The sequence below is a fragment of the Solanum dulcamara genome, chromosome 2 (assembly GCF_947179165.1).
Source record: "Solanum dulcamara chromosome 2, daSolDulc1.2, whole genome shotgun sequence".
NCBI classification, from domain to species: domain Eukaryota; kingdom Viridiplantae; phylum Streptophyta; class Magnoliopsida; order Solanales; family Solanaceae; genus Solanum; species Solanum dulcamara.
The window spans coordinates 1,857,348-1,929,436 of NC_077238.1; the positions used below are offsets into that span (position 1 = coordinate 1,857,348).

Here is a 72,089-nt window from a genome sequence, read left to right on the forward strand (position 1 = left end):
ATAAAAGTTACTTTTTTTAAGCCCATCCAAACGGGCTCAAAATTATTAAAATATCAATTATTAATTATTATTGATTTAATTATCTGTTTAATCGTTAATATTTTTAAAAAATTATTAAAAATATTTGAAAATAAGATAACAAACTAAATAAATCAATACATATGAATTAACAAATTGTATTTTGTTCAAAAATAAATTGACTTCAAGCTCACACTTTTTGCAGGTTGATTATATATATATATATTCATTGATTATGTTTTTATTCAAACGATGGAGTGTAGTGTTATTGAAGTTAACTCTTTATCACCAAAATAATTGTGATGCAGTGGTGAGACTGATTTATCTTCGAGCCTTGGTATGGAAAAAATCATGTTGGGAGCGCCACTCCTGACTAGACCCTGCAAGGCGCAATTCGAATTTAGTCGGAGCTCCACGGACTCCGAATATCAGGAAGGAAACCTAAAAAATAGAAGTTGACTCTTTATCAAAGTTGTGCATTGGCCTTCAAAGCCCAGTAGCCTTTAGTATCTTTTTTCAGGAATAAGCCCATTTATCTCCTTAGTCTTTGGGCTCAACGTGTAAAGATTTAAATCCAGCCCAAGTGCACTAGGCCCAAAATTACCAAAAGCTTTGGAATATACATATATAATATATTTTCCCAGAGTGAAATTCCAATAAAATCCATTTTTTTGTAAAGAAACTGAACCTTAGGAGGATAAGAAAGGTTTGGTCAGAATTGAAGTTACATTTCAAGATTGAAAAGTTGCAAATAGTTACAAAATCTTGCAAACAATATACTCCGAAGTCTTATAGGATATTTTGCAAGATAATCAAAGACCAATTTTATACCAAATGAATACCTTGTCACCATCAAAAGTTACAATGGAATGGATACGATTTCTTCATCCCTGATCAGAGATTTCGAATTCGAACCTTGGAATGAAAAAAATCTTGGAAGAGAGTGTTTACCATTTAATGGGTCTTACGTAACACAAACCTGAATTAATTAGGGTTTAAATATAAATACCAAGCACTGATTGAAAAACAAAAAGAATGAATACCTCTCACCTTCTCTAACGAAGGAAGGAAAAAAAACTATTTTATTATTTGACATAAAACTAAATGCAATAACTTTTTTACTTTTTTTCTAACCGTGTTTGGAATCACTGACTTGATTAATCAAGATTTGTATCGTAGAAAACCAATTTTGCGCGGTTTTAGCACTCCTTGCTAAATAGGACTTTATTTTGAGTGCTCAAATTCAAAATCTTTAATTAAGGGTGAAGAACATTTACCACTCTACAATATTCTTCGTTGGTGTCATAGCTTCTATTGAAATTTTTTAAGATTCAAGTAGTGTTGGAGCCAGAATTTGAGTAAGGGGATTTCACATGTAAGAAATAAACACACGACAAAAAGTCATAAAAATATATAAAAAAAATCAATCTTATATATATATATTATAATTTTCTAACTATGAACCTTTTTGTGACTCCCTAGCTTCTGTGTTCCATATTTGCACAATACTCAAAGTCCACTACAAGAACTAGATAAGACCCTTCAATGGTAAAGTTTATATCTTTGCATAGATATCTCTCTTATATTGGTCTACATTGTCCAATAACTATGTCCCCTTAGTGGTGTGAAAAAAGGTTATCCATATGTACACTCAAACTTTCACCTTCTTTTGTTAGATTTTTGACTCTATGTTTTATATGGATAGAAGAAGATAAAAGATTATACACTTTTATTGGTCTTCATGATAATCCGTATAAAAAGAAAAATAAAAGTGACTGCTAATAGTGGTGAGAAAAAGATGATTTTGCTTTTGAAATAGCAATATTTTGTAAAATAATAATCTTAGAGATAAATTAACTTATATATATATATATTGCCTGTTATTATGAGCCAAACTCCATCATTATAATTTATCACTAAAAAAAATGGTGAGATGAATGTGATTTCTTCATTTTTAACCTATTTTGAACATAAGTAGCTAAATTAAAAATTTATGTAAGAAAATTCAGAACACTATCTTTTAAACCTTTTTACTACTAAATTATAATTGCTCGCTATGTCAAAGAGGACTCGACAATTCAACTTGCATGAATTTTTTTGACGAAGGTGATTGAATTGACCTACCTTTAGTCTTCCTTGCTTTGTTGCTGATCCTGAGAATGAGAAATTTTTTAATAGAGAATGCTTCCTTTTTTTTAGTGACTTGTTTTTAGTCTGAATCCAAATTAATTGAATCTATGAATACCAAATTAGGTTGAAAAAAATTAAGAGCTTGAGCATAACTCACATGGTTTTGGTTCCATTAATGCCTTTTTAGACTTTACTAGCTTGCTAGTTAGCTAATTCCATTTTGCTTTGACATTTAGTACGAGAATCCATGTACCAGTAGATTATTTAATAAAATTATAGATTCTTCTTGACTCTTAAGATATTAAAAAATAAAATAAAAACTTCAAGGTACCATTTTCTAATTGAGGTACAATTTAGTTGGTGGAGACAATCTTATACTACTTAATTAATTATATATTACTTAAATAAAAGAGATTATCATTAAAAGGTTTGATCAATATTCCTCTTTCAACTAATTTGACAAGAAAGCATGTTTTATGTTACTACTTTATTTAATTTCTTTTTGAACATTGAATTGTCCTCTTATTTAGGGTGCACCTAGGTTTGAGACTTCATACTTTATTTGTAATTAATTTATTGATATCTTAGGTTTGAGACTTCATACTTTATTTATAATTAATTTATTGATATCTTTATATTTTTTTAGTAGGACTTTTGGTCCCTTGATTGTTGATAAATGATCTGATTTTAGTATCTATGTTATCTGATTAAGTTCATTTTCAATTCGTTTGAACTGTGTACTTTGGATCACTTTACTTGTAAGTATTTATAAATCTATCATAATTATTAATCGTTTCACCACATAGTTGTTTATGTGTTATTCTGTATTTAATGGTTATATTGTTATATAAATAGTCAAATACAACATACTTTCTACGTAAAGAGACTAAAAATATACATTTTAACTAATTGAAGGCTGAATATATTGAGTCATATATATCATAACGACTAGAAAATAGATTTTACCAATAAATTAGGGACTAAAACTTCTATCATCCTTAAAATTAAACCTTTTGACAAATAATCTTCTAATCATTTTGGATATTTATTACAAACTCAAACAAGAATACATATTACATATCATTTTTTTCTATTATTTTCCACAAAGTCATACCATATCAAACAAAATGGATATATAATGGATAGAATAAAAGTAGGCAAAAGAAAAATTAGGTAATTTCTTTTCATGTGCCTAGGCATGTTTTGATGCACAAAATTATCCAATTTTATATTGATGGAAAATAATAAATATTTTGTAAAATTAATTAAGATACATATAAATTAAACTAGTCTAGACACTACTTATTAAAAAAAGTAGGAAAAGGATAAGAGGGTTTTATGAGATGTTAGTGGACAAAATATGAATTAATATAATTAATTATGTGTAAGAGATATTCATTTAGCTTACTACTCTTTTATATATATATATTTAATTGTAGAAGTGGGGAATATTCAAATATTAAGAGTCATTTCACACCACTCAACAAAAGTGTCTTTGTGTAATGATACATTTATTTAAATTAGTAATTTGATCAGGCTAAAGATGTAAGATGAAGGGAATGAAGGATTAAAGTATATATTAAGCCTTTATACTATAGTGTAGACGTGGATAACAATTGCATTTAAGTGGTAGAAGCAAATATAGTTTTTTTTTTCTCTTTCAATAGATTTTTTTTTTAATAAAATGCGTTTGGTATCAGCGTGAAGCTCAATTAAATCTGAATTCACACATTGCTGAGTTCATTTTTTTGGGTGGCACTCCCAATAGCAGTGGTTCCATTCTTTGGCACTCGAATCCAAAATTCTGATTAAGAATCTAGAAATCTCAATTCTGTCACTACAATTCATTTTGATAGCATCCTTTATACCCTGTTTTTATTTAAAAGTTGAATTGTCCTCTTAAGGATTTGAGCTTAGAAGTTCATGCACATGAATTGCTACTTGAGGTATTTGAATTCATATTTTATGTTAACCTATGCTAAAAAATCAATATCTTTCCTAATATGACTTAAAATATGATATGCTAATATTCTCTTCTTATATTAATTTCTCCTATTTTGTGGAAAGTCCGAATAAAATAAAAGAATGAAAATGACAAGAGTGATATAAAGGTAGGTTATTATGAACTATATGTGGGAAAATCACTTTGCTATATACTCTTTTTTGGTTAATTCTATTATTATTAATTAAAAATGAAAAAGTGGGGAAAGCTTAAGGTTACCACACGCTATAGCTATAATCAAATATTGTTAGTGCTCACTTTGGTCACTAGTTAAGTCATTTGGCACCATTCAACTAATTAATTAAAGTGACTTTATGTTAAAATTATTTGTTTAATATAATTGATCATGATTTGATTAGAGTGAAAGATATGAGTTTAAGGATTTCCATTAAGAAAGAACGAAAAAATGAATTGTCATTCTCTTCTAATTATTATTCACAACATCTTGATGAATTAGTTAGTGTTATGTTAGTCATCGGTCTATTACAATTCTATACTTTAATCCAGGCTTGAAATCAATAACGTGAGAAAACTCACACATACAAATGAAGAAACGTGATTTGTGAAATAGCCGATCCTTACTTGCTGAAATTAAGGCAAATTGTTATTATTTGAGAAACATAATTTGTGAAGATTTATAAAATCAACCCTATATTATTCGCACCTTTAAAAACATGAACTTTTGATTGATGATAAATTTGTCGAAAACATTATCAATGAGTGAATTTCCGATTATAAGTAATTATTGTTATTGTTGTAGTGAGTACTTGAGTAGCAATTGGATTAATACTTGTGCAAATAGCAAAACATGAATCCCCCAAATTAATGGTTTTATTTAAGGACCAATAACAACATTTAGAAGAATATTCTTAATTTAGGTAGCATTCAGTAGGAGAAAATTTATTGTTTTCTTCTGATTTATTTTTCCCTGTAATGTTATACTCTATTTAACCACTATCAACGCCAATGATTCTGTCATTCTGAAGCATGAATCGTTGACTCTTAATTAAAGAAATATCAATTTGCATAAAATAATAATAATAATAATAATAATAATAATAATAATAATAATAATAATAATAAAAGTTATGTTTAACTCATCAAAGTCTGAATTATTTACCTCAATTTGATTGTAAATTAATTTTCAAGCACTTTTTTTATTTGAGTATACAATATTTCACGTTCCAACAACAACAACTCCAGTGTGATTCCACAAGTGAGATCTCTGAAATATGACGTGTAGACAGTTTTACTTCTACTTTATCTAATAGCATAAGAACTCTTTACACTGTCGATGGACATAACATAAACTCAATTAATTAATAGATTATTAATTAGCACTCTAAAGTAATATTATTTTATAGATAGAATGTAGTGATATTGTGACATGTACAATCCTTTTTTTTGGGTAGCAATTCACAAAAAAATTAAAAATTATAACGACTTATTAAAGTATTGAAAATCGTGGCTGCTTTTAATTTTAAGAATAAAACCTAACATTCATATGAACTAATAGTACTTTATTTAGTTGTCTTAATCAAATCTTGACCCTAATAACCATATCTACGACGTGCAATTAGATAAATTAAATAACAAGTGGGGTAGGGATTACCCTTTAAGTTGATTTTATTCAACGTTTAAACAAGAAAATAATATTTACCCAATCGTCTCACAAAAAATAATTATAGGTAAATTTATGTGATAAAAAAACTGATATCGACAAGTATCCAATTAACTCCAGTAAGCAATTAATTTGTTTCGATATCAAATTTTCACTTTCATAATTAGGTTTTATTGTTCTAACTTACTACTTTACTTTCTGTTTTTAATATGAAATATTTTTTTTTGAAAAATAATTGTCTCATATATATTATATTATTTTTTGTTATTTTTTAGACTTAAATATGTCAATATAAAAATAAAAAAGATCGAGTAAATCTATGTGTATATTTTTTTTTACGAGAAATGGTCATATTTATCTATGTATTCTCACAAAAACTTATATCTATTTCTTATACTTTTTCAATAAAATTGCGCTTGAATTGTTAATTTTCCTATCCCACCCTTATTATCATACGTGACACCTATATAAATATATATTTCTATCAATTAAAATATGCTCACCAAAAATTGGCCAACTTGATGCTAAAATGATGTTGAAATAATGCTTAAATGGTGCTTAAGTTGTGTTGAAATGGTGCTGAAATTTATAGAAATTAATACTAAAATAGTGCTTAATTTGTGCTAAAAATGATCTAAAATGGTGCTGAAAATACTGCATTTGATATAACATGTGATGATATGAGCTATTTGTAATTTACGTACTTTCACATCTAATTAATAATTGTATTTGACATAATATGTGAATACACCATCTCAAATACACATTTTATCGTTTTAATCTCTGTATGTGTCAAACTTATAAATTACGTGTTTCACATCTGACAAAAAATTGACGAATTTGATAGAATATGCGACGGTATATATTATTTGTAATTTATTGACTTTCACAACTAACTAAAAACGGATCTATTTGACATAACACGTGATTACACAATCTCAAGCATATTCTTTCGTTTTAGACTCTATATGTGTTAACTTGTAATTTATGTGTTTCATGTCTGCTTAAAAACTGATGCATTTAGCATAACACATGACAGTATGTGCTACTTGTAATTTACTTACTTTTCTATCTAATTAAACTTGATCATGTAGTTGACATAACACATGAATATATGTACAATCTCAAGAATATTAGATCTTTCACTTTATTTTATATATATATATATATTAAGTTGTAGTTTATGTGTTTTGCATCTAACTAAAAACAGATGTATTTGACTATCTCAAATATATTCTTTCGCTTTATTCTCTATATATGTTAACTTGTAATTCATGCTTCACGTCTAATTAAAAATTGATGCATTTGACACAACACAAACGGTATATGCTACTTATAATTTTGCTATTTTGTGCATCTCATTAAAAACATATGTAGACATCACACGTGAATATACCATCTTAAGCATATTCTTTTGCTTTATTCTTTACATGTGCTAAGTTGTAATTTACGTGTTTCATGTCTAACTGAAAATTGACGCATTTGACATAAAATGTAATGGTAAACACTACCTGTAGTTTACATGTTTTTGCATCTAAATAAAAACTAATGCATTTGACATAACAGGTGAATAAACCATTGATCTCAAGCATATTCTTCCACTTTCTTCACTATATGCTTTAACGTGCCATTTACATGGTTCAAATCTAATTTAAAACTTATGTATACATTATATGTATTTTCTACGTAATAAAAATTGATGCATTTGATATAACATATGAATAAATCATTTTCAAGCATATTTTTTCGCTTTATTCTCTATATACGCTAACTTGTATATAATTTATGTGTTTCACGCCTAATTTAAAACTGCTGCATTTACCATAAAATGCGACCAAACTTATCTCAAGTATATTTTTTCGTTTTATGCTCTATATGCACTACTTATACTTTTCTGAATTCCTTTAATTTTTTTCGTACGATTATTATTTTATATTTTGACTTTTTGTAATAAAAATTTTAATTCCATCACTCTTATTAATCTCAGCTAACTTGAAATTGAGGTATGATCATTGTTGTTCCCAAATATCAACTTGTGTAGGTGTATTCGAGGGCGTTTGTTTCAATTTAACTATAATATTAATTGCAAAGAATTATATGTTTTTAATTATAAGTATAACACTGAAGCATTACTACTAATATTTTAGATTTTAGATAAATTGTAGTGTTAATGTGACATGTACAATCCATTCTGTTACCAATTTACAAATTATATTTAACTAAAGTACCAAAGCCACTTCTGCTTTTGACTCAAAAGCCTAATATGTTATTTCCCCCTAAAGTATGGACTTTCTATAAAATTTAATTAGCTGTCTTAATCAAATATTATTCCTTTAAATAAGTGTTTAAACTATGGCTATACAGTCACATTTTATTTCTATATGAAAATTATTCACAAAATATTATGTGTGGTTATTATAGAGGGATAATTTTTACAAAGAGTATACTGTGCGCTATAATAAATGCTATTATTGTTATGAGTAGAATGTTGTTATAGAAAAATAAAATATAACATGAAAAATTAATTCTGGAGAAAACCATATCGTTATAATGAAATATTATTATAACATATGATTGTTATAACGATATTTGCCGTATATAAAATGAACGTAACTAGTTAACCTGTAATTAATATGATACATTCGCAGTCAAATAATATTGTAACATTTTCTTTTTCAACTAGTATTATATTTGTGAAAATAATATTTTGTAGAAATACATAGTAAATTGCGTAAAATAAATTCTTGTGATTTGACTATTTTTTGGAATCTCCCACATAGTGAGAGTTTTAATTTACTGCATCGTGCTTCCTTTTTAACTACCATTAGATTTAGTCGCTTCTCAACTAGGACTATGAACTCATCAAATATTATAAATTGATATAACTTTTAAGATAATTGTTGTCTAAACAAGAACAACTTAAATCTAGCATCGAACAAAGTTTTGTTATGATTTGATAATTCAATTCCAGGAATCTCACCAATAATTATAACTTTATATAATATTATAAGATAATTATTGTCTAAACAAGACAACTCAAATCTAGTATTGAACAAATTTATATTAACGATTTAATAATTCAGTTCCAGGAAGACCCATCCATAATTGTAACTCGATATGATATATGACAAATTATTGTCTTAAGCAATAACAACTCAATTCTAGTGTCCAGCAATTTTCTATTAATGGCTTAATAATTCAATTCCACAAATTGTAATTTGATAGTATATATAACATAGTTTTTTGTTTTGATAATCGTGGTGTTTAGATCAATTTATGCTATGTTGACTAATTTCACGCCATATTCTTCCATCAACAATAAGTACTAGGTAATTCTGTCTACCAAAACTTAAGACAGACGAAGAAAACACTTATAATTCCATTCATTTCAAAATAAATTGTGTTTTTACTTTTTCATTTTATTTCAAAATATATAAATGATGTACGTTTTAAAAAATTTAAAAGATATTAAATTTTCCGTTTTCCTTTTAATTTAACACTTATTTAAATAAATAAAATTTCCAATAATCAACAACCATTAATTTGCGAAGGTTGCTGCGTAGTACTAGTCATACCCTTGTAGTTCTTGTCATATTTTATTTTTTGTGTTTCGATTATCACACTATTTTGATGATGTTACTGTTTCTTTCTTATAAACTTTACACTGTTTTTCTTATTAACTGCTATGCTTTCTTCTTCTTATATTTGAGTTTGATACACTTTAACTGTTGATCTTTCGAAAATAACCTTTTTACCTTCATGAAACAATAATAAAATCTCCCTATATTCTATCTTTTTCGAATCCCGTGAAATTTCATATGTTGTTGTTACTAATCAAGAACTATTAAAAAGTTATAACTTTAATTTTTTAGGACATAAGTTGGTTAGGTTGTGAAAGTTGAATAAATTCCTCAACATTTAAAAGGGGTCAAAAGAGTAGGCTTGATTGACGGGGCAATAAACTTGTGACGGCACGAATGCTTCGCATGCCATCTAATTTTTGGCACGGTTTCTCCCTCTTGGTGTGTGTGCTTCCATTTCACCCAAAAAAAAAAAAAAAAAATCGATGAATTTTTGTCTTAGATTTGAGCTTCGAAAATTATGTATAGTATTTTTTAAAATTCTAAAAATTATGTATAGTATTTCTCAAAATTCTAAAAATTGTGAGTAATTGATTATAAAGAATAGTCTCAAATGAATTTTACTCGTTTGAACTTTGAATTCTAAATTCTATAATTTCTTAATTATGGAAGTTTAATAATGTAGTTTCGTGAAAAGTTTAATAATTTGTTTGATTAATACTTACGTACAAGCTAATTAAATTTCATGGGTGTTTATTTTTGACTGATTATAAAATGTGTATAAATTAATTAAATTTTATCGACTGTTTGTTTTTGACGGATTAATATTTGTGTATAAATTAATTATAATTTCATGGAATTTTTTCAATCTGCCACTGTCTTAATTATTCCTTATCCAATTCGTTTTACTTGTCATGCTTTTTTTTATATGAACACTAATTAAAAATATAATTCGACTAAATTATTCTTATTTATTCTTTGATCTTAATTTAATGATTTTCTCTTTTTCACCATATTAAACTCTTTCCATATTTATTGAGTAAGAATAAAAACAGAAATAAATAATTAATATATATTTTAATTTTAATTAGAAAATCTTCTTGGTAACTCAATTGATTAGATACGTGAACTTTCATTGTATTGGTAAAAGTTCCATTCTAAAATGTATTCCTTTTAGTCCAAACTTTACTGTTTTTAGTCTCTTAGAAACTGTGAAACACACTTAACAAACAACATCAACAACATATCTAGTGAAATTTTATAGGTGGGGTCTGAGAGAGAGAATAAAATGTACGCAGATCTTACCATTATCTTATGGAGATAGAAAAATCGTTTCGCTCAAAATACTTAACAACCTCATTAAAAGATCTCAACAATTTTCTTGAATTTCAAATAGCTCACCAGAAAAAAGTTTTAACAATTTATTTAATATGGAATTAGATTGAATATTAATTCTCTAAAATGAAAATGATTATAAACTTACAACTAAAATGGACTGAACGGGGGAGTACTTAGTAATGTGTAAGCCTAATTTTTCCTAATCCCAACCTCAATCACGCACGTGCCCTACTCATCCAACACATCATTCTGATGACGTGTCCCATATTGCCACGTGTCCAACTATATATTGCATCCTCTTTATCCGCCCGATTTAACCCCACCACCGGAAAATAAAACAAACCTATTCATACAGAAAACAGTCACCTATACATATAGAGAGAGAAAGAGAAACAATGGCGAAAAATACATGATACACATAATTACACTTTGTGAAATCTGAATCTGAAAATCACAATCGGAAGAAAATACTATAAATAGTTGCCGATGGCGACGCCATTAACGACTACGGGAGGAGGAATACAAGGAGTCGGCGGTGGTGGTGGAGGAGTAGTAGCGGTAATGTCAGGACACGTGGATCAATCTGGACCGTTGAATAGTAGTAGACCGGCGGGAGTTAAAAGTTCATCGCCTATAAGGATTTTCCTTTTCTTTCATAAAGCTATAAGGACGGAACTGGATGGATTACATCGATCTGCTATGGCGTTCGCGACGAATAAGGATACTGAAATTAAGCCTTTTATGGAACGGTGTTACTTTTTGAGGTCGATTTATAAGCATCACTGCAATGCTGAAGATGAGGTTTGTTTGAAGTAGTTTTTTAGCTCAGTTGTAGCTTAATTTTTTGAAATAATTTGGGGAAATTTGTGTGCAGGAGGATTCTGGTGAATAATTTTGAGCAGCTTAGCAAGTATATACTCATAAAGGATTTAAATTTAGTTTTTAATATTCTGTTTCTCCTGCACTTGAAAGATTATGTTTATTGAACTGGAGCAATTTTAGCTGCATATGTGAAATTTCCAATATTTGATAGAGAATTAAGTGCTTACAAAATAGATAGAAATGTAGAATTTCGTAACAATAAGATTGGATTAGGTTGTAGTTGGTACAATCTGATGAGATATGTAGTTATTGCATCTTTCGTTTGGTTTTTGTGCGAATTGCGCTTCTTGAGTTCTTTTATGTGGATTTTAGTTGATCCTCTTTGGTTAGTTATGGTGTATTCTGAGGTGGTGGGAAGACGGATACGACTTGAGCTTTCTGTAGCTCAAGTGTTCAATTTTTCTTTTTTTGATTGTTAGCTCAAGATTTTCAATTTATTTCATGATTTTCTCTTGAGCTATGTAGCACTTCTTGATTTGCGCTAGTGCCAGTATTGGTTGTTATGGAAATGAGATACCAAATGTCAAATGTGATGTTGATAATGAGAAGATCATTATGAACTGTTTTTGCTTCATACCTTCTTTGTTGGGGTGAAACAATGTGGTATATCAGGTCTCCTGCTTGTTACATTATTATTTTTCTGCATAGTTACTATAACTTGAATCATTAATATAGCAGTCTGTTTTCTGGCAACTGATTCTCAAATTTGAATGTTTGAGGCTACTTACTATTGTGAGCAGATGTACACAGAATCAATTTTAAATTTGAATTTTTAGTTTCTCCTTCTCTTGAAGCTATTATGATTTTTGTCTCTTTTTGAACTGGAGAAGTTGTTGCTCGACAAAATCGAATTTAGTTTCATGCTTTTTTAGTTCATTTTAAAATTGAGAATCAGTAACGACAAAAGGATAGTTAATGGTATGAGAAAGTGTAACAAAATTTGGACTTGTGTTCTCGACAAAATCGAATTTAGTTTCATGCTTTTTTAGTTCATTTTAAAATTGAGAATCAGTAAACGACAAAAGGATAGTTAATGGTATGAGAAAGTATAACAAAATTTGTACTTGTGTTGTCGATTAAACAAATGGGGCTGGTAGTTTTTGCATCTTAGCTTGGCTTTAAATTTCCTATTCTTGTTGGTATTTCCTTCTAATCCCTTTTGATTACTGGGGTGTGAAGGGAGGTGGTGGGAACTTCTTTGCGTTGGTGGGAAAGAGGGCTGGTTTTAGAATTTGTTTGTAGTTTGAGCAATGTTTTCTGGATTGAACTTTTCTTTATTTATTTTTGGAAGAACGTGTTTTATCTCGAGGTATAAAGAATTTGGTTTGCTTTTTGACTTCTACTAGTTTCAGTATTAGGTGTTATGAGAAAAAAAGAAAAAGAAAAGAGAGAGCACATTTCATATGTGAAGTTCAGGAAAATAAAGATAGCAAGATTTGTTCTTTGACATAATTCATAAATGTGCTTCATTCCCTCTTTGTTTAGAGCAATGCAATTTTAAAGGATATGTCTCCTGCTGATTTCCTTATTATGTACTACAAGAGAAATTGTTTATAAGCTATCTGTAATCTTGCAACTCAATCCTGGTTTCTGCCTCCTTGCACTAGTGCTCAATGTTGCTCTCGCTAGTTTAGGTGAGTTATGTTGTTGTAACCTAATAGGTATCAATGTATCCGCAGATCCTCATTACGTAAAGAAGACAACATATTTTACTTTTGCTGCTCGAATCCCCCGTGTCTTATTGCCCAACCACCACCCCCAAAAAAAAATCCTTAAAATTTTACCTTTTTGCCTCACGAGAGATAGATAAACATTCCCACATTTTACGACTTAAATTAACTCCAGGGAAGTCGTGCATACAAAAGGGTTCATTTCTATGTTTCACGTCGAAAGTACGCCATGGTTTGATCCAGTGGACTTAAGCCTTCCCTTTGCACCCCAGTAATAGGAATGTAATTTTATATTTTATTCCCCATGATATGCATCTCCTTCTTGGTAGATAAATATTTCATAAGTTAGAGAGTAAAACGACTACTACATACAAAAAGAGCAAACTTGATATACTGCTTTAAACATCATAAGCATATCATTGTGTGAATGACAGGTTATCTTTCCAGCACTTGATATTCGTGTGAAGAATGTAGCACGGACTTACTCCCTTGAGCATGAAGGAGAAGGTGTTCTTTTTGATCACCTGTTTGCATTACTTGACTCGGATATGCAAAGTGAAGAAAGCTACCGCAGAGAATTGGCTTCCTGTACAGGAGCTCTTCAAACATCTATTAGCCAACACATGTCTAAGGAAGAGGAGCAGGTATCCTTGGGAATTTACCTTTCTCTTAATTGTGGCTTGAGGGCATGTGTGATATGCTTTGTTTTTCTGTGGAATTGATTAATTTATTGATGTGAAAAGGGAAAATCCCCTTGATGGTAGATCGTACAGATATCATTATCACTTGATACGATTTATGTTTATTACTCAATTTGTTCCACTTTATATGACCTAGTTACTATTTGGGAGTAGAAGGTTGCTTTCTTTGTCTACGATCTATTCAAATACTCTTAAATATTATGAATTGTTAACTATTATGACTTGTAGTATTTTCTTAATGTTGTTTCTAAATATGTGAATTTCATTCAAAAAGAATTGAAGAAAAATGTCATAAAAAAGAAGAGTGCCTTAATTACATAATTCTAAAATGGATATCGGGAATTGAATTTTTATAAGATCTATTAATTAATTAGATACTTAGATTGACCCTCATACTTCGAATTAGGTCACATAAAGTGAAATGACGGGAGAATTATCTTTCTGATAAGTGATAACAGAGAAATCTTTGAGGGGCAATGGTTAACAGTTCAAAACTGAGTGGATAATGGGCCCACAGCCCACACCTCTACCCTTCTCCATTTAAGTACCAGGTTGCGAGGCTCAAACCCGGTGATATGTGCCTAACCCATACATTACATGTTGCGTTCTTATTACTAGTGAAGAAAGTCTTGGGAGGCAGATTATTGTTTATATATTAGTTGGAAGTAAAATTGAACCTTTTTAGTTTGAGCTAGAGTTTTAGTAGTTCCAAAAATTCTAATTTGCTCATAATATTTAATGAATTTGGTATCACATACTTTGTCTCTAAATCCTTATCTCTCTCCTCTCTTGTCTCTCTTCTCATTAATATTCCCTCTTTATCCACCTTTTAATTTCTTTCAATGCCCTTTCTCCCTTCTCCTTGTGTTGCAACATCAACCTTAATATCAGAACCATCTCATATTCCTTTCTTTGTACTAATTTAATCTTGGTATATGAGTGGAGGTTTCAATTCATCGGCCAATCATTACCAGAGATGTTCGCCTACTCTCTTGGTGATTTTCAGTAGTTCATTTTTTTGACATCTGGTACTGTTATTTTCACAAGTTATTACTCAATGGAACTATGTAAGGATTCTGTGTCTTACTTGTTGGAACCAAGTTCTCCAACGGAAGAAATAGCGTAGATCATACAGATTTCATCATTTGATAGTATTTATGTTTATCTATTAGTTAGTATGAGATAAGGATAATCTTGTCTTGGAGATAAGATTTTATCTAGTATTATCCATCTAGTTAGATATGGAGCTTTTGTGGTTCTTTTTCATTGTAGGTAATAGAAGAAAGATTTGAACTCTTGACCAAAGAGTGCACAAACGACCTCCATCCGTTACCTCCTCCAATGAACCCGTGGATATTTATTTGAGCTTTGGTTATTCTAGAAATTGTAATTTGTTTAGAACTCCTCATTTATAAAGAGTACCTTCATGTACTTTTGTGAAGTGTTGGAATACTATTTAATGATTTGATTTTGGTGTTACTTCCATTTCCCCTGTGGTTCTACATGTCTACATTTGTATCAGAGCCGCCTCACTTCTTTCTCCTTGTACTACATCACCTCACGTGCATCATGCCTGCAAAATTAGAGCCTTAGCACAACTGCTGATTAGTATGTCAACGTGTTAAAAGATGCAGAGAAGCAAGAACTATGTGCTAATTCATTACTAGTGAGTTTTCTACTCTTTCAAACTCACCACAAAGGGAGTGATGAGATGGATGAGATCCCTCCACCCTTAACCAGAAGTCTCGAGTTCAAGCCCTAGGAATGGAGGAGACCTGGTAATGAGCGCATCTCCCTTTAATGGACCAAATGCAACCCAAATCTTAGAATGTGGATTTCAGTCCCCTTTCCCTTTTGAATCATTCATAATGTGGATACAATATTTTAATGTTATTTCTGATTCAATAAGAGAAGACAATATCCAGAATTTTGTAGTTGAAATGTCCAACACAAAAATGAGGGGGATATAACAACAACAACTAAGCCTCAGTCCCAAACAAGTTGCATTTGGCTATATGATTCCTTATTTAAGCTCAACTATGTCATCATCATACTAAGTAAAATAAAAGTAACAACAGTAATATTAGAAGTACTCTAACAAGACAAACCTATTCCCAACTAGTAGATTTCACCAGGTCCTTTCTTTAGCTAAGTCTGCATGGATTCCAAGAATTTGTAGGTCTTTCGAGACAAAAATAAATAGGATATTTCTGTACCTTAATCTTGACAAAGTTAAGGCCATCCTCGTCTCGTATTTGGGTGGTGGGACTTGTTCTTTGCCTGAGGTTCATTTAGTTAAGTTAAACTTTGGTGTGTGAAATTTCCCCTTATTATTTTATTTTCTTGATAACTGACCCTTATTTCTTGTGATGATTGTTTTTTGTTTTTGCTAAAATTGTTGACTAGTATTCTTTATTTTCTTCTTCATTATATTACTTATGTTGCTATCTGTTGTTATCGTGCTATTTTGCAGGTCCTCCCCTTGCTCATGGAGAAGTTCTTATTCGAGGAGCAGGCATCACTGGTGTGGCAGTTTCTGTGCAGCATCCCTGTGAATATGATGGCTGAGTTTCTGCCTTGGCTTGCATCCTCTATTTCGGCTGATGAGTGCAAAGATATGCATAAATGCTTGCACAAAGTGATTCCAGACGAGGAGCTTCTTCGAGAGGTGAGTTAGCTTGCTTATAGGTGTAAAGACCTTTGTTAAGTATGGCAAAGCTGATAAAATTCATCTTGCATGAAGATTATGTTTACCTGGATGGATGGCAAAAAGTTAACAAACAAACGCAAGGCTTTTGAAGAGAGTACAACACACCTTAATTCAGATTCTGTTGTCAGAAGCCTAATTGGTCAGGCAGAGAATGTTCCTTGTCCTTGTGAATCTTCTAGAAGGGATCTAGTCTCAAATTTCAATCTTAAAGAATCCACTCTAAATCACCCGGTTGATGAGATACTGCATTGGCACAAGGCTATTAGAAAGGAATTGAATGACATAACAGAAGCAGCTAGGGAAATAAAGTTGCGTGGAGATTTTTCTGATTTATCTGCCTTCAACCAGAGGCTCCAGTTTATTGCTGAAGTTTGCATCTTTCATAGGTATGCAACATCATTATTATGCATATCTGTTTGAAATTTTGGCTTGAATAATTTTGACGGACTAAGATAACTGCTATGATTCTTGAATCTGGATCATTCAAACTTTTTTCATAATTTGACTGCAGTATTGCCGAGGACAAAGTTATATTTCCTGCAGTAGATGCAGAAATATCATTTGCCCAGGAGCATGCCGAAGAAGAAAACGAGTTTGATAAATTTAGATGCTTGATAGAAAGTGTTCAGAGTGCTGGATCCAACTCAACTTCTGTAGAATTTTATTCAGAGCTGTGCTCACAAGCTGATCACATAATGGAGACAGTGGAGAGACATTTCTGTAATGAGGAGGCTCAGGTGAGTAATATCAAAATCACAAATTGCAATGTTTCTATCTTTATGTACCCCCTGTAAAAAAATGGTTGTTTCTTGAAAGTGATGAAAGTAGGTATGACGTTCTTGCTATCTACTATACTCAGATGTCCTGATTGCCATTCATAAAATAAAACCCAAGAGTTAATAGTAATTGATCTTGATTATTTGGATTCTATGTGATCCCAGGTTCTTCCACTCGCACGAAAGCATTTTACCCCCAAACGGCAGCGGGAACTCCTTTACCAGAGCTTGTGTGTAATGCCACTTAGACTCATAGAATGCGTCTTACCATGGTTGGTAGGTACATTAAGTGAGGAGGAAGCAAGGTCTTTTCTTCAGAACATGCATATGGCAGGTAAAGCCTAATTTCTACTGTTTGATACTTTGATTTAATTAAAACTTGGCTTTTGTGTTGACAATGATAGAAAGTATGCCTGTTTACCCCATCTGATTCAGTTATCTAATGCAGCACCAGCATCAGACACTGCTTTGGTCACACTTTTCTCTGGTTGGGCATGCAAAGGTCGTCCAGCTGACATTTGTTTATCTTCAAGTGCAACCGGTTGCTGTCCTGCTAAAATTTTAGCTGGGAATCAAGAGAACTTAGGTAAATGTTGCGGTACATGCACTTCTTCAAGAATTGTCAAATGTAGTAGCTCAAATGGTGAGCAAAGTGATGGTGAAAGGCCAACCAAGCGTGTAAACTTAATGTCAGAGGAGAAATGCTATCGTCATGATCCTTCCGGAGGTGGAAAAGTTCGGAAAGGATCCACTGGTAATCAGTCTTGTTGTGTTCCTGCATTAGGTGTTGTAAATTCCCTAGCTGCATCAAAATCATCGCGCACTTTTAGTCCGAGTGCTCCCTCTCTGAATTCCTGTCTTTTCAACTGGAATACCAGCTTGACCAATGCTGGATATGCACCACGGCCGATCGATAACATTTTTCAATTTCACAAGGCAATCAGAAAGGACTTGGAATTTCTGGATGTTGAATCTGGAAAACTGACTGATTGTGATGAGACTTTTCTCAGGAAGTTTTGTGGTCGTTTTCGTCTCCTGCGGGGCTTGTATAAAGCTCACAGTAATGCAGAGGATGATATAGTATTCCCAGCTTTGGAATCAAAAGAGACACTTCATAATGTTAGCCATTCCTACACCTTGGACCACAAACAGGAGGAAAAACTATTCGAGGACATTTCATCTGCACTTGATGAACTTTCTCAACTCCGAGAAAACTTGAATGGTGGGAGTTCAGTTAAAGGTCCTTGTAGAAACTCTGGTTCTTGTGACTTACATGAATATTCAAGAAAATACAATGAGCTAGCCACTAAAATTCAAGCTATGTGCAAATCAATAAAAGTAACCTTGGATCAACATGTTATACGGGAGGAAGTTGAGCTATGGCCCCTGTTTGACCGGCATTTTAGCATTGAAGAACAAGACAAACTAGTTGGTAGAATAATAGGAACAACTGGGGCAGAAGTACTTCAGTCAATGTTGCCCTGGGTAACCACTGCTCTTACTCAGGATGAGCAAAATAAAATGATGGAGACATGGAAGCAGGCAACCAAAAATACAATGTTCAGTGAATGGCTCAATGAATGGTGGGAAGGTATTCCAGATGGAACTTCCCAGACATCAAGATCCGAAAACATTGTCTCACGAGGTTTTCCCCGTGCTTTTGTTAGTTTTATTCATGCCTATTTGTGTTAGACAAGGCTATTAGTGGATCTAAACTGATAGGTTTTTCCCGACATTCATTTGAGCCTCTAAAATTATGCCTTTTCAGGATATGAGTTTCCCGAATCTCTAGAACAAAATGACTCCACTTTTAAACCTGGATGGAAGGACATATTTCGGATGAATCAAAATGAGCTAGAGTCAGAAATAATGAAGGTTTCCCGAGACTCTTCGCTTGATCCTAGAAGAAAAGCATATCTTATTCAAAATCTTATGACCAGGTTTGTTTTCATTAAATCCATCTTTTGAAACCTTTATGATTGCTTTATCATTGTCATTGTTCCACATAACCTATTGAGCATCTGTTGTTCAGTCGCTGGATAGCTGCTCAGCAGGAGTCTGAAGCAAGATCTGTTGAAACTTCAAATGGTCAAGATCAAATTGGATGTTCACCTTCATTCCGTGATCCAGATAAGCAAGTGTTCGGATGTGAGCATTATAAAAGAAACTGCAAGCTCCGAGCAGCTTGCTGTGGTAAACTATTTCCATGCAGATTCTGTCATGATAAAGTCAGTGATCATTCTATGGATAGGTAAATTTCTGGACTCATTTCTGTTTCTAATCAAACTCATCGCATGTCTAATTTTTCTAGTAATTTGCAGGAAGGCAACAATTGAAATGATGTGTATGCACTGCCTCAAAGTACAACCAGTTGGACCTACTTGCACGACTCCATCCTGTAATGGCCTTTCGATGGCAAAATATTACTGCAGCAGCTGTAAATTTTTTGATGATGAAAGGTGATACTACAATGACACTACTTGTTTCTTGTTGATGAAGTAGGTTGAATCATAAGTCAATTACCTAGAGCATCACACCCTCATTTTTGAAAAAAATGTTTGTTGATTTCCTTTGAACAAATCACATTAAAATCTATTTCAATACCTAATTCATTCAGTCAGGGATGAAATCCTTGGGTCTACTATTTCTGCTTCTTGTACATGTTTCAAGATGAAATTATACCTATAATAGAGCTTTGATCTTGATTATCTCTATGTACTATTCTTTTCCTACTTCAGGACAGTATATCACTGCCCATTTTGCAATTTATGCCGGTTGGGGCAAGGACTAGGTGTTGACTTCTTTCATTGCATGACCTGCAATTGCTGCCTTGGAATGAAACTTGTGGACCACAAATGCAGGGAGAAAGGTCTTGAAACCAACTGTCCAATATGTTGTGATTTTTTATTCACATCAAGTGAAACTGTCAGAGGTCTGCCCTGTGGGCATTTTATGCATTCAGCATGCTTTCAGGTCAGTTTGCTTCTTTTCTGCTGGGCTATTCTCGTGCCTTTGTTATCAGAAAGGATATTATGTTGTTTATTAGAAATTTTATTTGAACTAAAAGCAGTCTCTTTATTTCTTCAGGCATATGCTTGCACACACTACATCTGTCCCATTTGCAGCAAGTCTATGGGAGATATGTCGGTAGGGGATGTTCTTCCTTCTTTAAACAAACCTTTTTGTAGTGTAGTGATGCTTATTTGTGTAAATCAATAGAATTATATGCAGAAACAAGAATATTGTGAAATAACACTGTTATAACTCGTTAAAGTTCTAAAATATAGACTATAAAATATAATGTACTGTTTAATTTTCTTTTTTCTGGTGTAAAGAATTTCCAGGTTGCAATGATAGTTGGTTTAATTTCTCAGAGGGGTATAGTTTTATTACCACTATGTAGTCAACACTAACTTGATGTGTTATTTGATTTAGATATTTCCTTAGAAAAAGAAACTGCATCAAGCCTATAAAATGGGGCAGACGAATATGCATGTGTTTGTCAAGTAGCTTTATTTATTCTTTGCATAAACAGGGGAGCACTTGTCTGTTTTGTGAATTCTTCTATTACTCCTTCGTTTTGTACTCAATTATAAACCTTGCCTGATCCACAAAGAGTCTTACCTAATTGATAGAAAAAAGAGAAGTATATTTATTTAGGAAAAAATCAATTTTGCAGCAGAAGCATGTAACATCATACTATTATTATGCATCTCTTTTAACCTTGTTTATGAGCGTTATGTACGACGTAGTTTGATATTGAGATGATGTTTTATTTAATGAAATTCTAGTACTGTTAAGAAAGAACTAGAACATTGTCTTTGATCATATTGTATAAAAGGGCAGCCCGGTGCACTTAAGCTCCCGCTATGCGCAGGGTCCGGGGAAGGGCCCGACCACAAGGGTCTATTGTACGCAGCCTTACCTTGCATTTCTGCCAGAGGCTGTTTCCAAGGCTTGAACCCGTGACCTCCTGGTCACATGGCAGCAACTTTACCAGTTACTCCAACTTTACCAGCAACTTTGATCATATTGTATAAAGAAATCATATTGTCTTGTCACTTCCTGTGGATATTTGTAGCATGTTGCCGTATATATTTCTTATATCGAGACCTTTCAATCTTTATGTATCCTTTTCCCCCCATTCTATTATATTTGTGCTCAGATGAATGACCTCAACTTTCGTTCTCTCTTTTAGGTGTACTTTGGGATGCTTGATGCTTTGATGGCTTCGGAGGCACTACCAGAAGAATTTAGGAACCGCTGCCAAGTACGGAAATCTTTTTAACTACTCCTATGCTTATTAATAATTTCTGAAGCTTTTTTCTCAAATTTTTTATCTGGAATCTCCCCAGGATATATTGTGTAACGACTGTGGTAAGAGGGGAACTGCACCATTTCACTGGCTATATCACAAGTGTGCACCTTGCGGATCCTACAATACCAGAGTGATAAAGGTGGAAACAAGTCCTAATTGCTCCAGCTAATGTGACCTGTCGGATTACCGATGGGCGGAGCTAGAAGGGCAGGAGAAGGGGTGGGGTGTTCCTCCAGATCTTCACATCACTATATATACAAGGTCGTAAGTTTCTTTTATGTGTATATAATAGATGTTGAACCCCTTTGGTTAAAAACTTGTCTCCGTTACTGAGATTACCCTCTCATAGGATTACATACTTCTATACATCGCATTGTTTAGTGCGAGCTCGATACATAGGTTTGTAAAATATATGAGCACTGACGGTCGCCAAAATTTTGTTATTGTTATAACCAAAACATGCTGTTTAGCTAAATTCATGTTTACGAGGACCAAGTGTTTAAAGAGGTACGAAGATTCATTATGGTACGATTTCGTACATGACAAGGAGGGCCATGTTCAGAACAGAATGTTTTCATCTGCTTTAGCTGTTGTTTCATTCTTAAAGTCCAGATATAATGATATTGGACCCTGCAGATATAGAAAATATAGGCATAATATAAATTGATTAGATTATTTCACGCTAATTGTTATATTTACTTGATCAATTTTATACAAATTTAAGTGTTTATTTTTTGCACACGTAAAGTTAGATGGAATAAATGTTAGTTAACAACAACAACAAACCCAGTCTGGGGAGGGTAGAGTATACGCAGACCTAACCCCCACCTTAAAGGTAAGGTAGGGCGGCTGTTTAATAAATGTTAGTTAAATGATACAATTTAATTTAGACTTAAAGAAAAAGAGTTGTAACTTCCTAATTAAGGCAGTTCTTTTTTTCAACAATATACTATTAACTAATCACCAATTACTTTCAACATCAGAAACCTGTCAAAAGATAAATGATTTAAAGAATCATTAATTATCAATTATATTGACATTACTACACTATAGCCAAAGAGATTGCAACTTGCACATTAAGGATCGAATATGAATTGTTGTGGAATGGTTTGAGATTCTTTTACTTTTAATTAGAAATCTCGAATTTAAATTTTTAGGATTAAAAAAATCTAGAGTATCTCTCTCAAAATAGATCATGCAATATGCAAATTAAGATTAATCGAGTTTTAATGCGGATATCAAATATTGGGTAGAAAATTGAAAAAAAGAAGGAGATAGCAACTTGCAAATTAAGGAATCAATATTCAACATGATATACAATCAACTAAATCAGCTCCCATGTTCAATATGAGAAAATGAACACACAAAAGGATGACATTATACTATATATAGAATTTTTATTGGAAGATCATTTACTTCACGTCTTCACCGTTTTGATTTACGGGATATATTTAAATTTGCCATGAAATTTATAAAATAAATAATTTTTTTTGAAATTCGTACTTGTAAAAGTGCTATTGACACTTGTGTGGTAAAATAAAGGGTTCAAGTTAAAATATATTCAATCATAGCAATGTACATTATTTTTTTTTAGAACAATGGTAGCTTAGCCTTGTTTCTCCAATATTCAATTATAAATTTCACCAATTTTTATCATCAATGAAAATCTACATTAATAAAATCAAAAAATGGAGAGTCCAGAGCTTTTGACGAGAACACCACCTTAGGATAAGTTGTCAAAACAAATAGGATAGGAGGATCGACCAGTTCAACCAATTATCTAAAATATTCAAAAAAACAAAAATGAAGCTTTCAAAAAAATATTTGGACAAGACTGACCCTATAAAATACTTTTGAATAGCAAAGGCAGCTATATTTCCTTGACCTCACACATGTACATATTTGTACTTTCACAATTTATAACTTCTCATAGTAAATTTTCGAAATTGAAAATTTTCTTTTTTTCAAAATCGGAGAAAGCAAAATCAAAAAGTTCCAGCTGAAGAAAAAAAATTGGTGGGCACTTTTTTCGGTGAATTTCTCTTAAACCCTAGCTATTTTTGTTCAGATTTTAGTGTAATTTCTTTGATTTAGAATCTTGCTGTTAGATCTCTGTCTTAATTGATGTTATACTTGTTGAATAATTTGACATGTTATCCAAGAAATGAAAACGGTTGATCTAATTTTTTGAATTTTGTGTAAAAAATCGATCAATTCCTCTTGAATTTTGATGGGTTTGTGTTAGAATTTTGTCTTTTCCTGTAGATTTTTGGGAAATCAATTCCAAATTCTTGAGGTGGAAAAAGGGGAAGTGCGGAAAAGGGTGTAATGAGTGATTCAAAATTGGAGGGGCCATCGGCTCCGGTTGTAAGAAGAGACCCGTATGAGGTGTTGTCTGTTACGAGGGATTCGTCTGATCAGGAGATAAAGACTGCTTATAGAAAGCTTGCTCTCAAGTAAGTTTATCCCTAACACATATTTCTAGTTTCAATTCATAGTTAAGTTTTGTTAGAATGGTGTTTAAATGTGGTATTGGAATGAAATAGACCCGAATAAAGCAGAATAGGTGCAGCAAATTTATATAGCTGACGCAAGTCGTTGGAATCAAAGGTGTTATTGATATTTGATATAACTGAGGTGAATTGTGGTGAACTATGTATGCATTTTTATTGGTAATTGTCTCGGAGCTTACTTTTAACAACAACAACAACAACATAGTGACATACCCATTGTAGTCCTAGAAAGTGGGGATCTGTGGAGGGTAGTATGTATGCAGGCCTTACCTCTACCTACCTCAGAGGTATAGAGGTTGTTTCCAAAGACCCTCAGCTAAAGGAAAAACAATCCAAATTAGTTCATCAAAAGAAATAATAGAAGTGAAAGCGTTTAAAAAAGCATGTATTTTTTCTTTTTTAGCAACTCTTTAATTTTCACTTTCCATATGACATGTTTAAGACCACAAAATTAAAAGGCAGTTTGGTACATTTGATATATCTTTAATTTAAGACCACAAGATTTAAAAGTGTCTTTACTTTCTTAAGCTCTGTGCCAAGTCAAAACCTGTTAAAAATATTGAAACGGAGGAAGTACGATATCGAAGTACAAAAAACAACAAATAATATCACTTGAAGGACAGGAAACTACAAGAGCAATACTGCGACTACTAGTATGGACGGATAGCAAGACAAAGAACTACTACCTACTAACTTATTACCCTAATCTGTGTTCTCCACAACTTCATATCTAAGGTCATGTCCTTGGTGAGCCGACACTGCACCAAGTCCTGTCTAATCATTTCTCCCCAATACTTCTTCAACCTACCTTTACCTCTCCTAAAACCATCCATAGACAACCTCTCACACTTCCTTATTGGGACATCATCTTATCCTCCACCAAGACTACTCTTACCATGCCCCAGATATCCTCATTTTTATTCCCATCTCTCCTAGTATGTCCACACATCCAGTGCAACATTCTCATTTTTGCGACTTCCATCCTGTACGTGAGAGTTCTGGCCAACATTCTGCTCCATACACCATAGTTTTTCTAACCACTACTCTGTAGAACTTGCCTTTAAGTTTTGGTGGTGTGGAGCTTGCTGTTAAGCACAAGGAAATTATTGGAGTTCAATAGCAAGACAAAACTCGTAGAATTTAGTGGTCAAGTAATTAATTAAGTAATGTGATGGTTGACATATATTGTCATCTGAAGAAATAGAATATAGATGGGAGGGACTTGCTTTTACAGTATTCTTTCGTATGATGTATCAGATTTAAATGGGAAGTGAAATCTGGTTATAGAGGAAGTGGCTGAAATTTTTGGGCTGTGGATGTTGGGATTTGGGAACCTCTTGATTGCACTTGAGCTTTTGGATGAATAATGGAACACAAATTATTGGCAGGTATCATCCTGACAAGTGCGCTAACAATCCTGAAGCTTCAGAACTCTTTAAAGAGGTTGCATACTCATATAGCATTCTATCTGATCCGGAGAAAAGGAGGCAATATGATATGGCAGGCTTTGAGGTACTCACTCCCTGTCCACTGTCAAAGACATATTTTTCTTCCCACAATGTTGTTCATCATGAGTAATGATGTATGACGTGAACTACTTTTACTAATTTTCTTTTACAGACGAAATCATGGAGAATACTTTGTTTTATTTATATCACCTTACATTTGCTTGTTATGTATCACATTGCATTTGAATGAGGTTACTGATTTAGCCGTAGAATGAAAGTAGTTCAAAGAGAGAACTCTTTATGTTCTTGATTTCAAGAAGGGTTATAGAAATAAGAGCTGGCTTCGGCTAATATTGCTTATATGATAGGTTGTAACTTTATGGCTTCAACCAAGCATATCTAGAAAGATTGAATACTTAGTTATTTTTTGACTAAAAGATTGAACACTTAGTTATTAGGAACTCAAAAGTAAAAACCATACAGGGGCCCTTAAGTTCCGACAATATAAACTTAATATATCGTAAAGGTTCAACAAAATGTGGATACTTGAAAGTTGCTGGATAATGCTGCAGCAATCTGTAGTTAGAGCAACTCCTTTCGTCCATGAAGTTTCTGTCCTGCTGTATTTGGAGATATTAATAGGTGTAAAGCTGAAAAGTCATCCTATCAGCTGCCATTTTCTGGACTCCTCACTTCTCCTTGAGATTTCTAATCGAGGATTGCTTATAGGGTCCCCAAAATATCTTAGAAACATGCTACAGCACAACATGTACCTACAAAGGCAGTCTTTGATTTCATGTTAGAAGCAAAAGGTGCTTGTACTGGTGTTACAAGAGCTTTCTAATGCCCATATCTTTCAATTTGAAGGTTATAGTTCATCTTTGTGATGCCGTTCATGGAACGACTATATAAAATTTTATGCTAGAAATAAGTGAGAATTTAAGTACAAGGAAAGAATCTAGCTACTGGACATTGTCCCAATAGACCAGCAAGTTAAAGCTGATAAAACTTCTTGAATCTACTACGCTCAAAGGATGCCATTTATGGACTCTTTTCACATTTTTCTTTGATTTTAAGGCTCTTGAAGCTGAAGGAATGGATATGGAAATTGATTTGTCCAACCTTGGAACTGTCAACACAATGTTCGCAGCATTGTTTAGGTAAGTCTTCCTCCCAAAATATTGTTGATATTATTTATTAGTTTTTTTAAATTTGTTTATTTTTCTGGATAGCAAATTGGGTGTTCCTATCAAAACAACTATTTCTGCTAATGTTCTTGAAGAAGCTTTGAATGGAACTGTCACGGTCCGTCCTCTTCCAATCGGCACATCAGTCAGTGGAAAGGTATAATCTAATTGTCTCTTCAAGTGGCAAGATAAAATTTATCAGCTGTACCAGGGTTTTGACATCAGTTGAGCTTTAATGCAGGTAGAAAAGCAAAATGCTCATTTTTTCGGTGTAACAATTAGTGACGAACAAGCAGAAGCAGGGATTGTAGTAAGAGTTACTTCAGCTGCCCAAAGCAAATTCAAGGTAAATTTTATACAATTATATGATAGGTACTTTCATGCACTTCGTATTTTCATGCTTTTTGTATTTCTACTGTGCTGATATTAAAACTGAATTTCATGAAATTTTCAGCTACTATATTTTGAACATGATGTAAGTGGGGGTTACGGCCTGGCATTGCAGGTAATGCATTTAACAGTTTTTGTTCTTCATTGTGTGCTTGCAGAGGATTCCTATAGCCAACCCTTTCTTATTGTGTGCTTGAGATATTTTTTTCTATAGATTTCTGTTGAAGAACCTCGATGTTTGCTTAGAGTAAAGTTAAACGGAATTGATGCTGAATTCTGAGCGATTTGATGTGGCTAGAGAATGGTAAAGCAGTAATAAGGAACTATCACCCTAGGACAGGACATGTTTAATTACTAACAAATGAATTTTGTAGGCATGTTTAGCTTGATCTTACTTTATATTTTTTGTAGTCAAGACATTCGTAAAAAGGGCTTTTCTATCCATTTCTTAGAAAATTTGACAAAATGATCTAAGAAAATAGCATACCTTCAGTTTTGGTTAATAAATGGTATATGTCTAAATACTGCCTTTAAGAGAGTTCATGCATCATTCCAATATTGATTGCATTTATGATTTATAGATTCCCATGTACACCCAATTTTATTAAGTTTCTGTTGTACGCTATGGATCCAAACAAAGTGCTCATACCTAGAACGGTCATCACATCTCATCTTGATTTGTCTATTCTTGTATATGTATCATCATAATTAAGTTGAAAATTTTGGGCATAGCCTTTGGCAACCAAGTGTGCCGTAGGAAAATCAATCTGACCACCTTACCAACTTCTATTGTCACTCATTGACTACCAACAGTAGAATTATTGGACTCAAAGGACAAAGCTCCCAAGTACCACAAGATGTAAGCAGGAATATATCCTCAATTAGTCTCCAAAAATAAAAGATATCTCTTCAATCGGTGGTTTTCATAGCTTGAATGTGAAAGTAGTTCACCTATAGACTTACGAATGTAAATAGAGAGCAAGGATGACACAAAGGTATAATGAATTCATAAGTGATATCTCAAGAATGTATAGGTAGGATGATGATTAGGAGTAGAACAATAACTTTTCAAACCACTAGCGAAAGATTGTGTGGAAAGGAGATAAATTCGATTTTAGTGTATCCAAAATATGAGAAGAGATTTCTTCAGTAAAAAATCAATAGGAAGACTATAACCTAGAAGCTTGTAGGTGGTTGCCGGGAAAAAGGTCCAAACTAGTTGGGTAGGCTCGCCTGCTTTTGTTGTCCATCAATATGGGGAAAATCTGGTTTGCATCTTGTTATACATGTCTATCTTGAGCCTTAAGTATTCGTTTGGTATAGACCATGGGGGATGGGATACACAAAGTTATCCCATGGATTTGAATATCCCATCATTATAGTACAAATGGAGGGATAAATTGTCCCGGGACTAACTAATACCCCTAATCAAACATAGGGTAAAATAATCTTGCATTTATCCTAGGATTATTATTCCTTATTTTTCATACCAAACGACCCCTTAGAGTGGCACCATCTTAAGATGTGTCTTCAATTGTAACTTCCAATCCTGTGTGTATCTTCTATATTTATGAGCTTGTAAACTGGATTTAGATGAAGCAATTTACTGATTAGTATTTTGTAATAAAACTGATCCATTGTCACTATTTACAGGAAGATAGTGAGAAAGCCGGCAAGGTAACCTCTGCGGGAATGTATTTCTTGCACTTTCAAGTGTACCGAATGGATTCAACTGTAAATGCGGTATGTGAATTTCATCTTAGTGGTTAAATTCAATAGTGTAGCATGCAGTGTTGTCAAAAGTGACAATACTTGTGATGATGTAGTTAGCAATGGCCAAAGATCCTGAAGCTGCTTTCTTTAAGAGGCTGGAGGGCCTTCAACCTTGTGAGGTCTCCCAACTAAATGCTGGCACTCACATATTTGCTGTTTATGGTCTGAGCTGCTTTTATTTTTGTTGAATATATTGTTTTGTTTTTGACAAACACTATCTAATTGCTACTGATTATGTAATGCTAAAAGAAATGTTTGATCTGATGACTGCAGGAGATAATTTTTTTAAGCCTGCTAGTTATACTATTGAGGCTCTGTGTGCCAAGACATACGAGGACACAACTCATAATCTCCAGGATATTGAGGCTCAGATTTTGAGGAAGAGAAATGAGCTTCGACAGTTTGAAACAGAATATAGAAAGGTTGTCTATCTGCTCATAAACAATGTCTGTCATGAATCTGTTGTACCTCATGCATTCTCATTGGACTATTTCCCATGTGATGTTTACAGGCATTGGCGCGGTTCCAGGAAGTGACAAATAGATACAGCCAGGAGAAGCAGTCTGTAAGTTTGTCTCTTGCCTAAGTTTCATTGCACTGAGATGGTATGACCAATTTGGCTTACCTATCTATCGTTTCTTACTTGGCCTGATTTATACCTGGGGTTTGTGGGGCGGAGGAAACGAATCATCTGTGTTACCCTCTGAGTGTTGTTATTTTTGTAAAGGTCGATGAACTGCTCAAACAGAGAGACACCATCCACTCTTCTTTCACAGTTACACGGACAGTTGCCACCATAAGTGGCACTGGGAGTGGCCATTTCAGTAATGGAAGTAGCAGTAAAATTTCTGGCGAAGACTTAAAAGCCGATAGCCCAGGGGAAGATGGCAGTTCAGACTCCAAGGATAAATACGCGAAGAGAAAATGGTTTAACCTTAACCTCAAAGGATCCGAGAAGAAGTAACCGGACTGGAGGTTATCCATAGTCTAGATGCTACGAGTTTCCATTTCCAGCCTCGACGTGTGCTGGCTGAAGAAATCTCTGCGTGTATTATTTGTTGGTATTTCTGGGGTTTACGAGACGTTCTTTTTTTCATTATTTTTTTCAAATATCATTTTTTGGGCATGTTGATGTCTGATTTCTATCGATTGATCGAAGATATAGAAGGTTTTTGTTTCCTGTATTTGTACGTACGATTCTTGAGCTGTAACATAATGTACTAGTCAATATACTCCAAAATTCAGTCTAGATTCGATTCTTGCATGGAAGTATACGGAATTCTCTTCTTTGTTGGTCGCTAAAATTCTCCTTCATTTCTTAAGAATCATAATATTTTTTTCGTCCCAGAATTTCCCTCCCTACTATCTATCCACTAAAAAAGAAAGTGTATTATGTTATGTTAAATTTCTATGATTTCCCTCCATTTTTGGTTTTCATTCTTATTAGATTAATTGGTCGATTACAAGTCCATTAAGATGTAAACAACTACTACTAAAGTCAGAATATATGCAATTTTATCCTTACTTTTGTGATAGACCCTCGACAAGTTAGAATGATTTGTAAAATATTTCTTTTCTAATTAGCTATCTTGAAAAGTTCCATAAATGAGATTATAATGCTATATTGATTTTAGGCCAATGTTGGTTTGGGACCGTTCTACTTTTTTGAGAATTTTTGTTTGCCGTTAAGGTTAGATATAATTAATAAAATCATGACATTGTACTTAAGCTCCTTAATCAGCCAAAATAAAATAAAACAAACTTCAAAATATTCATTATTGTTTACTTATGTTCTATCTTTTTCTTTAGCTAAAAAAAATAGTACGCTTTATAATTGTTTTGTTTGTGTGTATTAGATTAGTTGTGTAGGCTTTTTTAGTTCCCATATGTATATAATATTGTATCGTCTCAATCAGTGAAAGCAATAACATATTTAATGTAATTCTACAAGTAGGGTTTGGGGAGGATGACGTGTAGTCTGTATGCAATCTTATCCTTATCTCGTATAGATAAAGAAGTTATTTTCGATAAAATCTCGTTGGTGTGTCACTGGGTCGGTGGGGAACCCGTAGGAAGGGGACGACCCGCCGAATTCACATCAAGTAAAGATATCATAAAAGGTCAAAAGCTTTACTATTTTCTTTCTTGTAGAGATATGACTTAATGTGTATAACATATACCATACCTATACTCACTTTGAACTATAATTCTTTTTTATTTTTGTCTCAAGAAAAGCTTGACTTGAATTCTTCTCATAGGACCATATTAAGTGTTTTGTCGCTTATGCCAATTATATTTTTAAAAGTATGGTTGCATTCATTGAATTTGGACTCATATGGCACATCAAGTGCCTCCAAATCAAACTCTTCAAAAGTTGTTTGTTTATAATCAAATTAAAGCATATATTTTGAAGTTAAGCATATGATCATCTTGCTAGAAAGTTTGTTAGCCTTGACAAAAGTCCCACATGCCTATGAGTGTATATGTCTTTAATTTGTATTTATTTGCATGTACAAGTATATATATATATTTGAAATATTTTGGATTCTTTCAAACCTGAATAATGTGTGATACTGTGTCAGGTGTTTTTGTTGAACCAATTGATCGCTAGCTCGTTTAGTTGAAGTATTGACCCTTCTATGTCGACCATGGAAATCAAATAAAGTTCAAAGGATCATCTGATTCATAAAGGGGCATGGCAACACCCTCACATGATTTGACAATAAGTTTTAAAGATAGAGATACAAAGGATAAATACCAAAAAAGGAAAAACAATGAAACATTAAAAGAGTAGCAAAAAAGGCAAGAAAAGGAAAAGTTAATTAGTGGGATCGATATGGACACACACAAACACGTGGTGTGTTTGAAGAAAATGTTATAAAAAAAATTATAATTGAAAAAAATAATTAACAAGTAGAATTATATATTAAATTGGATACTTAAACGAATATGATTAATTAGTTAATTAGTTAATTACTTAATTTAAGTTCCAATACATGTGCAAAAATCTCCCAACTATTTATTTTTTAATATTACATATTCTGTTTATATAATTCACGGATCTTTTCTCTTCTATTATTGCTAGATTTTTATTTTTTAAAAAAACAGAAGATTTTGATGGAATTGCTATATTAAATTAATTTATAGACACCTAAACTACAAAGTAGGGTCAGGCTTCATGTTGTTTAGAGTATTAGTTAATTCTTATAGATTAATTAATAATTAGTTTGAGTCATCAATTAAATAAAAATAAATGTCACTTCACATGACTTAAAGCTAACTCCACCCAACCTATTAGGCCTTTATATGTTAAAAGAGTAGGTATATGTCAGGATTAAATGAATGAAATTTAAATTGATTGATTCATACTAAAAAAAAAATTTAAAATTAAAATAATAACAACTAGATACAAAATTCATTGTTAAATATATTTCGTAGCTAATATATTTTTTTGATAATCGATCATTAAATAAAATTAACAATTTTTTATTATTTAGCGAATAAAATTAACAATTTTTTATTATTTAGCGACAGAAGTAGTACATCACTAATTTCTATTTTTTGGGTAGTTAATTAAATATGCTTTTGAACATATCCAAAAAGGAATTCATATTACAACTTGAAAACATTTTTTTTTGTTGGATATTATCTTTAATCTTTTCTAAATCCTTCCAAAGTAATGGTTGCTTAAGGGGGAAAAGATAATTAGAAAGTTAATGAATGGACATCTTTGATTAAACTTTTTTTTTTGTTTATTTTTGATGTTGAATTATGATGGATCATGTCTGAAATAATATAATTTTTAATTTTAATAACTCTAGTAATCACTTATTATTGGTTAATTTCCTTGATAAGCACCAAATTGGCGGGCCACAATCAAGATTTGGGAGATCTTATAACGATAATAACATCATAATTTTTAATTATTATCAAGAAAAGCATGATTAAGTTCTTCTTTAATTAATAGTAATATATTAAGATGGTGGAAGCCAATAATTAAAAATTACAAGGAAAAGAAATAAACACTTTTTTAAGGACAGTTGTTGATGATTCAACAAGGAATTTGACAAAGTTGATTGCACAATTTTTAAACATGAGGATAAAATCTAAATGGGCATGATCTAAAAAGAGAACATTTGTATAAATCAATAGAACCTTACAAATCGGTCGAATACATTAAATTTAAATCTTAGATTCATTTTTGTGAGACGTGACCTTCTCCAACTCTTGTCAACTCAATAAGTACAAGAAAGAAATTTCAAGTGTTTTCCTTTGGTAGATTAGATTAGTAGTGTTTTCTTTTCAAATATAGACTGGCTAAAACTTGTAAAATAGTTGAATTTAGGTGCAAATTTTCTAACCAAATTTTCAAATCATGTCCAGAAAGTTCAACCAAAGTACTACTACAACTAATAAAGTTTGCAAAAATAGACAATCACATCTTTGGTGGTTGAAATTTCAGATTTTCACAGGAATATATTCCAACATGATATGGCTTTAATGTAGTTTGATTAATTAGGGGTGTCTGCTAAAAATGAATCTGGCCAAAATGTGGCAAATAGTTGACATGATTTAAAACTAAGTTAGATTTTTCCTTTAATAATTAGGCTTTTTGTGTCTATTTTTTCAAGCTAGCATAACATTGCCTTCGTTATAATAATTGAAAATCGACAAAATGGACCCACTCACTTTAAAGTTTCGACTTATTCAAATTCACACAAATGTAAGACTCATTAAAGAGCTAGTGATGTGCTTTCTATCAAAAACTTAAGATTTGTAGTTAAAATTAAAGGGTTTCATTTCACCATTCCTTACTGATATATGAAATAGCTATTCAAAAATATGGGAACAAATTAATTATTAGGACAACGAGTTTAGCTTTTATGCATTGATAATGTTAAAACAAAAATTGAATTATGAGGCTTCCTAAGAGATAATTATATGTATCCGTCCATAAAAGTGGGATTACAGTATCATAAATCAGATTATCAATAAATATAAATTAAATTCATTAGTATACAAATTATATAAAATGCGAGCATCGTTAAGGTTACATACAAATAAAAATAATTAATAAATATAAAAACGATTTTTTTAAAAAAAATAAACTAAAAAAAGAGCAAGATACATGAATTTAAATGGAGCAAGTAACTACTTGTGTTTATCAAAAATGAAAAGCTAGCATACAAAACCCTAAAGTAAGTGCAAACTATTTGTGTTAATTAACCACTTGTTTGATTTTCATAGATAGGTTACAAAAGTACCCAAAGTGTATAAATCCAAAATATTTTTTGTTTAGCCATTGTTGCAAAGTCCCAACAACTTATAGTGCTATAATTAAGTTTCAATGTCTTTTTTAGTATGACCTCCCTTAAATTCCCAATTAATTGAGGGTCACTTCACTAATAAAATTTCTTTTATGAGTGAGACCAATTTCTTGAGCCCCAATAGCAAGGTCATTGTGTGGCCCAATCCTTGCTTTCTATGTTTGCCAACCTCTTTTTTTAATTTTTATATAATTATAGTATATATTGTTCGAGACAGCTTGCGTGTATCTCAACTATTTTATTGGATACTTGTTGTTTTTTACTAGTATAGAAAAATTGCTAATATATGACAAACTTCTCATCAAAATCTGGCTTATCAATAAAGGGTTACAGACGAAAAAACGATTAGAGACGTTATCGATGAGTTAGATTTATCAAAAACTAGCGATTTTTTGATATAATGAATAATTTTATCCATCAAAACTTATATAAATAATATTTAAAAAAAACATAATTTGCTTCCATTGCGTTATGAACTATGATATGCATTATTTGCAACAATTTTATTGGCCATTAGGTCATACCTTTCTCTATTTTCTAACCTTATCAAGAGAGATAAAGAGAAGAAAGGAAAGTGAAAAAACATTGGATCCATGTAGATGAAGCTATATATATTTAAAAATTATTATTGGCTGTTAGGTTTAGTGTTGTAAAATATATCTTAAGCTTCATTATGGGATCCTAATCTATTACTACTATATCTAGAAGCAATAATTAATTTCATATTAACGATTCCTATAATTAATCACCATTAGTTTAATTGACCCTACATTCATCATGCATGGACTTTTGCCTCCTTAATTAAATTAAGTCATTGGTTAAGTTGACTTTTGAAATTTCATTTATGTAGATAGGTATATATCATAGTTACCTAAAAGAAAAGCAAATTAAAGTTGCTTATTTTTAGGGAAAATGCTTGTCTAAAGCCTATGGATATCAAATCACAACCTTCTTGTCTCTTAAAAATGACCATTTCATTAATTTAGTATCACAAACTAATTATGATTAATTATGATAAGAATCTAACGGTTGAAAAAGAATGTATAAGCTAAGGTTTCATTCAACGATTCAAAAGATAATTTCAAATATTAAAATCAACACATTATGCATGGATTATCAAAGTCTATATTGTATTATGAGAAACTTTGAAAGTGGGGTAGAGTGAATTTAGAATATAATTTTTATGAATTTTGAATTTCAGAATAATAACAAAAAATACAAGTATGAGTTTTGAATTCAATTTATATATATAAACTTCCGTCTGTCCTCAATATTTTCTTTTACTTTTTTTTTCCAAATAATAATAATAATAACCAAAAAACATTTGATTATGCAATGGATTGTTTTTTAAACTTTTTTATTTTATTTTAAAAAGACTAGTTTCAAATTAATGCATGTTCAAATACAATTAATTGCTTTCCAAATATCACCTTTTTTAAAAAAAATAATATCATAACACTTATTTAAAATATATTTTTGAATATCAATACATAATTTAAAATAAAGTTACTAAATTATGTCGAACTTGAATATGTATTTCAATGATATATATATATTCGTGTAATCTTATGAATGAAATCTGAAAAGGATAAAATATATATCTATATTACTCTTATTTTTATGAATATAGAAATTGTTTTCAATAAATCGTCGATTTAGGAGAATAGGGTGGAGAAGTGGGGGTGGGATAAGGGGACATGGTGGGACATATTTGGAGTTGTGGTGAAGACTTTGTAACTTGTAAGAGCTTTTGATTGAACATTTATGAATATAAAAACAATAAATCAAAATAAAGTTGAAGAATATTTGGTCTATTTTAAGTGTAAATAATTACCTTTTTCTTCTATCTCTTTAAGTCTCATGTAGTAGTTAGTAAGATTCGTATAGATCTCCTGCCATCCCCAAAATTATAAACTAATGAAATTGAATACATTATAATATTAATAATAATAATAATAAAATGACAAATAAAAACTATATACTATATAAATTTCATCGTCAATCACGCAAAATTCCTAAACTATATGATTCATCATCAACACGTAATGTGGGGGTCCCCACTTGAAGTTATAACACCTGAATTGTTCATTTTATTTTTATATTTCATACCCCGTCAAAAAATTGTATCGATAAATATTTATTTGCATTTGATTTTAAAATTAAATTAAGCAATTTTCACCTTAATTTTGAAAAATTAAAGTTAGAATAGATGCATGTCGTTTAGATTTATGAATGAAAAAGATAACTTTCATTCTGTTGATTTAATGAGGATATTGATTACGACAGATAAATTTTTACCGCGTCTAAATTAAATATAATGTGGGTATATCTATACATATTTGTTATAATAATAAAGATTTTTTCATTCATTTATTTATTTTGTTGTAAAATTTTCCATATATTGACTCATCATCATCCCATAAGGAGGATTGATTTCAATTTTCTATTTGCAACTTATGACTTCTTCAACTTATTGAATGTTCGACAATATTTCTAGTTCTTGATGACTCTTACAATAAAGGGCATTATTCATCTATAAAGCCAAATAATGTGTGGACTATAGTTTTAGCATTTTGGGATAAAATAAGATAGGAATTGCTTGGATAATAAACACCTCTCACTCTAATTCGAAAGTTATATGGATTTGAGTCATCAAGAAAGTAAAAAAAAAGAAGTAAAAGCTCTATGTCGAGATGCAATATTTATCAAAAAAAATTATGTATGCGTATATACCATATCGAAAATATTTAATTTGATTAAACTTGTTACTGACTCAGCTATCACGATTATAAATAAGTTGTATTAGTATGAGGGAGAAACGTGGGCCATAGAGAAAAGGTGTGATTAGATCCGATCAATAAATAATCATAGATATGCATGAATCTAAGGTTAGATACTGTTCCTATGTAACCGTTGGATACTTATTCACCTATCCAAAGTATTAAGTATATATTAATTCTAATTTGGATTAGCATATGATAAGATTTATTTTCGAAGACGTTGATTTCAATATAATTTTTTTCATACGCAAAATTTAAACTCAAGCCTTATATTGATGTCAATTATTTCATCATAATCTATTTGATTTTTACGTATTTTCGCCGAGGCCAGAAATTTAGCTTAGCGTAAATTACATGCATGAGATTTTTATTTTATTTTTGACTTTTTATATTAGTTTTATTTCTTGGTTTGGTCTGTGTCGGTTCCTGTGATTAAGCTAATACAGCTGTTCAAATTAAAGAGAAAAATCCAAGGACATTTTTGAAAAAAAATAATTGAATTTAATACAAATTTTTAAGATACAAATATTTTTCATATAATGTTATAATGGACCATAGAATATATAGTGGTAGAGACGAAATTTATCGAGAGATTCATTATCTATTATATATTTATTCAAATGATAAAGAAAATGAAGAAGTCGTTAGAAGACATCTTAACTAGATTGAAGTAGAGTTTTTTTTGGGTATGTATCAATAAGCTAGATCGATACCATGAGTCATTTCACGCAATAAATAAATTCCGACACTCTAAAAATTATTGGACATGTGAATTCACAGACTAAAATATAGAGATAGTATCAAAAAATAGTTTACGAGTTCGATCAATCTAAAGCTTTGATTCAAACTTTTGAATTTGTTTTAAGAAATTCATTAGAATCCAATAACATAAAATGACTAGAATTGTGAATCTATAAGCTTTGCTTCTAGTAGTAATAAAAACAAAAAAATTGATAGATAAATTGGAACAGATAATTTAATTATAGACCTCTCAACTTTGAAGTAATTCCATGAAAGGCACTGACATTTCTGTTAGGTACTAATAACTTTTACTAGAATCCTCATGGGATATCTTGTCCCCTAAATCAATGATCATGGTTTTAATACACATAGTATATGCTCTTTTTGATATTTCATATGATTTAGGTAAACAAAAGCTACAAATGCTTTCATTTACTTTTCGTGAATTGAGGATTTATCAAAAGTCATCTTTTAATCTTTATAAGGTTAAATATTAATATTATTTTCTTTAGATTTTACTTATAAAATTTATATTGATAAATATATTATTGTTGTTGTAAAAGTTACAAAGTGCAATGAGAATAGAAAAATTCATACTGCTAAAAACAGTAATCTAAATAAAAAGACAATCATTTTGACAGTTCAACAACCCTACTACATTCACATGAATCCAATTAACCATTTCTTTCCATCTAGCTTCTCTGTACTATACTTAAATAGTTCAATTGTGAAACAAGACAAAATCTAAAACCTCAAGTAAACAAAAACAAATTGACACTTCCTTCCCCACACAAAACGTTATGTAATAGATACGTGATTCGTCTAAAATATCATATACCCTAATATTTATAAGCTTGACAGTTTTTCTCTTGAGTCACCCTCGTTGATTCATCGTATATATCCATACATACTTATATTTACACAAATTTAATAAATATAAAATATTATGTGTGAGTAAGTATTTTTCAGTGGGTCCCAATTTAGTCCTGTTGTAAACAATCTATTTCTCTCTCTTACATTATAATAAAATATTCTCTTTGCTAAATTAAAAAAAATAAAAACCCTTCCAAAGTTTTTATTATATATATAACTTATACATGCATCCATTTCCCCAACGACATCTCCCTTTGTTTCAAAATTCTCTACATTTTTTCTCTGTCTCACTTTCTCCTTCATTAATTTCACACACATATTTATAGTCTCACAAATATATATATTTAAGAAAAAACAACTACATGGCGGAATTAGAATATCGTGTGGGTTCTAATACGAGTGGTCGTTTAAAATTATTTGGTTTCAACGTGATAGAAGATCAGGAACAAGAGGTTGAGTCTACGAAAACGTTATCAGGGTCGCCGGAATCCGGTGAGTTTCCGGCGATCGATGGCCGGAAATATGAGTGTCAATATTGTTCTAGGGAATTTGCAAATTCACAAGCTTTAGGTGGACATCAAAATGCTCACAAAAAAGAAAGGCAACAATTGAAACGTGCCCAAATTCAAGCTAGTAGAAATGCTTATATGAGGAACCCGATTATCTCCGCCTTCGCTCCGCCATCCCACCTCCTCGCTCCGCCGGGTACCGTGGTGTTTCCGGCGTCGACAAATCCATCATGGGTTTATGTACCACGCGCCGCTCCATCCTTCCACGTGTCGAATGGCGGGAGGGGTGTAGGGAACTTTCACTACACCAGTGGTATAGCGGAGCCCAACTTAACAAGTGTTGGGCCTCAATATGTTAAGGCCCATAGTGGTAGAGTTGGTGGAAATAATGGGCCTTCATTGAATAGTATGTCTAGACCGGATTTCGGGCCCAATTTCGATGACACCTTTGGATTGGATCTACATCTAAGCCTTGCGCCAGCCGGGTCATAGAAATAACGTTTACTGGTCACTCGTTTTTCCTATCTTCGAAAAATAGTTATTTTTATAGAGTTGTTGAAATTTCAAGATATTTCGACTCTGTCTTTGAAAAGTAGCCAAGATTTCAAATTTCACATGTGAAACTTGTGTACAGTGTTTCAATTGGTTAAGATTTCAAATTTCACGGATGAAACTTCCGTACTGTGTTTCAATTATAAGAATTGAAATGTGGCTATTTGTGAATTTACGTCGGCTCGCGGCTTGGCTCGGATATAATCTATGGGAGAGTAGAATTAATTTATCCTAAAAATGGGATCTTGTACATGTTAAAATTATTTATTTAGTTTTTCAATATTAAAGAAAAAAATTCATTATGTGCATTTGCTGATTTTATTTTATTTTCGTCTTCCTTTTTTTGTTTTTGTTTGAATGTTTCCAATATCAACTATCGTCAAAAGGATTTTTAAAGAGATTATAAATAAAAATTGAATTAATAATTTTTAGTTTTTTTGTTTATTCTTGTGGAGCCGACCAAATAGTTCCATGTGGCAGACGAACATATAATAGAAACAAAATTAACAAAGTACAAATACGTAGAATAAAATTAGAATTACACTAATTGAGTACGATTAATTTATTAAATCTCATTAATTTTAGGTGGGTTCATTCGAATTTTCTTCAACGGAACATCATTTAAATATTATATATATATTAGAATCTAACCTTTTGATTTCTTTATATATTTATTTTTTATATTTAAAATTGAAAATTTTAATTCCAACAATGATTAAATCTTTGATCTCCCAATCAAGTTAGTTGTTTTTGCAAGACATGTTATGTGGACGTTCATGTATTTGAGTGTCAATTTTTAATTTTTAATTTATATAACACAATTTTATTTTATTTTATTTTTAGATTTTTGTCTTATTGCATGAGTGACCATGTGTCTTCTTGCTAATCTCCTTAATCAGGGATTTTCCTATTAGTACTATTAGTTGTTATTTTAAAATCAAAAAGGTTTTGATGGGATTGCCATTAACTTAATTATATAATAGTATGTGTAGTCTACAAACTAGGCTTCATGTTGTCATGATAGATGGCGGATCTAGAAATTTTATTAAAAATGATCAAAATATAAGTATATATCTTTAAAAAGTTATTTTTAACCTATATACACAATATTATTTTCTATATGTGTAGTATAATTTTTTTAACAAAAAGTGTTTGAGTAACCATCCTTTAGTCAATATAGCTATGCCACTGGTTGTCATTAGATTATTAATTTTAATAGTATTAATTAATAATTAGCACACCATTAAATATTATGAATATCACTTCACAAGACTTAAGCCCTACTTCACTAAGCTATAGACACATATGCAATGATTTTTTTATATACAAATACAAAAAAATGATTTAAAAAAATTAATCAATTTTATCAAATTCGTAGCAAGAATTCTAGGTTTGCCTCTACCTACCTTACATAGTTTGGATAATTAAATATGCTTTTCATAAAAGGAGGTTACAACTTGAAAATTAAGTCAAAATTGTTGGGTATTATCTTTAATCACTTTTTGGATCTTTCCAAAGTAATGGTTCCAAAAAGAAAGTAAGATGACTAGAAAGTTAATGATTTAATTATATTTATTTTGTACATTATGATGGGATCATGTCTGAAATATAATATAATATAATATCATGTTTAAAAGTCCATGTAATAACTTCTAATTGGTTGATTAATCTTGATAAACACAATTTTTAGTGGGCCATAATTAGGATTTGGAAGATCTTTGAACAATAAGATATCTCCATCACTTTCAATCAACAACAAAGAAAGTTAATTAGAATGATTAAGGTTCCCCTTAATTATAAATGTTTTAATTAATTAGTATATGTTATGATGATGGAAAACCATTAGGAAGAAAAAAAAGGAACACTTTGTTTAAGGACAGTTGTTGCTGATTAATCAATAAGAGTGCTTGACAAAGATGATTGGACAAGAATGTCATATACATATTTATTCGCACTTAATATTTATAATTAATCAATTAATTTGATGAAAATACTGAGTATGAATAAAAGGAACTTCTCATCTCGTGGCATAAACAACATTCAAAGTACAAATTTGTAATACCAGCAAATCACATATCGATAAAACACAGATTATATGTTGATTTATAAAAGAAACTCAATCTTGAATCACATGGCATATTTTAAAATCGGTTACCCTAGATTCAAAGCAGACAATTTAGTTATTCATTTGTTGTGGGTTCAAGAAACATAAAACTCCAGTATATGTTAGACCCAAACATGGCTATTAATTAATGTGACAAGCCATTAATTAATAGGTCAAATTCATCTACGGCCCTTTAAAGTTGGCACCAAATTTCACTTAAACACCATAATTGGGCGATATTCACTTTAGACACCTTATGTAGGGCCCCATTGTGTCATTTTAACACTTTTTTAACAATCAACTAAAATTACATATTGTGTAACACACTCGCTAATGATCTGACACTACGATTAATTAAAAAAGAACACGTGGCATTTGAGTGCAAAATAATATTTAAAAAATACATTGTAGGAAAAAAAACTAAATTTTAGCCACAAATAATTAAAAAAAAAATACCCATTTCTAAACTCCACCATAACTACCCCACCCCTCCTTCCTTCTTTCTTTCCAAACACTTTCTCAGCACCTCCCCAACCCCCAATTTATTCTCTATTTTTTTTATTTTAGGATTTTCATTAAATTTAGATTTTCAGTTTTTTTCATAATTATAATTGTTGGATCTAAAGAAAAGAAAAGAGAAGAAGATGATGGTGGGTGCAATTTTTAAATCTGAAAAAAAAATTAAAATTAAAAAATTCTTACGATAGTGATAAAACTAATGGCGATGATGAGAACAAGAAATAAAGAGAGAAGAAGTATAAAATAGGGGTGTTGATATCCATTTTCCGACGAAAAAAGTGGAGGAAGGTGATGGTAGATTTAGAAAAGCAATACAATGAAGAAGAAAACAATAGCTTAAAAACGGATCTGAATAAAAAAATTCGACCTCCATTGAAGGAGTTTAAGCTTGAAAAAATGGTGGAAGATTATGGCTTGAGAAATGGAGAAGAAGAAGAGAAAATAAAATAAAAAAGGCTAAATGAAGTCTTTCACGCGCTATTGTTGAGTGAATCACACTTACTTTGCCATGTCAACAAAAAGTGTCAAAATGACACAGCAAAACCCTATACGAGATATTTAAAGTGAACAACTCCTACTTAAAATATGTAATTGAAAACCCTATATGAGATATTTAAGGGGCTATCGATAGATTTGATCTTAATTAATGTGACATTGTTCTCCTAGATTCTTATATATGCTACTATGGGTTTGTTTGAACAGTGTGAGGCACATTCACATGTGTTTCTTCGTAACATCATTCCACTAGCCATGGCCCATGTGCATGCAGAGTCTAAGAGATCTTCTGGTATCTCGTTAAAATTATGTAACTATTAATAATGCAGATTTTAATTATGTGGATATTGATTATTTAATCTTCTATTTCATATAATATAATACGTTAATAACATTCTAACATTGGCTTTGGCTCTTCTAAAAAATATATACTTTCCTAAGTTTATATTTAATCAACTATAAGGTTATTTCTTTCTATTTCGTGCGAGGGACAGGGCCTATTCACCTGTCTAGCCGTCATAGATTGTAATCATTGTCAGTATATACTTAATGTATAATAAGTATTATATAATTAATGTACACAACGATTGTATAGAAATTATACTAGCTAAAATTTGTTGAAAATAAAAATATTAGGATTATTTTAGTTGTAGATTTTAATTTGTTGGACTTAGTAAATTTTACATCTTTAATTTTCTCTTTTCTGGTTACTAAAGTCGTGAAGTTAAAGGAGAAGGAAATTTCCTTTTTCCTTTCAACTTTTTTACAAGTTTTATTATTGAAAGGTGTGGATTTTCAAAATTTCATCCCTAATTATACAACAAACTATACGTACATAGAAATGGACGATCAAGGTCGAAAATTATATAATTCTATATATACAAAATCAAAATTATTTTATTTATTTATTTATATTTATAATTGTTGAAGTTACCCTTTAGTTGAAGTTAACCTATTTAAATTTATATATGCAAAAAAAGAAAAGAAAAAAGGTCTCGTGGCTAATTAGCCACATTTGCAAAGTCTCAACCACTAATTAATTAGTGGCTTTAAGTTTCATACTCATTTTTCAGTGTCTCCTCTCCATTCAATTGAAAAATCACTTCTTTTTCTATTATTGGTCTGATTAATTTAAATTTATGTCATGTATATAAAGTTTATAAAAAGCTGACTTTCTCCATTCTCGGAGCCAAAGACAAAGTCGAGACTTTTAACTTTAATAATTCTGAAGTTTAGAATGATGACTTCAATTTCTTACAATATGATGATTCTATCGAGTACGTATTTAAAATTTAAGTCTCGTTTCAGCTCAGAATTCGAATTCGGAAGTTCTGATTGAGAAGTCGGACCAACTTCTTGAGTCCCATATAGGAGGGACAATTGTGGCCCAATCCTTTGCTTCATTTCTGTGTATTTTCAATTTTCTAACCTTCCCATATATGATAAAACTAATCATTTTTTAATCTTTATAGGCAGTTAGTTAGGTTTAGTGTTGAGGAAAAAATATATACTCTCTTATAAGCTTACATTATTGGACCTAATCCAAGTCTAACTCCTAAATCTAGATACCATAATTTCAGGTTAATTTAAAAAAACCCATAATCACCATTGTACTATATTAATGTATATAATAATATTGACCCACCTCCACAAATCCCAAAAGTTTTTATTTATTAATTATATATTATTTTTTAAATATTTTTTTAAGTCTAAGAAGTTGAACATATAGCTAGACGCTAGTAAGCAAGAAAATAGTAATTAATTAAGTCATGGTTATGTTGACTTTTCGATTATAAGGTTTACTCACGAGAAATTAAGCGATTTTCTAATTTTTTTTTTATGTGTTAGTTTATAAATATTTTGGTGATATGATTTTGGTCAATTTTTTTTAAACCTTTACGGGACCCTTCGTAAGTATCCAGGGGAACAGTGCATGTAGCCTTAACATGATCATTGACATATTTATAGCAGCGATTTTCTATTTTTTTTATGTGTTAGCCCATGGAGATTTTGGTGATATGACTTTTGGTCAAAAAAATTTCAAAACTTTTACTGAACCCTCCGTAAGTACCCGGGGGAACAGTACATGTAGCATCAGCATGATACGACATATTTATAACATTTAGGGGTCAATCAAAAGGAATTAAATGATTTTCTCTTCTTTTTTTTCGTGTGTTAGCTCAAGAATATTTTGGTAATATGTTTTTCAATCAAATTTTTTTTAAACCTTTACGAGAATCTCTATAAGACCCAGAAGAACAGTACGTGTAGTATGATTCATGGCATATTTATAGCATTTAGGGGCCACTCCAAAAGTATTAGGTGATTTTCTCATTTTTTTCATGTTTTTTAGCCTATGAATATTTTGGTGATATGACTTTTGGTCATTCTTTTATAACGATAATCTTTTTAGAGTTATTGAGTATTAAAAATAATCTCTTTATTTTATAACGATAAAAATAAGGTCTACATAGCAGAGGCAGGTCAAGATTTAAAGGTTATGAGTTCGGGGTTAATCATTTTAGAGTTATTGAGTATTAAAAATGGATTCGTAAATACAAATACAAGGTTCGGCAAGTTACTGAATTCAGCCGAGCCTTTAATGAAGGTCTCCACCCTTGCTTACCTTTTCCAAATCTCATTTATAATATTACACTGAATATGTTATTATTATTATTTATATGAAAAATAAACACATAATCCATGGTGAATCAAAGTCCCTTATTTGGGAAATTTGAAAGTGGGGGTCTATAAGGAGACATGGCGGACCATATTTTGAGTTGTGGTGAAGACTTTGTAAGAGTTTTTGATTGAAACATTCATGAATATAACATCATTAATTAAATTTTATTTTAAAAGTTGAAGATTATTTTGTTTATTTTAAGTGAGACTTAGCTATCTAATTAGCTTTTATTGTTCTCTTTCTCTGGAGTAGTTAGTAAGATTCGGAAAGATTTCTTGCTATGGAAAAGAAAAACACAATTAATTAATAATAATTAATTAAAGAAACAAAGACAAGAAAAAAGAAAACTACGGATGGAATTCAACGTCAATCACGTAAACATCATAAACATCAATACACGTAATATAGTGGGGTCCAAACTTGGAAAATTTTAAACGTTAATTATTTCTTAGGAAGAAATCAAATTAATATTAATATAATAATGATCGGGTTTATAATTAGATATTCATATATTTGTATGCATATATAAGATTTGAATAAAATATTGAGTTTATGTGAACCAGTACTAATCAATAATGTAAATTTGTTCGTGGCGAAATTGCATGAAAAAAGGGGTGATTTGAAGCCAAAAGTGTAGCTTATCAATTCAAGTCGGTCATGTCAAAAAGCAAATTTAACGGTACTTAAAAGTTGTTTGATTTAAACCTAACGAGGCATGGAATCTCGTCTCATACTGATAGTTATCAAGGTGTTATTTTAAGTCGGTTGCTCAAACTAGTTCCTCTTCTTTTCACGCATGCTACAAGGAATGAACTTCTGTATGAAAGTCGGAGTAAATTGTTTTCAAGTCAAAGGAGAAAACCCCGATGATCTAGAATCAAACTAAAATTGTCATTACGACTTGGTTGATCACCCCACTCATCTGAAAGGAGAGTAATCAACTCCATAGGACTCCATCGATCAATTCCACATTGTCGTGGCAACTAATGAGAAACTCATAAGCATCCTCTCACCTTGTCTACTCTTGAACTAGGGTGGGTCCATCATTCTGAAATACTTTCATGAGGAACAGAGAAATACGATTATCTCAACCATCTCTCCTCTTTGCTCCGCCGAGTCATGTGGTAGTTCCGGCGGGTTCATATCCCACGTACCATGCGCCTTTCCACGTGTGCATGGCGGGGAGGAGTGTAGGGGACATTCACTACACCAGCAATGTAGCAGAGTACAACTTAAAAAGCATTGGGCCTCAACACGTTAAGGCCCACAATGATAGAGTCGATGGAAATAGTGGGCCATTATTGAGTAGGTTGTTTAGACCGGATTTTCGGCCCTATTTTAATGACACTTTTGAATTGTACTGGAGATTATAATTAAAGTATAACATTAAAAATAATAAATAAAATACATGATGTCCTTGTAAAATCGTATTGAAATTATAAGTCATCGATACTAGATCATCTCCTTCGACGATCCCGTTCCTTGAAAACAAAAATATTGTTTTATGAATGAAAAAATATGTGAGGGGGAGCCATATTGAAAGTTAGTTTGTCTTGATCAAAAGGTAGGGTTTTACAGTTTGCATAATGATATACTCATAACATGAAGACATAATTTGTTCAGAAGACTTGTCCTTTTTGAAGTTAACAATTTATTTGCAAGTGTTGTTAAGCTTTGATTTAATTTGTTGAAATCATTAAAGACTTCTAATGAACTTTTTGAGATCTTTGTATTGAAAATTAAGAAATGTTGTGCTTCCCTAGCTATGTAACGTCCTTACGTAACGCGAATATGAAGTAGTCGTACCAATGAATTGAATATCAGGCCTCATGGAATTAAAGTATATCACTACATATTTATAAATAATTTGATTGTGTAATCGCATCCTTGTGCTAGCTTCGTGTTAAGAGGCACGACATATTATTTTTGTTAAAAAAAAAAAAACTTACTCGTTATGAGTTTACATGCACCATAACATTTGTATGACTTTACAACTTTTAAAATTTATCGTTTTGAACATGTTGCAACATTTATGTAATTAAAAAAAATTGTCATTAAATATAAATAATTGAGAAAGCCCAAAAGAAAGCTCAAAAATAAAATAAAATGGTTGAAAAGGAACCTTGACCTCTATTAGAGGGAGAGGGAAATTCATAAACAAATAATAGAGCACCTAATTAAGTACTATGAAAGGTATAGGTTGAAGGATTGTAACTGCATAACTCACTAACTTGAAAAAGAATATGATTCACCATTAATGGCAAAATTTGCGCTAAAAAACAAAATCTCACTGGCTCCTGTGTGTTAAATTTGGGTACAACATGCAAAATTGATTGGACTATAGTGGAACCCAAGTCATGTGATACGACTCAAATATCAAATAATTAATTCCCCCAAGTTTTAAGTTGTATGCAATAACAATAACTTTATAATAAAAGTATTAATTACCTAATCATGTGTTATAATTAATAGGTTAAATTTACAGTATGAATATATATAAGTTAAATTATTTTATACACAACGGTATATATAGTCTCGCAGAGGCTGAACTAGAATTTGAATTTGTAAGTTCTAAATTCTAGGATAGTAAAATCAAGTGTTAGTAATTGAGTTTAATTTTTGTACATATTTATTGAATTTCTTAATATAAATACACAATATAAACTAAGTTACGTACTGAATTTGGCTGAACCCGTATGTCAACTTCTAGCTCTGATTTGCTTTTGTTATCTAATGATTAGTGAAGTGGATTAAGAACGATGACATCTCAAATTCTTTAAATCTCAAGTTTTTACTTATCTATCCAAGTCTTGACGAGAGATAATAAATGCTCCATAAAATGAATTGAGATATGGACAAATTAATTAGATCTGTGGGAAAGGGGGGGTTAAATCACCTTTTTCTTTTAATTGGTTGAGTCATCTAATATTTCAGAGAAGTGGGGCTTTATTTTTGTTGGATGTGAAGTAGTATAGCAAGCTAGCTACTATGAAAGGTACTTTAATTTGTTCCATCACTTTAGCATGATTGCCTCACTTAGAGGGAGCTAGCTAGCTTTCACCAAGTGATGTTTGAACTTAAAGATTGAGACAAAAGTAAACCACAAAATCTTGATTATAAAGATTATACTGTCTGGCATAAACATATGAAATATATGATGAGTCTTCTCCTTTTGTCTTTTTATTAACTTCTATAAATAAAATATATTGCTTCACATAGGAACTTGAGTGGAAGGTGACAAAACAAATTGGAGTTTTTTTAATTTCTTGATTAATTAAAATGGAGAAAGTGGATGTCTACATCACTTAAAAAATGCACTAATGAAGGAGAAATTATTGGCCCCGCCAAAGAAAAAATATATATTAAAAAACAGCTAGCTATGAGTACTATAGAGGTTAAGTTATTTTTTGTTTCATGATCAGACAAAAGTTGTGGGAATGGGATTTGATTTTTTCTTAGTTCTTTTGCCTCACCAACCACTTCAAGAGTTGCTTCACTTTGTACTACTCATGTGTCAAAAAGCTCCTAGAAGAAACCCTATTTTTTATGTGCAATATTACGGGGTATCTACTATTTTTCATCAACATTGAGTAATTTTATCTATCAAAATTTGGATAGAGTTAAAATAGTCATCAAGTATTTTTTTCGCCTTCGTTGAATTTAAACCTCATAAATCATAATTTTTAACTCACTTTATTGATCGGTAAATCATAATTTTAGGTGTCTTCATTTTTTATTCTATTTATGTTGTATAATTTCTTGACGAATAAAATTAAATTGAGTGTAGTCACATGGATTCTCAAATACGTCAAATCTCAATCTTTTCTATATCTTTATTTCTTTCAATAAGATCACCACAACCCTCAATGTCACCATAGTATTTCATAAGACAAGAAAAGCATCCAATCTAAACTAATCCCTTCTTATTTTTCTTTCTATTATATCATCCTATTGTTTTCCCCTTTAATAATTCATTAAGTCCCTACATTAGTAATTTGCATCAAATCTTCTTCTCATTATAGTTCAAATATACTATAATTATCATTGCACCTTATTCAGTATCATATTATTTCATGTTAAAGTTGGTTTTTTCACAAGATATTCCGTGCTCATTTTGGACTTCTCGACTAATTTAACTTTGTTGTGTAAGGTCATCAACAGAGTAACTGTTCCTTATCAAGATTTTTCACTCTCGAGACTCAAGTATGAAGAGGATCTTATTCATATCACCTTTACTTTAGATGACATGAACAAATGCTAAACTCAGTTAAACTCAATAATTTTAACTCAAATAATATATTTTAGCTCAATATTCTAAAAAAATATTAAAACTTTTAATTTTGAATTCGCCGTGCTCGAAACTTCCAATATATTGTAGGAACATACTTCAAACTTATATTCACTTTTGCACCGAAAAGAAGCTAAGGTGACCCAAATAAAAATACATAATAGTTTCCACTTAATCATTTTATTTTACTTTAATTTAGGTGCTTTCTTTTTCTTACCTTTTTGAGTGTTGCATTATCTTGTTTTCGTGTCTACACGTAAGCTTCGTTAAACACATAAAACCATTGGTTGCTTATCCATAATTAATAAGCACAAACTTTCATCTTAGAATAAATTAATAGTGTAAAAGATATTTATACAATTAAATTAATTATAAGGTAAACAAGTATAAATTTCTATAATAAATGGTATTCCCTCTATTCCATATTAATTGAATTTCTAAGGTAATGCACACATAATAAAAAAAGCATTCAAGGATAAAATTTGAACCATATTTTCCTCTATTACTCTTTTGTTTAATCAGTCTCATAAAGATGATTAAATGTGAAATCATAAATATAAATAGTCTCTTATTGGAGTATATAACTTTGTAAGTAATGTAGTTTAACTCCTAGAAAATTACAAAATTCATTAATGCAAAGAGTAAACATGAAAAAGATTCAAACATTTCTCTTGAACTTTGAACAATTCAACTATTTTGAACAATGAAAAAAACTCTAGAAATTCAGTTAATATGGAATAGAGGATGTAATTTATAACCTAGAAAAGGGGGCGGCGCTAAAAGGAGGCAAGGGGTTTAATTAAATCTCCTTTAATTTGTAGAAAATTATATTACGAAGACATATATTTTTATATATTAGATATAATTAATTGTTGAATCTCTTTGATATAAGCAAGATGAAGTTCTAAAATTACTTTATGCCACAAGTTTAAACTATAGGTGTGACCCTAGTATATATTTTTTTCAAATCATGGTATATGAATTTCTAGCTTCACCAAAGCATAGAAAGATGATATCTAACTTGCTCTAACAAGTCTAATTTTATTTTTTTTAAGATTTCCTTACATGAAATTTTGGCTTCGTCACAAACTAGCAACAAATCCTTTTACTATATATAACCATTCTAATAAACAATCTTTATACTATTAATATACATAACTTAAAAAAAAAAAACTATAAAGATTAAGTAAGAAGCCACTCATCACTTGTGTTATTACTTTCTAAACAAGAAATCCCCTCTTTTCCACACCCTTAAACAATATCCAAGTCTTTCCCCATTATGTAGTAACAAATGGTTCTTGTTTGAACAACTTTCCACTAAGGCTTTCTTAGTTTAAAATTTTGGCTTAAGTGGAAGACAATTAAAAGACAACTAATTGTGGTTTGACTCAAGAACAACAACTGATTAATATATATGTTTTTTTTAACCAAAAAAAAAATAAAAAATTCATCCAATCAAACCCTAGATCTCAAAGCTAGGAGAATTAGATATAGTCTTTATGTGTGATAAATTTGGGTCCCACATTTGGACCAACAGTTTATTTGAGATCAAAGATTAATAAAACATATCAAAGGATTAGTTAAGAATTTTGAAGAACAAAACAAATCTTACAAGATTAATTATTTACTTCCATTTAATAAACCTACTAATTTGTTTTAGTATTACTTTAAATCAATAAATCTTAACTTTTAATATATGAAGTTACAAGGACACAAGGTTAAGTTTTGTGATCTAGATGGTGTGTAATAAAATTCCAATAATTAGAGATGGAGATAGCGCATAAAATAAATACGGGTTCATTTAAACTAGTAGATTTAACTCAAATATTATATAATTTTTAAAAAGTTACTAAATAAATATATGTCAATGATAAATTTTGAACCTTATAAATCAAATAAACTATGAAAAAATTAGGAAGAAAATTCATAAAATTTTAAATCTTGATTTCGCCTAGTACAAAATGGTAAAATTTACAAAACATGCTCACAACTAGCTAATGTGGTACTTTTATCAAATTTGTATCTTATAATATTTGGAACGCTTCTTCCTTAATTAATGAATTTTACACTATGTAAATTTAAATCAATTCTTGCGCTTTGACTTCTGATTTCTGTTATTTCTGTTATTATTTATTACTTTCTATGCTTTGATTACTCAATTTTACCTGTGACGCTTTCATTTATTTATTTAATCGTTATTGGTTATTTGTATTTATTTATTTGTATTTATTTGTTATCTATTCGTTATTTGTTTGTTGTTTTTCTAATAAAACTTTTAATTTTCTATTCTTATCTAACATTTTTTATGCATTTATGCTTTTACTGAGCCGAGGGTCTCCAGGAAACAGCCGTCTTACCTTTGTAGGAGTAAGGTCTGCGTACATTCTACCCTCTCCATACCCCATGTTGTGGGATTTCACTGGGTTGTTGTTGTAAATTTAAATCAATCAGGCTGCTAAATATATTATACTAAACAAAAAGAGTCATAGACAAATGAGAAAGTTGTGTGGAAAAAAGAAAAGAAAAAAGGTAAAGTAGATCAATCTTTTTACTTAGCAATACAGATCACAAAATTTAGATATAACTTAAAATTAAAGTTCTAACATATCACATGAATATTTACATTCAAATACAACAAATTTTAGTCTTTCACAAAACTTAAACTCTACATTTGTAAACAATAAATAGAAAAAAAGACATAAATATCAGAAAATGGATGTAAGGAAAAAAAAAATCTTTGAGTGAAAAAAATAAATAAATAATTTGAGATGTACAAGATTATCCTATTTTTGGATATTCCTAAAATTAATTCAAAGGCTTAAATGCAAATCCAGCCCAAATGCATCATCAAAATTAGGCCCATCATCCATACCCGAGAATCTACTCAATGACGGCCCATCAACTCTAGCACTATGGGCTTTAACTTGTTGAGGCCCCACACTAGATTCCCCTACACTGCCGGTATATGATAAGTTCCCTACACCCCGAGACCCGGAATTTGGAATCACACAACCGTGCGACACGTGAAAGGGTGGCGCGGGGCGTGGGACATAAACCCACGACGGAGACGTCGTGGGTACCACCACGGTTCCCGAGGGAGCGAGGAGGTGAGATGGAGGGGCAAAAGCGGTAATAATCGGGTTCCTCATATATGCATTTCGACTAGCTTGCATTTGGGCACGTTTCAATTGTTGCCTTTCTTTTTTATGAGCATTTTGGTGTCCACCTAAAGCTTGTGAATTAGCAAATTCTCTACAACAATATTGACACTCGTATTTCCGGCCATCGGAAGCCGGAAAACTACCGGATTCCGGCGATCTTGACGATGCTTTTGTAGAGTCAATCTCTTGTTCTTGATCCTCCGTTACGTTGAAACCGAATAATTTCAAACGTCCGTTACTTGTAGGATTATTACCACCATGTTTACTTTGAAACTCCAATTCCGCCATATTTTCGTGTGTGTATATATATTAGTAGGAAAAAAAAATTGTGTGTGTGTGTTTTGTATGAATATATATATATATATATATATGTGTGTGTGTTAGTGTGTTTTAAGGATGGAAATGAAACACAGAATATGAGGTGAAAGTGAGACAGAAAGAAAGAGAGAAGGGAAGCAAATGGGAAATAAGGCCTAAGTTGAGTTGTTGCATGTGTGTGGGGGTATTTATACTAGATTTAAAAGGGTTTTTTTTTCTCTTGATGTGTTTTTTTTTTTTTTAATCATGTCTAGATTACATAATCCTATTATTATTTATTTTTTTAAATGTATTTAATTAAACAAGTGTACATAAATTAGGATGGAATTATATTTTTTTTAAATCTTTTTCTTGATTTTATTAACTCTTGTTATATATATAATATATATTATGATTTTATTTTTTTGGAGGGGGAGGGGGGGGGTTGATAACATCTCAAGGAGAAAGAAAAGAGAGTGAGAGTTTTCTGAGAATATGACCCAAGATCAAACACTAGGGGTCCCAAATGTCTCGTGAATAAATAATACGCGATGCCACGAAAAGAGTTCAAATAATAATAATAATAATAACTTAAGTAATAAAAGTTCATAAGTGGGTTTAGGAATGATTAAATATACGCAAACTTTATTTCGTAGAGATTAAAAAAAATGTTTTTGAAATACTTTAAGTATATACCACAAACCAAAACATATTTAGAAGGAGAAAATAAAAAAAAAATTAAAATTAAAAATTATTATAATAATTAATAAATTTCAAATCTTGAATTCTTTCTCGAAAATATTTGATAATTACGTACATGAGAAGATTTAGGATCTAACAAAACGACATATTTTAGTGACACATGTAAATTAAACTTATAGGTGGGGAAAGGGAAGTTGCGTCAAGTCGTTTTTCTGTTATTTTTTTAATTAAAAAATAAATAAATATTTTTGTTGAAACTGCACAAAATTTTCCATTGTTTTCAAGTAAATAGTACTATATCATAAAGTGTGATGCATGTGAAAGTTGTAGGGTTGTTGAGAACTATCAAATGATTTGAGTTACATGTACTGTTTTCCCTTTCTTTTTGCAGTACAATTTTTTCTATTTCTCTTTCACTTCAACGGATTGTTTGATATGCGGGATAATGTAGAATATTTCAGAACGAAATTTATTCAATATTTGATAAACGGTAGAAATATATATCGTTTACTAAATACAGTATAAATCTTATATATTTCAAGCTTAATTTGAAATTAATCATCATATTTCTTTTAAATGGAATAAATTGATTTAGGGAGTATAATCTCATGATAATGTAGTTTGAGTATCAAACGATCCAGGTTATTTAATTTTACTCAAACGATCGAGGTTATTTAATTTGCGGATTAAGTTATTTCGAAATTATAGTTCTAAAATTATAATTTTTAGACTAATTTATTCGCCCTCTAAATGAGATAAAAACAACACCAAAGTTAATGAGATAAGGTGAAATATTTCAAAATTAAATTTATTATTTATTTAGTTAAAATTATAAATTTATATCTTTAATTAAATAAATATAAATTTAATTTTAAATTTAATCGTGAAATATCTCATCTTATCTCACGAACGAAACCACCCCTAATTTTTATTTTATTTTTTGTTTTTTGTGAAAGAAACTAGATGGAAAATTCAAGATAGATCCAAATGAATGATGATTGAATTAGGGGCAGAATATCATATTAGATTTGTGGTTAAAGTTGCCCATAAAGTGGTGAACATATATAAATGCCGGTGGCTTTTGTGAAAGAATTTAAGTTTTACCCGATTGTACTTAAAAAAGAAAACTCGACATTTAAATTTTATGAATTTTAAATTTTAAAGTAACAAGTGATAATAACAGATTTTAAATTATACTTATTTAATGAACTTTTAAAATGAATATAATATTTAAACAAAACTTATTTGGCCTTTTACCTTCTTGCCTGATTATAGTATATGATAGAAGATCAATTTTTGTACGCGATTGGTAAATTTTAACTTATAATAAAAGTTAATTATTACTCTTACAAAATTACTTATTAATATTTCTCAAGAAATTTGTATATAATTATATATTTAATAAATAATTTAATTATATAAATATTTTTTATTCCATCAGCGGAAAAAACTTAAAATCTTTATGAAATTACCTAAGATATCTAAAACAAGAATTTACGTTATATGAATGGATAGAGTTAACTTTCGTTACTCTATTATTGTATGTTAAATTGTTAATTACCATTTTCATCATGTTATCATTTAATATTTATTATAAAATATTATCTATAATTACCTATTAATAAATAAACTTAACTTTATTACTTTCTTCTTTTAGTATAATTACGTTGATGCAAATCCAAAAACAAGAGGGAATTATTATTATTGCAATATACCAACATTAATAAAACAGATCGAACGATACTTTTTGTCTGCCCCAAATAAGTAAATACTTATCTAATTTACCTCAAAAAGTAAGATAGGAAGATATCAACTAAGAGACATATACAATTTCTTTACATTTATAGGGATATTATTTTGTGTATGGTGTCAAACAATATCATTTTTAGGGCCGGCGTTTTCAATGGGATATTTTTTTCATTTCAAGAGCTATTTTTAGGGTTAGTACTCCCAACATGATTTTTTTCATTTCAAAAAACTCGATTTCAATAGCTATTTTTAGAGGTAGGACTCCCAACATGATTTTTTTCATTCCTAAAGACTCGAACTCGATACTTCTGATTAAGAGTAGAAGAATCTCAATCATCCCACCATAATTCATATCGATAATGATGTTAACTTGTCCTTTATAATCTCTAGACAATATTTACACTACCTAACAGTTTTAGAAAAACAATAATCAAGCTGCAGCTTAATTTTCATCGAGGATCTTGGTAGCTCAATTGATTTGTTATCTGTATTTATTTTTCTTGTTAGTGAAGATTTGATTCTCTACCTTTTAATCCCTCCCCTTCTCCCAACTAAGAAGAAAAAAAAGACCTTATTTTTCATCATTTAATCATGTGTTTAAAAGCCAACAAAATGTGAATCATACGTAAATTGAATTACAAGAAAGTTAGGGACAATATAGAGATACGAGGTATATATGATTGATCGGTAATTAATTAGCATTATAAATTGGTCAAAATATACACTTATTCACTAATAATAAATAAAGTTTTTGAAATGAGCCTTTTATATAACATTTGAAGTTTGAAGCTTTATCGCTATTGATGATCTGAGAAAAAATGATAATAAAAGTTTTGTCAATGAAGTTTTTATAAAGGTGGAGGTCTAAATACTTGGTGATGCAATTATATATTGTTTGAGTTTAATTTATTTGATATGGTTTGACACTAGAGGGAGGTTAAATTAAACTTGGAGAACAAAGATTGTCATTAGAGCTTCCAAGTATTAATGAATAAATTATTGTTGTTGCATTATGTTATTTGCATAACCTCAATTAATAATATTTTTTCTTCAAAATTAAATTAGAAAACTGAACACGCATTAATATAGAAGGAACAATATCTAATTTAAAATTTTATGTACACATATATGAATCTGATCATTAAAATTTTAAAAATTATTAATTATATATAAAATTAATTTTTTATTTAAAATTATTATTTAATATTTAAATTTTATTAATTATTTACGATCAGCTAAACCAAAACGAGCTCTTTTAACAGTCAAAAAGGGGGGCTTTTACAAAAGGCACCACAACATAATAACTAAAATGAACTTACAATGTTCTAAGTTATCAAGTGTCACAAACTTCACATTTGGAGCCCACAAATATTACACCCTGATGATCCATTATTATTGTTTTTTTATGTTTGCGTGATTGACGTTGATAACCATTTTCATTAATTAATAATTTGTGCTTTTGTTTTTTTCCATGGCAAGAGATCTTTCAAAATCTTACTAACTGCACAAGAGAGAGAAAAGTTAATTTTGAATGGAGAGTGTATACATAAATCTTATTCATATTTTGAAAATAGAGAAAATATCTTTGATAGACCATTAAAATCGTACGAAAAAAAAAGATGACGGTAGTGAAGAATCATGATAAAATACTGTAGAAAGTATAATAAATTATTTTGAACGAATATTATGATAATAAGTATAAAAAATAGTAAATAGTAAGTCTTCGCTTAAAATAAAATTAAATTTTTCTTCCCCTTTTTTATTTAATTTAATTTTATTAACGATGTTATATTCATAAATGTTTCAATGAAAAGCTCTTACAAAGTCTTCACCACAACTCAAAATATGGTCCACCGTGTCTCCTTATAGACCCCCACATTCAAATTTCTTCAAATAGGGGGACTTTGATTCACCATGTATTTTATGTATTTATTTATTCTAATAATATATTTTAATTAAATCTATGAGTGAATGTTTATATTCTATAAATTCCATCGTTAGATTCTAATCATAATTAATAATCAATCTAACCTATTTTATGTATCATTTTAAAAAAAAATTATGATCACATTATCATAGTTAGGAATACTTTATTTATAAAACTTCTCATTTACCATAATAATATGATTCCATGACCATAGAAATCAGAAAAAAAAATCAACAAAAATACTTTTCAATCGTTAATTCATTACTAAATTACTCGTAGCTAGCAGGGTTTTTTTAATAATTCTTCACCAATCCTTCCTTGGATAAAAATAACAAAGAATTTTGTTGTTTAATAATAAAATTTGTCCACAGCTAATTATAATTTTTTTTATTGAATATAATTACGCCGCTCGGTGGCGTTACCCTTTTATTGACTTTTTTTTAGTAGTGATTTGATAATATTCATAGGCGTAGAAAATTTCTAGTAATAAACAATTTATTTTAGCTTTTCTTTTTGGTAATTATGATACCTATCCTCAAAAACAAAAATTTCAAAAGTCAACCTAACAATGTCTTGATTTAATTATTATTTTCTATGGTACTATACGTTTAACTTCTTTTCTTTTTACCTTTTTGAGTTTGTGGAGGTGGGCAAAGGAGGCAAAAGTTCATGCATCATAAGTATATATTTATATGTAGGGTCAATATTATTATATACATTATAGTACGATGGTAATTATGGAGTTCGTTAAATTAACCTGAAATTATAACATCTAGATTTAGGAGTTAATTAGACTTAGATTAGGTCCTATAATGAAAGCTTATAAGAGAATATATATATTTTTTGCTCAACACCAAACCTAACCGACACTAAGATTAAAAAATGTTTAGGATTGGGCCACAATTAGCCCTTCTATATGGGGCTCAAGAAGTTGGTCTGACTAGTAAAGGAAGTGTGTTTAATATAGTTGTCCGGAATACGACACGATGAATGAAATTTCTTTTTTTTTTAATCAGTTTGAGGTCGAATCTTAAAAATGAAAAATTTTGATACGGAATAGTTTTCCCTTTTATTGGCCCTACACAAAACGAATCAGGATTACTCGAGCCAATCATTATCGAGTACCTCATGCCATATAGTTATAAATATAGATAGCATGATGGATGATCTGATCTCCTTACTCTAAATATGATATTTTATGTATTTTACGTGGCATAAGTTCAAATTAATCAGATCGATGAGTGTGAAATTAACTTAAATTAGTGGTTGAGACTTTGCAAGAAGTGGCTAATAAACCACAAAACTTTTGGACTTTCTCTAGCTAGGTTTATTTTGCAAGCTTGTGTAAACTAAGTGGCTATGCACTAAATATTTTGTACTTACTTTTGGATTTTGTAAGGTGTATGTTTTGGAATATATAAACAAGTTTTTTTTTATTCAAGGGGTTTGTAATAGCTGGCAAAGAATTTCATTTCGTCTTAATTAATTTTTATAAATTAAGTAGAATCTTGACCATAGGAAGAACAACTACTTTTGATTTACTTTCTTCCTCTCCTTTTCCTTCCATTAAGGAAAGACTTTTCTTTCTTCTTCTGTTTTTTGTTTGCTTTTTTCTATAACTAGATCCAAATGGAAGAAATTAATTGGTGAAGTTAAAATTCTTATTCAATATCCACTAACTCGATATTGACTCGATTAATCTAATTTCATTCGAAATATATAAAATCTATTGGATTAACTTTTTTTTCATTTTTGCGCTCGAACACGAGAGATTAAGAGTGGAGGAACTTACTACTAATTATCATATAGATGGTCAATTGAAAAGGGTACACAAGTTTGAAAAATCTGTCACACCAAGACTATTTGTCTAAATCATGATCATGCAACATGCCAACATCTTGGTTTTATTCATTTTTAGAGCCATCATGTCGGAAAATATTCCATGAGATTGTAACAAACTCAATAATAACGGAGGAAACATTAGTATTGCAATCACTAATTGAAATTACAAGAGATTAACAACTGAACTGATATGAAAGAACAAAGAAGAAGAAGAGATGGGATACATAAGAAGATAAACAACTTCACATAAAAATAGTCTGCTCTTACTATGCCTACTCCCTGCTACTTATAACATACTTTCACTCATTACAATTTTCCTTGCACTACTTGCTATTCACGTTTTTGTCATCCAGGTTTGACAATGAAATCTGTCAACCTTTTAGAGGGAATTGTCACGCGCTTGCTCCTTCTAGGTTGAGTAGTATTCTTGTCCACCGTAGCTGCCAAGTTGTCTTCCACGTCATTATCTGTGTTCATAACAGAGATTTAATATTTCGATGACCAAATATGTGTGATTGTCCATTTCTATGCAATCCGATACCGTGACAAAGTTAGAATTTTCATTAAAAAGATTCAAAATATAAAAAATAAACATATAAAGCAATCAAGACGTGTAATTTCAACATTTATACGTATATAAAAAGTTTTTAATCTTGTATATATGATATTCTATATTTTTTAACGAAAGAAATTTGGATAAACTTCTTGTGCCCCTTATTCCGCCGGCCCGCCCCTAGTTAATTAGTTGTATTACTTGGGCTGAAGTTTTGGTAGTTGAGTAGTGAAAATTAGGTTTGAAAATTCACACCTTTTAACTTTCTCACAAGTTTAACTAGTCTACATCTAAGAAAAGAAAAACACTAACATTAGTCTAATCTACCATGAGATTAGATTAAACTTCTTGCTTGTACTCAAATAGTTGACAAGAATAAGTTTCTTTCTCCCTTAATTAACTTCACTTCTAAGTCTAACTAACGAAGAGAAAAGAAAAAGAGATAAAGTTTTTTTTAATCATTTGATATTCGAAATTCACTAGTCTGACTAATCAAGATTTGCTTTGCTTTGTGTAGAGATTATTTGAGGGAAAGTGTTCTTTATTAGGGCATGAACATGAGACTTTGTCTAAGGGCCGGATGATCTCATCCATCTCATTAATTAGCTTATACCTTTTACTGATTTCAGATTCTCGATCATTTTACTTTAAAAAAGAAAAGACTAATAAATTAAAGAATTGTATGTATAACTAAGGACTTTGGTTGTCTTATATATGCAAGTGTCTCAAAGTTTCTTACATTTTATATTGAAACATGCTATGCTTTAGGGTTGTCTTATATATGTAAGTGAGACTTTATTATAATTCTAAGGAATGAATAGATTCATAGAACCAAAAAGTTTTTTATATTTTTTATTTTTATATTGAAACATGCTATACTTAGGAAAGCATTAGCATAGAAGATCCAAAGTCATGTCAGAATATTAGGGTTTTGCATGCACATGGCTAGTGAAATGATGTTAGGAAGAAGCACATGTGAATGTGCCTCACACTATTGAAACAAACCCAATAGTAGTATATATAGGAATCTAGGAACCATGAACAATGTCACATTGGCCCTATTTGGGTCCTACTTATACAAGAATTTTATGGTTCTTGGACCCCACAACTAATGAATAAGAATAATCACCACCTCCTTGGGTACTATTATCTTTTAGTACAAAATTTATTTCAAGCTCCGCTCACGAGTGATATTGTTTGCTTTAATTTTTAGTGATCTATTCAAAATGTGTCACAAAGTCTAAACCTTGTTTCCTTATGTACTCGATTGACATGGTAGCTTTATTTTGTTGATGTGTGATTTCGCCTATGATGTTATAAATTATTGCTTGTATATTGTAGCGTGATATGGGGAAGGGGGAGATTTATATTCGATATTTACATCAGATTAATTAATGTAAATCATATATTGTGTATAAAAAAAATTAATTAGATAATCATGCATGGCTAAGTAATATGTATTAATCTCACTTCAATTATAACTTTTAAGAATAAAATATTTGATTTACTGTAAATATTGAGTGCGGATATATGTATTTGTCCAATCAACTTAATTTGTCAAGCCCTCTTGTTGGTTAATCAACAACTATTGTCCTTAAACAAGCTGTTCCTTTTTTTTCTTGTTAATGGTTTTCCACCATCTTAATACATACTAATTAAATTACACTTTTAACTGAGGGGGATCTTTATCATGCTAATTAACTTTCTTTGTTGTTGATTGAAAGTGATGCCCATATTATTGTTCAAAGATCTTCCAAATCCTAATTATGGCCCACCAACTTGTGATTATCAAGATTAATCAACCAATTAGAAGTTATTACACGAATTTTTAAACATGAGATTTATAATATATTTCAGACATGATCCCATCATAATGTACAAAATAAATATAATTAAAACATTAACTTTCCAGTCATCTTACTTCCTTTTTGGAACCATTACTTTGGAAGGATTAAAAAAAGGATTAAAGATAATACCCAATAATTTTGACTTAATTTTCAAGTTGTAATCTCCTTTTTGGGATGTTTTCAAAAAGCATAATTAAATTAATCCAAACAATGTGGGTATGACTCAATATAAGTCCATACATGTATTCCAAGTGACACCTACCTACTCTTTAATCATATAATAATTAAAGAGTAATACTTAAGTCTTGTGAAGTGACAATTAGTTAATCTGTTTTTAATAATCATGGTATTTAAGTCAGCTAGCGTACATCTTAATTAATATCGATGAATTTTTACTACCTCTCATCAACCCAGATATTGAGTACCTCTGCAATTTTATCCATCATGACTATATATCATTGAATTTTAATTTTACGATAACATGTTAGTTGTCATATTTATTAAGCCATCATTTGTATAGTTTATTATAAGAGTTACCTATAATAACTTTATAAGTGATCTGATTATGTAATTAATTTTTTATATTCTTATGTAGAATATAAACTCTTTAATTATATTTAATTAGCTAGGGAATTAATTATTAATAGTCTAATAGCATGAAACCTAGTTTATAGAGTAGACATATTTTAATTAAGTTGATGTCAATCCCATCAAAACCTTTTTTTTGATTCTGAAATAACAAATAGTAATTAATTAATACTATAGGAAAACCCGTGAATTAGGAGGATATTCGCAAGAAGGCACTTAGTCAATCAATAAGACAAATTTTAATGTGCTTTGATTTAGTGTTATATCAATAATAAAGTACATAAACATATCATGCAAAAACAACTAACTTATATTATTTAGTTGGGAGGTTTTTTTAAGATAATGTAATGGGATTTATTAAATCAATCATACTAATTAGTGTATTATGATCTAATTTACTTAATGAATTTCTACTTGGTACTTTCTATTTCCAAGGGCTCCACGATGTATTATAACATGCCACGTGTTTGTGAATGTTCATATCTAACATTCCCCTTTTTTTCATGTAAGTTAAATTATTAATGAAGGCATATTTGCTCATGAATTTTGAATACTTTTTAAAAACATATTTGAATATTTTTCGTAAGTTAAATAAAAAATTGGCAGTCTGGTGCACTAAAACTTTTGCTATGCGCAGGATCCGAGGAAGATCACTAACATATTCAGTATAGCTTTAATAAATGAAATTTGTGGGATGATATATATATATGTATATATATATATTCTAAAATGATAGCTAGATGCAATGTTTTATTGGAATAATGAGGAATAAAGGACTTTGGTTCAACGAGAAGTCAAGTTATTTTATTTTTATACATTGGACGAATATTAATTATACTATTTGTAGTTCAAAATGAGTTTGAGTCTTATATGTTATACACATTAGGTCATCTCTATTTTATATTTTATTAAATGATCAACCACGTAATATACAATTATATTCTAGGAATAGATAACCTAAGATGGCCTTTGGAGAGATCTATTAATTAGTACAATACAATAATGTATTTATTATTAATTAGAGAACCAACTAGTAGTGTACTTTTATCGTTAATTAAAATGTGTATGTATAATATAATGATAGGATAACATAAGCAAATTGGATTGTCTTAGACTTAACCCTCTCTGATCTACCTCCCCTAAATACTTATTTGTGGTCGATGTTTATATCGAATAGTTAATCAATCATTCAGAAATAAAGCAAGAATACATATCAATTAATTATAATTAACTTCTTTGAGTTAGCCTATCAGGAAAAAAAAAATGAGTAAATGTGCTAGATGTCTATGCTTTTTTTAAATTACTGGTATAAATGTGCATATGAAAGACACGACTTGATTCATGTATTTGATTTGAACGTCCGATGCGAATAAATCTATTCATAGTTGCATTCAAGGATGTAGCATAATTGTCACTAATACTAAATGTGTTGAAAACCATGATGTCTCGATTAAAATACGATGAAGACATAAACACGAGTTGATTTTCTTCTCTTCTATAGAAAATGTTAGTAGACTGAGTTACCGATACTATACCTATTAGGGCTGTACAGGACAAACCGATAAACCGCACCAAACCGACAAACCAAACCAAACCGGAAAAAAAACCCGACTAGTGGTTTGGTTTGACTTGGTTTGGTGTTTGAAAAAAAAACCCGACCATTATAGGGTTGGTTTGGTTTTAACTAAAAAAAGTCAAACCGAACCCAAACCGACCCGATTATAGATATACTACTTTTAAATTATGTTATACTAAAAATATTTATTAAAATGTAATTTATAAATATTTTTTAAAAATTTTTCATAATTTTTGTTTTTTTTCTTACATTTAGATTTGGACTTGAGTAGCCCATCTAAATAATATACAAAAAAAACTTATCTTATAAAGTTATATTATAAAGTTAAAACTTGAAACAGTGTTGTGCCTCCATCTTATATGTTGATATTTTGTACTAGAACTCATTTTAAGAAGCACTGCTCTGTGCTTTTTATTAGATACTATGAGAAACCCAAAAATATTCGAAAAAATTCAAAAAACCCGAGAAACTCGAAAAACCCCAAAAAACCCGAGAAAAATTGATATCGAAAAACCCGACTTTTATTGATTTGGTTTGGTTTATAGATTTAATAACCCGACACAAATGGTTTGGTTTGGTTTGTAAAAAATCCGAACCAACCCGGTCCATGTACACCCCCTAATACCTATATTAGTGAAAAATGACGAATAGCCCATAAAATTAGTCAAAATACGTAAAAGCTAATTTGATAAGAGAGATTACACAGAAAATACAGGCTAGCCCATCAGAATTAGGCCCAATATTATTCGGTCTTATGGCCCATTATTTCCATTTGACTCCAATGTCTACAAGAAAATCAAGATTATGACCGAAACATTTCGTCACAAATTACAAATTTAATTAGCAAAATAGAGTACTCTCTACTATTATATTCGAGAGAGTACTCTTAAAAAAGGAAACATTTTCTTTATCCAGTTAGTGAAAACATGTTCATCTCTATAAGAATGATTCATCTAAAGTGTGAAATGAAAGAAAAGGAATTTCACGGTCAGGATTTTGAATAACATAATTTTTTTTTCTTTCTCATTTTGAAAAAGTAATAAAAATGACATATGTTAATTGATAGGAACAAAATGACTTTTTTTTTTCTATATAAAAATGGACAAATCCCATTCAAAAGAGTTTCATAACTTGACTTAATAACATGATAAATGACATATTTCTCTAAACTCCGCGTATAATTAGCTAAACCTCAAGACTAATAAAAGAAAGCAAAAAGGAAATTAGTTCATTTACTATATAGTTTTTCATAAGACAAGTAGACAACTCATGAATCATGATGACACATCATATGTACTATCAAAAAAATTATACATTTTCTTTGTGGAAAAAATGAGTGGACATATTATCCCTTATTGTTTTCACCTTTATTTTTCTTTCCACTTTGCGGCGTTATTCGAAACTTAAAATTCAAGTCAAGTCCTTAGATAACAACTAATTATTAGTTTCCAAATTTTTTAAGTGGCAAAATCAATTTTTTTATTAATTAAATTTAAAATATAAAAATACATATAAGAAAATCAAGAAGATATATAAATAGTATATTTTTTTTAATAAATAAAATTCGAATGAACCCTAGGTTATTGTCTTTTCATGTGTCTAATCCTATGTGGACAGTATTATTCGATACATGTGCTGATAGAAGATAGATGATACTTGTGGAATAATCGGGGCGTGTAGTTGGTAGGACCAAAAATAAGTCCAATATTCTTAAAGATACAGAAAATAAGACATGTAATAATGTTAATGATAATGGTGTCATATCATAGGACTTAAGGACTAATTTCTTCCAGCTCTGATTGTGATTTGTCAATGCAAGGTTAGTGGCATGACTTTAGGAGTGAGATACACATGTTTCATCACATATTTGGTTTAAAGAAAATACTTACTAGCGCTCGATGTTTATACTTAAACTAGTTAAAAGCAAATTAATTCAAAATTTAAAATTTATCGATTTGAACTTGAAATTTTGTAATCTATTGGATTCAAAATGGAGGTGAAATCAAAATTTGAAATTTATTTATTTTTATAATAATCTAAAGTTAATATATCATAATAATTATCTTGGTTCATAATCAAATATTTGTAGATATTTGGAAAAAAAAAATTATACCATGCATAAGCTATTAAATTCCCAAACACCCATATATTATACACTAGCTCCGTCTCTAATTCAAAAATCTATACTTAATTATATAGTTGGGGGTTGGGGGGCTTTAACGCGTATACAAGATCTAAATACTTGCAAAAATGTTTTTCTTTAATGAATAATTTTTTATATAAATTACTACTATCACTTTTTTCCGTCTCATTTTCATCCCTACTTTTACAAAATAAATGTAGCACAAATTCTTAATTTTTCTTTTGGACCATTTCCATATTAACTAAATAAATTAGCCCAATTCTGTATCATAAGCCCATCTGATTGGGGTGGAATTGCGCAAAATAGCCATTTTGGATCCCCCTGAATCCTGATAATAAAAATTTTATCAAGTCTTTAAAGTTTAACCACTTTAAAATCAAATTCTGACCCGCATGAGTCTAAAGTTTGAAGAGGAAATTTTCAAAACAGTAATATTTTAATATTTAATAGGACTCTCTAGCTACATTTTAATATTTATTGAAAATGACAATAATTTGACTTGTTATTTAGACACTTTTTGTATATATTTTTTTTACTTAATAGAATACAAGTAATTAAAAATAAATTAGAGAAAATTATGGTAGAGTATCTTTCAAATATGGTAATGTTAATTACATTACTTATTAGGAGATCCAAATAAGTGAATTCAATTATCAGTTTTCTCTCTTCCTCCATTAAGGAGCTTCAATCTTCTTCCTCGTCCTCCATTAACAATTTTCAATTCTTGTGTAAATTCAATTCGTTTGTTAAAGTTTGTGGCTACAAAAATGAGATCGATCCGGAAAACACAACAAGCATGCTTATAGAAAATGAATCTAACTTGAGAAATGATACATAAAACAAAAAGACGGTCTGATGATAAAAAATTGAACTATAGTTCAGAAAAGATACAAAAATGAAATAAAATATAAAACAGATTGAATGAAATACAGATCTACTAGCCTATAAATATTCAGAAAGGATACAAAAAATGCAATGAAATACAAATCAGGTAGAATGGAATACAGATTTACTTGTCTATAAATATTCAAAAAGAATACAAAAATGTAATGAAATACAAATCATGTATAATGGAATACAGATCTACTTGCCTCTAAATATTCAAAAAGGGATACAAAAATTCAATGAAATACAATTTACATGAAAAATATACAATACTAAATGATAAATACAAAATAAATGATAGATAAAGGATATCATTTTCGTTTAAACTATAAATATAATTAAAGGATACAATTACTCTTAACAAAAATACAGATTTAAAAGACATCAAAGTACTATAACAAATTAAATGACATACATTGGGGTTGAATACATTCTAATAATGTAGATAAAATTCCAAATATAAATGGCATACATCTGGATTGAATACATACTAATATGAATACAACTATAATAAGTCTATATGTTGGAATGAATACTGTTTGTTAAAGAATACAATAATCCTAAAATCTACAAATATAATGATATTAGTAATGAATACAAATATTATTAAGAAAATACTAAATATAAAAAGAGATTTAGTAGGATGCAAATAATGAGAAAAGATAGATAATACAAGTCAATAAAAATCTACCATGATATATGATGAATATTTTGTTACCTAAATCAGTGGGATTCTATTGGGGAGAGATTTAGGGGATTTTGAAAAAAAAATAGAGAAGAAGGAAGAGAGATAAGTAGGAATTGAAAAAAAATAGAGAAGAAGGAAGAGAGAAATAGAAATTGAAAAAAAATTAGAGAGAGAATAGGAAATATGGAAAAGAAACGCGACCATTAAGAGAGTGGGTCACTTTACAATTAATTTCTCTAAAACGTGTGCATAACAAGTTTAGAAAAATTAGGAACTAAATTGGGATACTATTAATTTGCTATAGAACTATAATATAACTATTACTGATAAAAAAATTTAAACTGTAGTCCTTTTCACTAAATAAGTTGAGAATTTTGATTGTTTTACTAATTTTTCCAAGTTTGAATTCGGTCTGAAGTTGACCCGAAGGTCTAAAGAATAATAAGCAGCAGCATGAGAGGTCTGAAGTCGAAAAAACTGGCTAAAGTTTAAATAAATTTAAAAGTTGAATACGTTTTTAATAGGTGATCAAAGAGGCTACATGGAGTCAATTTTACTATGATAAGGAGGATGGACCATCAATTTATGTCGATCATTAGAACAAGTACAACAACATATTCAATAAAATCCCATAAGTGGTGGCTGAAAAAGATGAAATATACGCAAATTTTACTTCGATATTTGTGAAATAGAAAGGTTATTTCTAATGGTTCATCAGAACAAGTAGTTGGAAAAAAAAGGTTACTAGGAGGCTCATGAACTCGACAAGACATACAACTGCACAGTCAGTATAGTTCCATGAGTGATGCTCCAATCCAAACAAGACATCCTAATCAGAACTTTCAGTCGTAGCTTGTGCTATAATACAAAAGAGGAAAAAAAAACTTTTATTTTATGTTTATTCCCAACAATTCTGCAAAAGAAGAAACTTAAGAACTTAATATAAGCTACTACTGATAAGTATGAACAAGATTATAGAATAAGTTGCAAGCAACCAACTGGCAAGAAGGAATGCTACTTCAGAACCAAAATAAAACACATATTGGCACCAGTTTTATTCAATCAGTATATGATTAAATAGATCTAAGAATATCTCCAAATACTGGTGGTGCCACTATATTCATAAGTTTTATCAGTAAAGCAATGATACAGTTTACATGTCAATTGAATGACTTGACCAGAGGCAAAAATGTCAGCTCCATGAGCTGCAGGGCCGTGAAATGTAACAGGAAGTGGGCATTGAGCCTCGGGCCATCTTTCCCTTCTTGTAAAGTGAATTCTTCAGCTCATCTTAGCTACATGCCCAATGCTATAAATAGTATCATGTATGTCTCATCCATAAACTTTCTAGTTCACAAGTTAAAAAGCTCAAAAAGTATGAAAATTACTCCAAAAAGTAATTTCCACTTAAGTAATAGGAGAAGGCTACTGAGGTGGCACTGCAGGATGTTCTTTTTGAACTGGCGCAGCAGCAGGCTGTTCTTGTTGTGGTGCTGCAGCGGGTTGCATTCGTTGAGATGGTGCAGCAGGCTGTTCTTGCACTGCCGCAGCAGACTTGCTTGGTTGAGCTGGTGCAGCAGGCTGGTCTTGTACAGATCTTATACAAGGCCTCCAATCTGTTTCTGTCGTCCCTGTAATATCCATTAAAGAGATACCCTTGGTCGCTAGATCAGTTCTGATCTGATCACTTCTAGCAAAATCCTTGTTTTTCCTTGCTAGTGTTCTTTCCTCTATTGCACGCAAAACATCTTCCTCTGTTAACTCAGCCCTTTTCAATGCCCTCTCTTTAAACTGCTGTAAAACCTGCATAACAAAATAAATGAGTTAAATAAGACTCGATATCTGAAAGTCTCATATAGTAACAGGAAATAAACGTGCTCTCCATTCCAATTTGTTCAGCATTGCTCGACTAGAAACAAGAGTGCCAAGAAAGAAAAACTTTGGACACATAAACCAAATATGATTAAAATACCAAAAGTACACTTGTATTAAAATTTTGTTTCTGTATGGGATGAGGGCTATAACACAACTGACACGATGGAAATGACAATGTTAACTATTTCCAAGTATAGAAAGGTGCTAATTTTTTTTAAACAAAAGGAAAGAATGCCAAAAAGAATTGAGACACAAGAGAGTACTAATTCCGGCAGCACCTCAGCACATGTTGAACCAGCGAGCAAGCCAAGAACTGTCAATACTTCCTTCACTTCTTTCAGGAGCTCGGTTAGGGAACAAACTGCAGATAAGTGTTGTTGCTTTTGCTGCTTTTTCTGGAAAGATGAAGAGACAATGGAATAATCCAGTTATATCACACCAGTCAGATGCAGAAGTTAAAAAAGAAAGTAGAGTTCCCACCTTCAGTGTGGTCAAGCAACTATTCATGAGTTTAAGGGCTTCTTGAAGAGCAGCATTTAAAATTGTAGGTGTATGCAAGTCATCAGAGAGCTTTGTCTTCAACTCATTACGCAGCTTCTTGATGCATTCTTGGGCCTGAGGGGTAACACGCCCCTTTACATTTGTTGCAGTTTCAGTTCCTTGTTGGAAAGGTGACAAGGCTTCTTCAGAATCATGTAAGGTCTATCAAACACAAAAATTACCCGAATAAATGTCTAAAAATAAGACAGATGCAAACTACAGATTTGGATTGGGGAGACAGTTTTAAAGTCGGATGAGCATTCATGTAAAAGGAGAAAGATCATACATACATACATATATATATATATATATATGTATATATATATATATATGAGATATAAGTTGCTGAAACCATAATCCCAAAACCATATACTCAGTTCAGCTATTGTGCATATGAAATAGCAATAAAACCACAATCCTAAGAGCCTCAGCTGCAGATCTAAAAGGAACATGCATGGACAGACTGAAATTAAAGAGGAACACCAAAAATAGCATAGGAATCGCTTGTACCAATCATCAAAAAAAAAAGGGCAGCCCGGTGCACTTAAGCTCCCACTATGCGCAGGGTCCGGGGAAGGGCCCGATCATCAAGAAGCAAATAATTAAACTTTTTTTGAGAATGGTAACAGTAAAGCAAAAATAATTGAAAAAGAGATATTAAAAGTACATTAAATGTTTTTCCTGACCTGATAAATGTAGAACACAGATTCTGAAGCAATTTCTATCTGTGATATTGAGTAATTAACCGGAGATCGGTAGTGATTCCCCAACAAGAAGTACCTCAATGCAAGGGGATGGTACAATCGAGTAACCTACAAAATATGCATGATATGATCCATAACATTATATAAACCAACCATATTAAGACAGTAGCTAATGATAGCATTCTACCTCACGTATAGTGAAGAAGTTCCCCAACGATTTCGACATTTTCTCGCCATCTATGTTCACAAAACCATTATGCATCCAGTAGCTAATATTACTCTCCCGGCAAGCAGCGCAACTCTGGGCGATCTCATTTTCGTGGTGAGGAAAAGTCAAGTCCATTCCACCACCATGTATATCAAAGGAATGTGTCAGATAGTGCGCACTCATTGCACTGCATTCTATATGCCAACCTGGTCTTCCAGGACCCCAGGGACTCTCCCAACTTGGCTCACCAGGCTTTGCAGCCTGTAAATAAATGAATTTGGCATGTAAGTCTTAAAACAGTAACTCTGAAGAAGGCTGAAAGAAAACTTCCCACCTTCCACAAGGCAAAGTCAGCAGGATTTCTCTTCCTTGAATCAACTTCAACTCGTTCTCCAGCTCGATTATCCTCTAATTTTCGTCCAGATAATCGACCATACTCTGGAAAACTATCAACGGAGAAATAAACATCTCCATTGATTGTGTATGCACAGCCATTAGCCATTATCTGCAGGTGACACCTCAAGATCATTAGCATTAAGAAGAAAGCAGAGTATATCCAAATAAAAGAAAAAAACAAAAAGAAGCTTAAGGTAAATCTCAGATAGAAAGATAATATAATTGCATACTTTAAGCAGTATTTTGCACTTTACTCCCACCCAACCCTGAGTTTTACTTCGGCTAACCTAATTGGTCATCCTTACTACATATACTTCTTCTCTCATTATATACAAGAATAAATGTTCCAGCCTCTCTTTCAGTGCTTAGCATACTATCATGGAATGTAGTTCTTATTGCTTCTTTTTTTTTCAAAAGTAGCAGAAAATGACAAACAAGTTTGCATTACAGAACTAAATGAGCATCCATATTATTGAACT

At 30.7% G+C, this 72,089-nt stretch overlaps 5 protein-coding genes across 7 annotated transcripts in view; 3 read left to right on the forward strand and 2 right to left on the reverse strand.

Moving 5' to 3' along the window:
* The first annotated feature begins 11,021 nt into the window (after positions 1-11,021).
* Positions 11,022-22,222, forward strand: LOC129879950 (zinc finger protein BRUTUS-like). 2 transcript variants are annotated; one of them, XM_055953710.1, is made up of 15 exons: positions 11,378-11,491; positions 11,565-11,600; positions 13,677-13,886; positions 16,417-16,611; positions 16,687-17,039; positions 17,165-17,390; positions 17,595-17,763; positions 17,878-19,074; positions 19,198-19,369; positions 19,462-19,680; positions 19,751-19,888; positions 20,168-20,402; positions 20,517-20,576; positions 21,628-21,699; positions 21,785-22,222. In XM_055953710.1, the coding sequence occupies exons 3-15, from the start codon at positions 13,791-13,793 to the stop codon at positions 21,914-21,916; spliced, it is 3,264 nt and encodes a 1,087-aa protein (XP_055809685.1). In that variant the 5' UTR covers positions 11,378-11,491; positions 11,565-11,600; positions 13,677-13,790; the 3' UTR covers positions 21,917-22,222. The 2 variants fall into 2 exon arrangements, with proteins under 2 accessions (XP_055809684.1, XP_055809685.1); XM_055953709.1 differs by lacking the exon at positions 11,565-11,600 and having other exon boundaries at positions 11,022-11,491.
* Positions 22,223-23,638: 1,416 nt separating this feature from the next.
* Positions 23,639-30,307, forward strand: LOC129879951 (chaperone protein dnaJ 15-like). 2 transcript variants are annotated; one of them, XM_055953712.1, is made up of 12 exons: positions 23,639-23,763; positions 24,013-24,203; positions 25,649-25,772; positions 26,786-26,868; positions 26,941-27,052; positions 27,137-27,241; positions 27,350-27,400; positions 28,939-29,028; positions 29,112-29,220; positions 29,332-29,480; positions 29,570-29,623; positions 29,786-30,307. In XM_055953712.1, exons 2-12 carry the CDS (start codon positions 24,076-24,078, stop codon positions 30,020-30,022), a joined length of 1,242 nt encoding a protein of 413 aa, XP_055809687.1. In that variant the 5' UTR covers positions 23,639-23,763; positions 24,013-24,075; the 3' UTR covers positions 30,023-30,307. The 2 variants fall into 2 exon arrangements, with proteins under 2 accessions (XP_055809687.1, XP_055809686.1); XM_055953711.1 differs by having other exon boundaries at positions 23,640-23,779.
* Positions 30,308-39,027: 8,720 nt separating this feature from the next.
* On the forward strand, positions 39,028-40,148 carry LOC129874106 (zinc finger protein GIS3-like). The gene has a single exon (XM_055949337.1). The coding sequence runs from the start codon at positions 39,142-39,144 to the stop codon at positions 39,778-39,780; it is 639 nt and encodes a 212-aa protein (XP_055805312.1). The 5' UTR covers positions 39,028-39,141; the 3' UTR covers positions 39,781-40,148.
* Positions 40,149-52,666: 12,518 nt separating this feature from the next.
* LOC129874116 (zinc finger protein GIS3-like) lies at positions 52,667-53,555 on the reverse strand. The gene has a single exon (XM_055949346.1). The coding sequence runs from the start codon at positions 53,376-53,378 to the stop codon at positions 52,740-52,742; it is 639 nt and encodes a 212-aa protein (XP_055805321.1). The 5' UTR covers positions 53,379-53,555; the 3' UTR covers positions 52,667-52,739.
* Positions 53,556-68,911: 15,356 nt separating this feature from the next.
* Positions 68,912-72,089, reverse strand: part of LOC129879952 (cysteine--tRNA ligase 2, cytoplasmic) — a 6,686-nt gene continuing 3,508 nt past the window's right edge. Inside the window, exons 4-9 of the mRNA XM_055953713.1 lie at positions 71,549-71,719; positions 71,194-71,475; positions 70,989-71,114; positions 70,243-70,464; positions 70,041-70,157; positions 68,912-69,690 (exon numbers count right to left, since the gene is read on the reverse strand). Of these exons, the coding sequence (XP_055809688.1) occupies positions 69,313-69,690; positions 70,041-70,157; positions 70,243-70,464; positions 70,989-71,114; positions 71,194-71,475; positions 71,549-71,719 (1,296 nt within the window). The 3' untranslated portion in view covers positions 68,912-69,312. The remainder of the gene's footprint in view (positions 69,691-70,040; positions 70,158-70,242; positions 70,465-70,988; positions 71,115-71,193; positions 71,476-71,548; positions 71,720-72,089) is intronic.

Coding starts and splice junctions, on each gene's coding strand:
- LOC129879950 (XM_055953709.1), top strand. CDS start 11,177: ATGGCGACGCCATTAACGACTACGGGAGGAGGAATACAAGGAGTCGGC. Junction 11,492..13,676: donor ACTGCAATGCTGAAGATGAG/GTTTGTTTGAAG, acceptor TGTGAATGACAG/GTTATCTTTCCAGCACTTGA. Junction 17,764..17,877: donor TCAGAACATGCATATGGCAG/GTAAAGCCTAAT, acceptor TATCTAATGCAG/CACCAGCATCAGACACTGCT.
- LOC129874116 (XM_055949346.1), bottom strand. CDS start 53,378: ATGGCGGAATTGGAGTTTCAAAGTAAACATGGTGGTAATAATCCTACA.
- LOC129874106 (XM_055949337.1), top strand. CDS start 39,142: ATGGCGGAATTAGAATATCGTGTGGGTTCTAATACGAGTGGTCGTTTA.
- LOC129879951 (XM_055953712.1), top strand. CDS start 24,076: ATGAGTGATTCAAAATTGGAGGGGCCATCGGCTCCGGTTGTAAGAAGA. Junction 27,242..27,349: donor CTGCCCAAAGCAAATTCAAG/GTAAATTTTATA, acceptor TGAAATTTTCAG/CTACTATATTTTGAACATGA. Junction 29,624..29,785: donor ACAGCCAGGAGAAGCAGTCT/GTAAGTTTGTCT, acceptor ATTTTTGTAAAG/GTCGATGAACTGCTCAAACA.